The 72,089-nt window shown below is 39.6% G+C and overlaps 1 protein-coding gene and 1 long non-coding RNA gene across 2 annotated transcripts; one reads left to right on the top strand and one right to left on the bottom strand.

Moving 5' to 3' along the window:
* Window positions 1-39,610: 39,610 nt before the first annotated feature.
* LOC133816224 (putative leucine-rich repeat receptor-like serine/threonine-protein kinase At2g19230) lies at window positions 39,611-45,378 on the top strand. The gene is made up of 13 exons (XM_062248838.1): window positions 39,611-39,705; window positions 39,840-40,389; window positions 41,572-42,062; window positions 42,310-42,448; window positions 42,585-42,656; window positions 42,755-42,826; window positions 42,940-43,020; window positions 43,136-43,293; window positions 43,403-43,626; window positions 44,133-44,259; window positions 44,388-44,450; window positions 44,539-44,728; window positions 44,895-45,378. The coding sequence occupies exons 1-13, from the start codon at window positions 39,618-39,620 to the stop codon at window positions 45,286-45,288; spliced, it is 2,649 nt and encodes an 882-aa protein (XP_062104822.1). The 5' UTR covers window positions 39,611-39,617; the 3' UTR covers window positions 45,289-45,378.
* A 19,904-nt stretch (window positions 45,379-65,282) lies between these two features.
* Window positions 65,283-66,562, bottom strand: LOC133818293 (uncharacterized). The gene is made up of 2 exons (XR_009885871.1): window positions 66,121-66,562; window positions 65,283-65,412 (listed from the first exon to the last, which is right to left on the bottom strand). It is a non-coding gene; the product is annotated as an uncharacterized LOC133818293 (long non-coding RNA).
* Window positions 66,563-72,089: the final 5,527 nt, after the last annotated feature.

Raw genomic sequence — 72,089 nt, 5'->3', positions numbered from 1 at the left:
TTGCCATATTTCCGTTTTTATTCTCCTCCATATGAGTTATTGTTATATGTATTGACATCACAGTGTGTGGCCGCCTTAACTCTTGAGCCTGACGGGGCAACGATGGAATAAGGATTTTAATGTGCCCTACTGTGGTGAAGGCTAGCCGGAGGAGAACCCATGGGATTTTGTATTATATGTGTAACAAGCCCTGCAGGCATTGACCAATTCAAACAGTGTGCACAATATTAAGGGGCCCAAAATTTAAAAAAAAGAAGTTGTATATGTCCATTGATATTGGGTAATCATTAGCATTGCATGCATTACTTTGCTTACTGAGCTTTAGGCTCACAGTTGTCTTGTGTTGCAGGTAGAGAAAGAAATATGTGAATGATATGAGGAGAACTGAAGCATGGTCCTGACCCTGATTTGTACATATGAACACATCGACCTTTTTGTGGGTTATTTCAGTTATCAGTGAGATGTTTGTAATAAAGTGTGAAGTTATGTTTTGAAAATAAATTGGGTTATTTAATACTTATGTATAATATGTTTGAGACACACTTTATGTTTAATGTAAATAAGGTGAAATAAGTTTTCAAGTTAAAAAAAAAAAAAAAAAAAAAAAAAATGTCCAGACTTCCGCAGAAATAAATTATGATATAGTTTTAAAACGTAACACCTCAAATATGGTTTTTAACTAAAATAAGTGAGGGTGTTACAGAACGCTCTATAACAAATATAGATACACTATTAATTATCCATTGTTATAACCATAATTGTCACTCAATCCTCTATAGACGGTCTACAATGAGATAGGACTAAAATACCGTTTTACCCCTCATTGTATTTTATCCTTAAAACACTTAGTTCCTTGTAAATGATATTTCAGTAAACTAATTTAATTACTGAAATGAGATCTCTATCATTTAACACCTTGAACCAAACTAAAAGGAAACCATCGTTCCACTTCTTCATCAGAAGCTATAGATGTTCATATCTATGATTAACACTCCCACTCAATTATACTACTCAGTTCCCAAGATCTAAGTATGGGCTAGTCCGTAGGGTAAGCTGGTAACGAACAAGTCAAAGAACTCAAATAATACAATCAGTTAGAATACTAACCACTCGGAATTGAGATTGAATTGACCTATGGTCAACTATATGATATGACTAGAATAGATAATAACGATATGTTTACTTATCTTATCAACTGTCAATATCGGTCCTGTCCAATGTAACAAATACATCCGATCTTATCTGCTTTGCTAATGTTCTAGAAAGAACATAACACTGTAATGCGTAAGTAGATCATATCGTAGATTGGCAAGTCAGTGTAAATCCTGTGCACTGACTAATCTTAGGACTAACTTATTCTGAACATATAATCATATTTATATTCCATTGTGATTACGTCACTATAAATAAGATTAGCTATATGCTCGGGATTTAATAGAAGTTTATATTAAACAAATAATCATGAAAATAAAACATGTGAGCAAAGTGATTGACCAAGTCAAAAAATGATTTCTATTCTTTTATTGATAATAAAATGAGATTACAAAGAATTTGAGTTTTAATTAGGGCATAAAACCCCAACAAACTCCCACTTGCACTAATTGAAACTAATGTCTTAATTCTACTAATATCATTTCCTTGATATGCATATCAAATGTAGCTTCTGGTAGTATCTTTGTAAACGGATCCGCAAGATTGTCTTCAGTTGCAATCTTCATAACCTTCATATCTCCCCTGGCCACATATTCTCGAATAATGTGATACTTCCTTTCTATATGCTTACTCCTCTTGTGACTTTGAGGTTCTTTCGAGTTGGCTATCGCTCCTGTATTGTCACAAAACAACACAAGCGGTTTATCCATTTCTGGAATAACACCAAGATCCGAATAGAACTTCTTTAGCCAGACTATTTCCTTAGCTGCTTCTGACGCGGCTATGTACTCAGCCTCCATGGTGGAATCTGAGATTGCAGACTGCTTTACGCTTCTCCAAATCACAGCTCCACCCCCAAGAGTAAACACCATTCTAGAAGTATACTTTCTGTCATCGACATCAGTCTGAAAATCTGAATCGGTGTAGCCTACAGGGTTCAGAACACCACCATTGTAGACTAACATATAATCCCTAGTCCGTCTCAAATACTTCAGGATATGCTTAACTGCTATCCAATGTTCCGGTCCTGGGTTCGACTGATACCTGCTCACTACTCCCACTGCATAGCAGATATCTGGTCTAGTACACAACATGACATACATCAGACTTCCAACTACAGATGCGTAAGGAACTTTTCTCATTGCATCTTCCTCTTCAGGAGTCTGGGGAGACTGCTTCTTTGAAAGATGAATTCCATGGCGGGACGGTAGACGCCCTTTCTTTGAATGTGTCATAGAGAAACGTTCAAGCACTTTATCAGTGTAAGCTGCTTGAGATAGAGCTAAAATTTTGTTCTTTCTATCCCTGATGATCTGGATACCTAGAACATAACTTGCTTCACCCAAATCCTTCATCTGAAATTAAGTGTGTTGACGCGGTTATTCGCCAACAGGTAATTAAGAGAAAGAGAGAAGAGGTTTGAAAATTTTCGAATGAAAGGGTGGCCCGTGCGTTGGGTGGCCACCCCCTTTTATATGCGTGGAGGATCACGTGTAGAAGGCTCTTGGATGGCCCTGATGAGGGATCCAAGGCCTTCCACTCGAAATACGAAACGACGGCTGGGCATAGGCTAGGCCATTAAATGCGGTTCTCGTAAGACGTACCGTCACCACCCACGGTGTGCCACGTATCAGGCGCCTGCATAAAGATTGGAATGCGAAGAGTTGTGGGGAAGTCTAAAAGCCCCTGCTATGGTCTTATATATGACGTCACATACCACGAGCAGGAGCTTGGGGGGCAGATGTACGCCCTGATTTTCCCACGGGTTGATTAGCAGGCCGAGCTTTGGACTAATCATGGTTAGTCCATAAACATCCCCCAGGTCGGAGATCCTGTCCTGAGGTCGTACCCCCTTAGCTCGAGGAATCCTCAAGGACTCGCCAAGACTCCTAAGACTGGAGCAAGGAATCGAAAGGCCGGAGGTCGGGTCAGATGCACAGCTCGTGGTACGAGCTAGATATGGAGGCCATGACCCCTTGTAAAGTCAACACACGCAAGATAAACGTGCATATATCTGACATCACGTGTCCGATATCTCCCTGACTTCTCGGACACGCTGCAGGAACGTGCGTGTTTAGACACCCACGGCTGGGTTGGGCCGTGCGGCCCATTATCTCCTTATCTATCGATTTGACCATACTTATGTGTCAGGTTTAGGAATTAATCATGAATGTCACAGAGTTGATATGACAAATAAGAAGGTCACGGGATGACCTCCTTACCAACTTCCAGGTGCCTTCTCCTATAAATATGGAGACCCTGGGAGTTGATAAGGGTTGGAAAAAATAGTCTCTGGAGAGATATACTTTGTAACCAAATACCCAGAATATATCAATAATATTGACTAGTGGAGTAGAAGGATTTTAACCTTTGAACCACTTAAAAAGCGTGTCTCGAGTCACCTATTTTCATTCACTAAGATCTTATATCTGTTACGGTTCTATATTTGGCACTAATCCTCTTCTCTCTTTCTCTTAATTACCTGTTGGCGAAGAACCGCGTCAACAGTTTGGTGCTTTCATTGAGAGCAAGTTCGATTAGTGCTGCTACAAACATCTAACTATGGTGACTACTCGATCCAGGCATGGCAACGAGGCAGAACAACATGATGGGCAGGAGGCTCATCATACCGCCATCCCTGATGAACAAATTCCTGAAGTCCAGCAGCGGCCAGGAAAGCAGCCGGCGGGACAAGACGATACTGGTAGTTCGGCGCCCCGGCCACCTAATCTGAACCTGTGTTATTATACCGCGGTGGAGATGGAGAACGCTCAGCTGAGGAGCTAGTTAGCAACTGCTAGTCGGCAAATCTAGGATATCCTGGCCCGATTACCCCCTCTCATAACCAACGTTAACGTTGGAGAGAGGCAAGGTGAGGCTCCTAAGTCTCGCCGGGGTAATCGGTCCAGGCATGGCCGTTCGGATAGACTTCCAGCAGCCAACTCCACCCCTTCATCGCACCATCGAGACGCAAACCTCGGGGAAATGCCTGGGACCGGACAACAACAATACAACCGTTCGGTTAGGACGTCGACTCCTAGCTCTCAACCATCCTCGAGGACGCCCAGGAGAGCTCGAAGAAATTCCCGGAGGAGATCCGGGGAGGGCCAACGACGTCAGCCCGTCCCCGAAGACCGTCCTGCGCCCCGTCCAGATCGCCCGGTGCGGGACCAGCAAGTTGGCAGGGCCGAAAGGCCCCCACCAAATTTGATCCGTCCAGACGGAACCAGGATCGCTTCTCCAGTCAGGCATCCTCCATCTCCGATCAGATATCCGTCTCCTCCTCGGCCCGTCCGAGACATCCCAGCTTACTGGAGTAGTAGGAGAAACCCACCATCAGCGGGACCTTCCCGGCGTAGTAGGGCGCTGGAAGAAAGCTTAGGTCCTCACCACCAAAGACGGACTCCAAGCCTATCCAGCAGGAGTCATTGGACCGGCAGCCGCCGGAATGATCTCTCTGAAGGAGACCTGCGTCAGCGACTAAGTTCGGCACAAAGCCACCAGACCACCCAGGGAGGCGACCTTCGAGATCACCTCAACTCTCACAGAGAAGATCGAGCTAGAGATGGTAGCCAGGCTCGCTCGGGGGGGGGGGGGGGCCCGATCCGAAGTACGTAACGGAGGGAATGTCCCAAACAACCTATCTCAAGATAGGAGGGGCAATAACCCACCTAATATGTACAATGGATCCGGAGCTGTTGAACAGCCCCGGAATAACCAAGGATCTCAGGACCAAACCCTCGAGCGCCTAACTCATATGGAGGAACTGATGAGGAAGCTCCTGTCAGAAAAGGAAAAAGACGAATATGATTCGGGAGACGAGATGGAACTCTTCACCCCCAACATAGCAGTGACGGCATACCCATCTGGTTTCCGTATGCCTCACTTATCAAAGTTCAACGGGGACGGAGATCCGTCGGACCATTTAGGGATGTTCAACACCCTAATGATGGCCCATAACATTGGCCCGGAGCTGAGATGCTTGATCTTCCCTTCCACACTGACCGGACCTGCCAGACAGTGGTTCAAGCAAAGTAAAAGACAGTCAATCAGCTCTTGGAAGACCTTCTCAGCTGACTTCAAAAGGGCATTCCGCGCCTCCCAGGCCACCCGTGTTCAGGCTGACTCCCTGGCCAATGTGAGACAGCAGCCCGGTGAGACGCTGAAGGCCTACCTGAGCAGATTCACGAACTTCGCTGCCCGAGCTAGGGACGCGGATGAAAGCTCCAAGCTCATGGCTATGAGAACCGGAATCCTTGTCGGAGGAGATCTCTGGAAGGATATACAAAAGAAGGGAGTCAGTTCGGTCAACGAATTCCTTAATAAGGCCCAAGAATGGATAAACTTGGAAGAAGCTGAAGCCTTAGCCGCGGGGACCCGCCAGGTTCCCGAGCAGCCCGCTGGAGTAGGGACGGAGGTCGCGGTAGTGACCCCAGACGTCACACAGAATAACCAGCCCGGCGGAAGCAAAAGAAAGGGGAATGGTGAAAACAATCAGCACGGCCAAAAGAAGAATAAGTCTGTAGACAAGTTCAAGCCCGTGTTCGCGACGTATACCGAACTCACCCAGTCAAGGGAAAGTATTTTCCTGGTCAACTCTACTCGGGTCCCCTGGAAGAGGCCGGAACCATTGAAACACCACAAGGGAAAGAGAGACACTTCCAAATTCTGCCGTTTTCATAACGACGTCGGACACAATACCGACGATTGCAGGCATCTCAAAGATGAGATAGAGACTCTCATCCGAGCCGACCCCTTGGCTCAATACTCACGGAACAGGGTTCCAGCGAGTCGACCTGCTCCGGAAGCCCCAGCCAGTCAACCCGGGTCTCGGATAGATCAGGACGTCCCTCCTCCCGTGGTCGGAGGAGAGATATCCACCATCTCTGGAGGTCTGCATATGGCTGGCATGAGCAGAGGCGCCCAGAAGAGATACGTGAATGAACTAAAAGCCCACAACGGAGTGGAGTTCGTCCCGGAGCAGCGTCAGTCAAAACAACAATGATTAGAAAAGCAACCGATCACTTTTACGGAGGAAGACGCAGGCCATGTCCAGTTCCCTCACAATGATCCCTTGGTTGTAGCAGTCTAGCTCGCCAACCGGAAAGTAAGAAGGGTGCTGATAGACAACGGAAGTTCGGTGAACCTTTTATTCCGGTCCACCTTAGAAAAGATGGGTCTGACTGTCGCCGATCTAAAGGCAACCTCCATGATGCTGTATGGTTTTTTGGGAGAAGGATCGGCAGCGATAGGGACGATCGAGCTGGTGATCACCCTAGGAGAAGAGTCTCGGACAGTCTCTAGACTACTCGAGTTCGTGGTCATTGACTGCCCCGCGGCCTACAATGCCATTTTGGGTCGACCTACGCTTATAGCTTTCGAGGCTATCACTTCCATTCGACACCTCGCCATGAAATTCCCTACTTCAACAGGAATCTGCACCATCAAGGGCGATCAGCTCGCTGCCAAGGAATGCTACAGCATTTCCATGAAGGGAAAATCTAAAACCGGGCAGCTGGCTATGGCCATTCTGAGTGAAGAGGAATCCCAGGAACCCTTGGCGGCTCCTGAGATTGAAAAACCTCAAAACACCAAAGGGGAAAGTGTCGCCTTTAGTGAGGACATTGACCCCCGAATAGGCGAAGACAGATCCGAGCTCCAGGCTATTGAGGAGCTCGAGGAGGTGAACCTTGATCCACAAAATCCATCACGGATGGTCAAGCTCGGGAAAAACCTCTGTAACAAGAGGAAGACGGAGTTGATTATGTTTCTCCGGGCTAATTTAGATGTATTCGCGTGGTCGCACGAGGACATGGTAGGGATCAGCCCGAGTGTCATCATGCACACGCTCCACCTAGATAAAAGCGTTCCTGCCAAGTCTCAGAAGCAAAGACGTTTAGGAACAACCCGAGCTGAAGCCCTAGAAGAGGAAGTGACCCGACTCAAAAAATGTGGCTGAAGCCAAATTTCCAATTTGGGTCGCCAATCCCGTGCTAGTTCCAAAGCCCAACGGGAAATGGTGGACTTGTATTGACTTCTCCGACTTGAATAAGGCATGCCCCAAGGATTATTTTCCATTTCCAAGGATCGATCAGCTGGTGGATGCCACGGCGGGGCACGAGCTCATGTCCTTTATGGACGTGTACTCAGGCTACAATCAGATCGCGATGAATCCAGCGGACCAGGAACACACCAGCTTCATGACCCCGACTAATGTCTATTACTACAAGGTCATGCCGTTCAGTCTGAAGAACGCCGGAGCTACCTACCAAAGGCTAGTAAATAGAATGTTCGCGGAACAGATAGGAAAAAACATGGAAGTGTACGTTGATGACATGCTTGTCAAGTCAAAGACTGCCGACAACCATGTTTCCGACCTGGAAGAATGTTTTAACATACTACGAGAATATGGCATGAGGCTCAATCCCCAGAAATGCACTTTTGGTGTCGCATCCGGGAAATTCCTGGGGTTCATAGTTAATACCCGAGGAATCGAAGCAAACCCCGACAAGATCAGGTCACTGCTCGAGCTTCCTTCGCCTAGGTCGCGGAAAGATGTCCAGGGCTTGACAGGGAGAGTGGCCGCACTGAACCGGTTTATTTCCAAGTCAACCGATAAGTGTTTGCCCTTCTACAACCTGCTCCGAGGAAACAAGAAGTTTGACTAGACAGTAGAGTGCGAAAGCGCATTCCTCGACCTAAAGGTGCATTTGGCTGAACCGCTTGTGCTATCCAAGCCCAAGGCCGGCGAGCCTCTTTTTCTCTACCTAGCTGTCACTCAGGATGCAGCTAGCGCCGTACTAGTACGAGAAGAGGACCAAGCTACTACATCGGCAAGAGACTCCTCGGGGCAGAATCACGATACCCGCTGATGGAAAAACTGGTGTTCTGCCTAATTACGGCCTCGCGAAAGCTCAGGCCGTACTTCCAATCTCACTCGATACACGTCATGACCGATCAACCTCTAAGGCAGGTTTTGTAGAAGCCTGAAGCATCAGGACGTTTGTTAAAATGGGCGGTCGAACTCAGTCAGTTCGAGATTTTCTATACCCCACGAACGGCCATAAAAAGTCAGGCCTTGGCCGACTTTGTGGCAGAATGCATGGGATTCCAGGAGAATCCAGCGGAGGACTCATCTCAGCTCACCTCGCCCCAATCGTTGTGGAAGATCTTTGTAGATGGTTCATCCAACGAGAACGGCTCCGGGGCCGGAATCATTCTGATATCCCCCGAAGAACATAGGTTCCACTCGGCGCTAAGGTTCGGGTTCAAGGCCTCCAACAACGAGGTGGAATACGAAGCTTTGCTGGCCGGCCTAAGGATAGCCGGGGAGTTAAAGGCGAGCTCCGTCCAGTGCTTCAGTGACTCCCAGCTCGTGGTTAACCAGGTTCTGGGCGAATATCAGGCACGAGGGCCCAAGATGGCCGCCTATCTGGCGAAGGTAAAAGCCGAGATGTCCGCGTTTGGGCGAGGATCGATCGAACAGATACCTCAAGAACAGAACACCAATGCAGATGCTCTTGCCAAGCTCTCCACCTCGGGAGAGACCGAGACACTGGGGCTGGTGCCAATAGAATTCTTGGAAAAACCAAGTATAGAAGGATATCGGGCAGAGGTCGAGATGATCGACGCCAGGCCGACCTGGATAACCCCCATTCTTGAATATCTCGTCGAGGGCAAGATGCCTGAGGGACGTAATGACGCGCGGCGAGTCCTATATCAAGCTTTGAGATATACGACAGTCGATGGAGTGTTGTACTGACGTGGGCACTCTTTACCGCTCCTCCGGTGCGTTCTTCCAAGTGAAGCGAAGGCCATCCTGCAGGAAATTCACGAAGGATTCTGTGGAGACCACACTGGGGGGCAAAGCTTGGCCTTAAAGGTTCTCAGGCAAGGTTATTACTGGCCGACTCTGTCCAAAGACTTGATCTCATATGTGAAAAAGTGCGACAAGTGTCAGCGATTCGCTGCAGTTGCCCGAGCTCCTCCAGTCGAGCTAAAAATGATCTCGGCCCCTTGGCCGTTTGCCGTTTGGGGAATAGACTTAGTGGGCGCCCTGCCCACTGGAAAGGGCGGGGTCCGTTACGCCGTGGTCGCCATCGACTACTTCACTAAGTGGGCCGAGGCAGAGCCGTTGGCAACAATCACGTCTAAAAAGGTGCTTGACTTCGTGGTTAAAAGCATCATCTGTTGCTTCGGCCTGCCCAAGAAGATCGTCTCCGATAACGGCACTCAGTTCGACAGCGACCTGTTCACTGAGTTCTGTGACAGGCATGTAATTGTAAAAAGCTTCTCTTTCGTGGCCTATCCCCAGGCGAACGGCCAGGTCGAGGCTGTCAACAAGACTCTAAAGGCGAGCCTCAAGAAAAGATTAGAAGAAGCAAAGGGAGCCTGGCCGGAACAGCTCCACCAGGTCCTATGGGCATACCGGACCTCGCATCGGACTCCTACGGGTCATACTCCTTTCTCCCTAACCTTCGGGAGTGAAGCAGTCCTCCCCGTGGAAGTTAAGGTACTGTCACATAGAGTCCAGTCCTACGACCAAGGTCGGAATCATGAGCTCCTATGCCATTCCATAGACCTAGTTGATGAAAGGCGAGAGGATTCGCAACTCCAGCTCGCCCGTTATCAGCAGAATATCACTCGCTACTTTAACACCAAGGTCAGAAAATGCGCCTTTAGCGTTGGCGACTTGGTCCTAAGAAGAGTTTTCCTGGCCGGAAAAGATCCCAAAGATGGAGTCTTGGGACCGAACTGGGAAGGACCCTACCAGGTCATCGAAGTCATCAAGGAGGGAACTTATAAGTTATCTCGACTTGATGGAGTGACCGTCCCACAGACTTGGAACGCCGTCCACTTAAAGAGATATTATCAATGATCCACTTGTAAGGCCTGGAAAGCCACTTTCTATGTATTAATAAAAATAAGCCTTTTACGCATATTTGCAATTGTAATCTTAAAGTAACCACGAAAGACCCTTTCCCAGTTACTTGGGGGGCATATGGTACCTGGATATAACCAGGTCTCCTTAACGACTTGGATGTTGATCCTTGTCTATGGATCGTTGCTCTTCTTAAAGAGCTCGAGATATGGATAAGGGTTAACGCTAACTAAGTCCTATCCTGGATATAACCGGGTCATAAAACTTAGAAGTTAACTTAAATCTATTGATCGATTGGTCTTCTTAAAGAGCTTGAGATATGGATAAAAGTTAACACGAACTAAGTTTTCTAAATAAGTTCCTGGTTTTAACCGGGTCGTAAAACTTAGAAGTTAACTTAAATCTATTGATCGATTGTTCTTCTTAAAGAGCATGAGATAAGGATAAAAGGTAACACGAACTAAGTTTTCTAAATAAGTTCCTGGTTTTAACTGGGTCATAAAACTTAGACGTTGATATAAATCTATTTATCGTTCGCTGTTCTTTTCAAAGAGCTCGAGATATAAATAGCGGTTAACACGAACTAAGTTTATCAAAAAGATATATATATATATATATATTGTAGCCAAAAGGATGAAAAAAAAAATGAGTTAAAGGTGCAACGCAAATTGTCTCGAGGTGAAAACACCTCATGCAAAGGTTACAAAAAATACTTCAAAATATATATATATAAAAAAAAAGAGCGCTTTAAGCTCCGTCAGTCGGCCCCTTCGAGGTCGCCGTTTCATCCTGCTCCGCCGCACCAGAGGCTTCCCCAGTCTCCGAAGGCGGTGCCTCTTTGTCGAGGCGAGCTTGGAACTTCACCAGCAAGCGCGCCCAGAGACCCGGTGGCATGAAAGAGAAGTTAGCCTCCGGATTGTAAGCCCAACAGTGATAGAACAGATCCTGCATGGACTGCTCCGAGATGGCCCGTTCGGCCTCCAGGGCAGCCTGGACGGCCTGGATCTCAGTCTTCGCTGCCTCGAGGTCTGCCTGCGAGGTGGCAAGGGAGGTCTCGAGCTCCTGGGCCTTCAGGCGGGTCTTCTCCAAGTCGACCTGGGTCTTCTCCAACTCGACCTTCGAGGTCGCCAAGGCATCCTTAGTCGACTTAACCTCCTGAAGGGTGGCCTGATGCTCGGTCCTCATGTCATCGAGCTGAGTTCTGGCCCTGATGATGCTTCGGTGAAGGGCGACGACACCCTGCGAGGAATGAAAGATAAACTGGCTCAGAGGAAAAATAAGGCAGAGTGTAATGGTAAAAGCTTCAAAAGAATAGGGCAGCTTACCGTTAGGGTCATGCTCATGGAAGAATCCATAACGTCAACCGAGCTCATTGTCTCAATAGTCCGTAGTTCCTTCTCGGTGAACTTGTAGATATGGCTAACGGCGTAGTTCGCCGATTCGTACACCGTTCCCCGGAAGGCCTCTGGGATCTTGTCCAGGTCCTGGGGATTGACCGGGATGCGTACATCGGAGGCCGCCGCTGACGGAGTCCCGATCTCCATTCCCACGTCCTGGGCGGCAGGCGGAACTCGCTGAGGCGGTGGAGGCATTCGTCCTACTCCGGCAGCAGGAAGGATCGCCCCCACGACCTGGGCTGGCGGGGTTTTCTCCTTCTCCTTTGCCGGAGATTTGATGGAGACCCCAGCAGTGCTCTTGGAACCCCGGAGCCTTTTCTGTCTTGGCCCGGCTGAGGGGTTCCCCCCAAAGACCACGCCCCGCAAACTATCTTCGGGCTGAGACATCTCTTCTGTCAAACAAAAAAAAACATGGTTATTACAAGTTAGCAATCACATAGAGATAAAGACGAAGGGTTAACGCTAAAAAGTATACGAATACTAAGGGAGCCCTACCCCCCGAGCTGGAAGAGCCTAAGACGATTATTTCCCGAACTGGCACAAGTTCTGGGTCCAGTTCTGACTCGGGACTAGATTCTTCTACATACTGCCTAAGCCCCGGAGCATAGATACCCCTCTGGAGTGATGGCCATGTGCGTAGGTTGGTCCCATACTCCTCGAATAGGATCGACCTAAAAGCTAGGGTATTATCTACTACTACGGTGCCCCTAGGCCGGCTCTCTTGGTGATCCAGCACGAGCCGGTTGACACAATGGAGCAGAAGTGTGTTCAAGTCCGGATCGCTCCTGTGACGATGGACGATCTGCCTAGGATTGAACCTAGCCAGCCGGGGGTCTGCAGCGACCCTATCTAGACTCCTAAGCAAGTAAGAGTTACCTTGGCCAGAAGGACCCGCGGCTGCTCCGGATTGGATTCTGTCCTCGCCCATGCTCTGGATAACGTCCAAGGTCCTTTTCTTGCTCCTCACGAGCGGAACTTCGGCCTCCTCGTCCTCCTCATCTTCCGCGCCCGTGACCTCCTCCATGATGACAGGTCTGGTGTCCCGAGCTGGGGGCGGCCCCCGGGGCCTCTTTAGGTTCAAGGTCTGATTCAGAAAAATCAGCTTGTAGAACACCATCGTCTCGTCCGTCACGAGCGCGCGATAATCCTTCTCGCTGGGGGGCAAGCCCGCCAGCGTGTCATATTGGCCTCCGAGGGTCACAGACTTTTCGGTCCTCGCGAAGATGCCTGCAAGATTAGTTTGAGTCAGAATGGAGTATGGGAGGAGCTAAAATAACGCTTAAAAGGCGAGCTAAGGACAGGAGCAACTTACGAGGACGATTGAAATAGTGGTGCTCGCAGTTCCGGAAACCAGTCGACATGAAGAACTGGTCCTTGAAATCATTAGGATGGCTAGGCAGCTCGATGACCGCCACCGTGTTGGGAAAACGGGTTAAGTAGTAAAACCCGTCGCCTCGCCCCCGCTGGTCCGGGCTGGCTTTGAGGCAAAAGAAATATAAAATATCCGCAGGAGTGGGGACCTCCCACTAATGCTTCTGGAATAAGTACCTCAACCCTGCCAGCAGACGGTAGGAGTTGGGGGGGAGCTGAAATGGGGCCAACCCCACAAAGTTCAAGAAATCAGCAAAGTACTGATCCAGGGGAAGGAAGGCCCCTGCCTTAAAATGTTCGCCGCTCCAGGCCGCGAACGACTCTTTGAGCGGCGAGCAGCTCCGCTCGCCCTCCGCAGCAGGTCGGGCAATGACGGAGGCTTTCCCCAGCGCGATGTTGTGAGTAAGGAAGAGTTTGTTGATCTTCGTCTAATCGGTTATCTTTGAGACGATTCTCTCTGCCTCAAAGAATGCGTCAGGGGCCACCTCGACCTCCTTCTCCACTGCTGGCCCGAAACGGGGGATCGGGGAGCTAGGCATCACCGCCTTTCCTTTTTCCTGCTGGGAGGCCGAGCTTCCAACGTTCTTCTGGGGGAGATTCTTTTTTGGAGCCATCTGGTCGCCTAGCGAACAAAAGAAAACACTTTAGAAAAGGCGACCCAAGCAGGAGGAAGAAGCAATTATTATTCGCACGAGCTGAGGTAAGCCCAGCTCGCGGAGAGTGGGACCACGCGGTTCAGTGAACACGCGCGTAAGCTCCCAACAGATCCCAGATTACTCGGAATTCGTGTGTCAGGGGGTTCAGAATAGAATTTGCCTCAGGGGGAAAGTTTCAAGAGGCAGAAAATTACGAAACCGCTTACGAGGCGTGTTCCCTAAGCTACCCGGTTTTGCACCCAAAATTCCCAAAACTCCTACCCAGAAATTTTCCCCATAAAAAGTATCCTGAAACCCATATTCTAAAGCGATTTCCTACAACACATATACCCTAGCCTAAAAAGAGCTGTCACCCTCCATATCCGCAAAACCCAGAAAAACCCTTGCATGCGGCTACAGTGAATTTTTTTACCTAAGCTACAGTAGCATGTTTTCAAAGTACGCAGGGTCAGGAGACTTACTGTGTATGACTGGGAAATAAACGAGAGTGTTGCGTTGACAGGGGCTTCGTCGGTGTAGTGGCTTCCAAAGCTTCGGAGAAATCCGTGCGCCTGAGCTTCTTGAACGATGAAAATGGCAGCAATCGAGTCAAGGGTTTCGTTCTTCTGGAATATGGAGAGGAAAGAGGAAAAGAGGTTTGAAAATTTTCTAATGAAAGGGTGGCCCGTGCGTAGGGTGGCCACCCCCTTTTATATGCGTGGAGGATCATGTGTAGAAGGCTCTTGGATGGCCCTGATGAGGGATCCGAGGCCTTCCACTCAAAATACGAAACGACGGCTGGGCATAGGCTAGGCCATTAAATGCGGTTCTCGTAAGACGTACCGTCACCACCCACGGTGTGCCACGTATCAGGCGCCTGCATAAAGATTGGAATGCGAAGAGTTGTGGGGAAGTCTAAAAGCCCCTGCTATGGTCTTATATATGACGTCACATACCACGAGCAGGAGCTTGGGGGGCAGATGTACGCCCTGATTTTCCCACGGGCTGATTAGCAGGACGAGCTTCGGACTAATCATGGTTAGTCCATAAACATCCCCCAGGTCGGAGATCCTGTCCTGAGGTCGTACCCCCCTAGCTCGAGGAATCCTCAAGGACTCGCCAAGACTCCTAAGACTGGAGCAAGGAATCGAAAGGCCGGAGGTCGGGTCAGATGCACAGCTCGTGGTACGAGCTAGATATGGAGGCCATGACCCCTTGTAAAGTCAACACACGCAAGATAAACGTGCATATATCTGACATCACGTGTCCGATATCTCCCTGACTTCTCGGACACGCTGCAGGAACGTGCGTGTTTAGACACCCACGGCTGGGTTGGGCCGTGCGGCCCATTATCTCCTTATCTATCGATTTGACCATACTTATGTGTCAGGTTTAGGAATTAATCATGAATGTCACAGAGTTGATATGACAAATAAGAAGGTCACGGGATGATCTCCTTACCAACTTCCAGGTGCCTTCTCCTATAAATATGGAGACCCTGGGAGTTGATAAGGATTGGAAAAAAATAGTCTCTGGAGAGATATACTTTGTAACCAAATACCCAGAATATATCAATAATATTGACTAGTGGAGTAGAAGGATTTTAACCTTTGAACCACTTAAAAAGCGTGTCTCGAGTCACCTATTTTCATTCACTAAGATCTTATATCTGTTACGGTTCTATATTTGGCACTAATCCTCTTCTCTCTTTCTCTTAATTACCTGTTGGCGAAGAACCGCGTCAACAAAGTGCTCAGCCAATTCTTCACATCTGATAATTTCTTAACATTGTTTCCAATGAGTAAGATATCATCTACATAAAGAACCAGGAATACCACTATTTGATTTGCCTTCAGTTGGTAAACACAAGGGCTCATCAATATTTTGTTCAAAGCCATAGGTTTTGATTATTTCATCAAACCTAAGATTCCAGGAACGAGAAGCTTGCTTAAGTCCATAGATGGACCTATTCAACTTGCAAACTTTTCCTTCTTGTCCAGATACTTTAAATCCTTCTGGCTGATCCATATAAATGACTTCGTCAAGCTTTCCATTAAGAATAGTAGTCTTGACGTCCATTTGCCAGATCTCATAATCGAGAGCGGCTGCTATGGATAGGAGGATGCGAATGGATTTGAGCATGGCTATCGGACTAAAAGTTTCCTCATAGTCCACGCCTTCTCTTTGGGTATAACCCTTTGCCACTAATCGAGCTTTATAAGTCTCGATATTTCCATCAACACCTCGTTTCTTCTTGTAGATCCACTTGCACCCAATGGCCCTAAAGTCACTAGGTGCTTTGATGGACCCAAAACGGGTATGTTTTAAAAATTTATAAATCGCAAGCGCACGAATCGTTCATATAGAATAGTGATCGTATAAGCAAGGATGTTGAACCCAAAGAAGTTGTCTAAAATTGAAAAGAGAAAACTATTTTAAATCAAAAGTAATAAATTCTAACCTAGTTCCAAAGATTGATGAGAATTTGTAATAATAAAAATAAAATAAAAGATAATAATAAAGAAATTAAAGACAATATATAAACATAAATTAATAATTGTAAACAAGATGGTAAAATAAGATTATTAAGGATTAGAATCCACAAAATATAAGTTCAATAATATTTATAAGTACATTGATTCCCAAGTTTTAGTGATAGTTAAAATAATTTAAACTATCATTTTCTAAATAGATTTATAACTTTAAGCACAAATTATTTCTAAAAAGATATGATTTTTCTTCACTTTTCAAGATTATAATTTCAAAGCATTTAGTGTAAATCAATCTAATGAAATAACAAATAAATTAATGAATATTATTTATAAGGCAAAACATAATATTTTTGTTCTAAGCATGGATGTGTACAATTTAATGACACATCTTACACAAAGAATATTATGTATTTGCACTAAAGAATAACAAAGTATAAATATGTGCTAACAATCCAAAATACATGATATTTAAGATGAAAGAAGATATTTGAAGAAAAAAATTCCATAAACTTTGTTGCACAAAATGGGAAATCAACATACAAAATAAAAACTATCTAGTTACATATTGTTTCATCATCACCTTAATAATCTTAAAATGATTAGAAACACATAACTAGAATAACAAATACAAACTAGAAATTACAAACATAAATAGGAAAATTTGGAGGATGAACCCCCAAAATTTTCCTCTAACAATACATAGAAAAAAATAATAAGAAGAAGAAGATGAAGAGAATAGAGAGGTTTTGAAATGTGTAGAAATTTTGGTATGGTCTTCCTAAAATGGACACCCTAACTCCCTTATTTATAGCCAAAAAATGGGAATTAAAACAATCAATTTAAAATAATTAAATTGATTCAATTAATTTAATTAATTATAATATGGCAAATAGGGGTAAATTATAAGGTGTAATTATGATGTTTTGGGGTAAAATATGTAGAAAGTGAGGTAAAAAGTGGTATTTTTGTCATAGGGGACAAATGGTACAAAAGCATTTTTGTGGGCTCAAAAAGTGGCATGCATGGGTGAGAGGCTTTGGGGCTGCTTTGTGTACAGGCCAAAAGTTGGCTGGCTGATGGCAGAATTGTTGCTGCTGAACCATGGAGAGGGCTGGTGGGCGTTGGTCCATCAAGTGGTGACTTTGGTTATATGATGGAGGCTGGAGGAATGCTACGTTTGCTGAAGGTGATGTGCTGAAGAGGGTGGTCCTTGATTGATGATTGGTGTGCTGGCGTGGAATGGAATGGTTAAAGGAGAATTGGAGGTGGCTGCTGGCTTAGTGTTGGGCCTGCTAGACTGGGCCGAAGGTGGTAGGGGCCCATGAGGCTTATGGATTTTGAAAAATGCCACAATTTCTTTCTCTTTTTTAGCTTCTTTTCAAGAACAAAAGTGTCATAAATTCCCTACAAAATAAATCATAATAAAATATTTTCAACTATAAAATAAATCAATTTAATTTTTTGAAAATATTAATTATAACTTAATTTATATTTAACATTTAATTTCAATAATACAACATTTTTTTTACCTCAAACTAAACAACAATAATTCAAATAATTAACTATAACATTTTACAACAAAATAACTATAAAAACACACAAAAATATATAAAATCAAAATAAACCCAATAAATTCAAAATTACTTTAAAACTTAATAAATCAATTAAAAAATCAAGAATTAAGCAACAATTAGCACATAAAAAGTGGTAAAATAACTCTATTTTGTAGAGTTATCATGCTTCAACAAGATCCCAGACGGAATTTGAGTACATGGAATCCATTTCCTGTTTCATGGCTTCGAGCCATAGTTCCTTTTCAGGGCTGGCCATTGCTTGTTTGAAAGACAACGGATCATCATCACTAGTGTCACCAACAACCATATTGGTTTCACCATCCAAACCATAGTGAACTGGGTTCCTAGAAACCCTCCCACTACGACGAGGCTCCGTGACTGTTTGCTCAGGAACAATGGTACTTTCTTCATTTAAATCGACTTGCGTCGGTTGGACGTGAATAGTGGGAATTTCATCATCAACTCAGGTTGATGGCGATTGAACATTGGTTGGAGTCAATTCTTTAATCATCTCCTCTAAAACTACTTTGCTACGAGGTTTAAATTTCTGGACATAGTCATTTTCCAGAAAAGTAGCATTTGTAGAAGTAAAAACTTTCTTTTCTGAATGACTATAAAAAAGTCCACCCCGAGTACCTTTAGGATAGCCAACAAACATGAAAACTTCAGTTCGCGGTTCTAGCTTTCCCTCCTTTTTCCTCAGGACGTGAGCGGGACACCTCTAGATTCTATAATGGCGTAAATTAGGTTCACAACCATTCAAGTGTTCTAAAGGTGTTTTGGGGATTGATTTTGACGGCACGACATTGAGAATTTCATTCGCGGTTTCAACTGCATGTCCCCAGAACGAAGTTGGTAGAGTTGAGTAACTAAGCATGCATATAACCATTTCCAATAAAGTTCTGTTTCGGCGTTCCACTACACCATTTTGTTGTGGAGTACCTGGGGCAGTAAGTTGTGATAAAATCCCAAGTTTAGTTAAATGATCTTGGAACTGCATATCCAAATATTCTCCATCCCTATTAGATCGCAAGATCTTTAACGTTTTACCTAATTGGTTCTGAGCCATTGCTAGGAATTCTTGAAACTTTGAAAATGTTTTTGATTTCCTATGCCTTAGGTAAAGACATGAGTATCTAGAGTAATTGTCAATGAAAGTGACGAAATACTCAAAACCACCCCTGGCTTGTACATTCAAAGGTCCACAAACATCTGAATGCACAAGACCAAGTGGTTCTTTGGCCCTATCACCCTTTGTAGAGAATGGACACTTGGTCAGTTTGCCTTCTAGACAAGATTCACAGACAGGTAATTCACCTAAGGTGAGTTCCCTCAAAGGTTTCTCCTTTGTAAGTCTTTGAATCCTATCATAGCCAATGTGACCTAGTCTCAAGTGCCATAAATACGTCATATTATTGTTATCGGTCTTTTGACGTTTATCGGTCCTAGGTTTAGCTACGTTGAATAAATCATTATTAAGAGCGAGGGGTTCATTAGGTCGCAGAATATAAAGCCCATTTCCAAACATGTAATACAGAAGTGTGATCCATTGAATATATATATATATATATATTAAAACTTGTGAAAGTCATAACAAATCGTTCTAATTGCAACATGAAAACTGAAATTAAATTTCTACTAAAATCCGAAATAAAAAATACATCTTTTAAAATTAAAAATTTATTTTCGAACTTCAGACGAGCTCTTCCTCTAGCTTGGACCACAACGAACGCTCCGTTCCCAACTCTATGCTTTAAGCCGCCTTCGTTCACTTCCTCCCACGATTCAAGAAGCTGTAAAAAGTTACAAACATGGTTAGTAGATCTAGAATCAATAATCCAAATGGATTTATCATTCTCTAGAACACATGGTTCCAAGATAAATGAACTATAATCATTACCTTTGTTTTTCGCTGCTAGAAACTTAGGGCAATCTCGTTTCCAATGCCCCTTCTCTTTGCAGTGAAAGCACTTATCTTTACCTTTCTTGTTTTTCTTGTTCTTCCCCTTAGGCGTCTGTGCACTTGGTTGTGCACTCATCTTTGCAGCCTTTGCAGGCTTGGGGTTGTTTATTTGTCCACCTTTCCTCTTGTTTCCAACTTTCGAAGACGAAGCTTGGTTAGCTTCAGCCTTAGCTAGATGAGCAGCAACATCAGTAGTCTTATTTTCACCTCCTTTACTAGGTCTACCCATGACAGGTTCAATAATCTGAAGCTCGTTCATGAGCTGTGTCAGACCATAGTTGAGTTGAGCATGAACGTGCAGACACGGTGCCATCCGAGAATTTACGGTGCCATCACAAACGTGCAGAGATGGTGCTATCCAAGCATTTATGGTACCGTCACGAGCATTGATGGTGCCATCACTAACGTGCGGACACGGTGCTCGTTTTGGGGATTCCTCAATCATGACGAATTCAGAGTTGTCACCAATCAACTCTATGTTGATATTCTGCTTCCTATTAAGGAAGTTTTCTCCAGTGAGTTTCTCCATCGAAAGTTGAAAAAAAGGATGGGAGTAGACACATACACTACTTAGCTTAAAACTACAAATTATCAATAAAATAAAAATCAATCACATTTGCTCAATTAAACTTATATTCACACAAATTTTAAGAAATAGCACAACATATACCAAAAATATGTAAGATATGAGAAAAAAATACCAAAAACAATCATATCTCTATTTCTTTAGGTTTTTAACTAATCTATGATATCCTTGTCCCGGTTGGCGAGAGTAAAAAATACCACTAATTAAATAGAGTTGTAAACTCATTTAATAATGGACACCACTATTAACAACCTACTATTCGATCAAAATAAGAAAACAAAATCTTTTATTTTATGAGCTAGACCCACGGTTTCAATAATCATAGATTTAGTCCTAGTAGTCACCGTAGGGGCGAGTCTAGTAGAATTTGACCTATAATTATCTATCTTTCGAAATCTAACATTGTCAAAATAACTAATGAACACCTTCCGTAGGGGGACGAATCAAAGCGCCTCGAGGCCCCATTAAGCTATTGACTATGTTAAACCAACGGTGGAGATCGAATAAAATTCTTAAAATAAGCTCATTATAAAATTAAAAATAGTATTTTTATTATTTATTTTTAGAAAACTAATGACTATGGTTTTCCAAAAAAATAAACAGATTAAATTTTTTAAAACCAAAGTCCTATAATTTCTTATTAATTCTAAAGTGTCACATTGAAACAAATTCAATTAATTTAGAATTAATTTGTTGCTAATCAATATTTAGGTTTAACTAATATAATGAACCTATACAATTAAGTCTAACTCAGGTAAATGGGCCTTAACAATTGGACTTGTATGGAGGAGGGTTGGGTCCAGTATGTCGTTCCCCCTACAAAGGCCCCCTATCTTCCATACAAGGTCCAAAAAATAGGAATTTAAACCTTCATTTTATTAATTGTTATTAATTGATTAGGCCCATTATAGTCATGCAAAGCAAATGGGGCTTCACAAGTGGAATCACCTACAAGAGAGGAATTTAAACTTTACATTTTCTAATGGGCCCAAATAAAACCTATCATTTTATGAATATTTTATTTGGCAAAATACCATATATCTAACAAACATATGGGCCACTATATGCATCTAAGCCCAATTGCAAAAATACCACATATAGTGCAAACAGACATGTTATAATTGGATGGGCCTAATCATGTTACTATATGGGCAATTCTATGAATTTATGCAAAAATACCACAATTTATTTCATTTGCAAAAATACCACAATTAATTATCTAGAATTTATCAAAAAAATTCAAATTAATTAAATTTGTACAAAAAATAAGTCAATTTAAATGAAATTTATCAACAATTAACAATAGTTAATTTAAATTTCATTTATCAACAATCAACTTTGTTTTAGGTTAATTTGATAAAAAAAAATTAATTTAATTTAAATAGGATTTATCAACAATTAACCAAAGTTAATTTAAATCCCATTAAAAAAAATATTTTATTAATTGGCTGAAAAAAATGATATTTTTCAAAATTTAACCAATTTTAAATTTTAAAATCAATATCTTAACTATTATCCAAAAAATATCTTCTGTTGTTATAACTATTAGCTAATATTTTATCAATTTAAAATATATATATATATATATAAATAGTTATAACAATCCTAAAATATCTCAAAATAGTTAAACAAATTCAAATATCCATAAAAATATCTAACTAACGATATTCAAGTTTCAAATAATTTAAATATTAAAAACTATAGAATAAAAAGATATTTATATTTTCAAATAAAGATTTAATAAAAAAATCAAGAATTTAAATGAAAATATCTTAAATATCTGATATCATAATTCTAATATTTTAATATATTAAAAAATTTAAAATTAAGTTGTTAGTCTATTTTTAAATTTGAATTTGAATCTTTGTAGAAAATATCTAATTATTTAAATCCCAACTAACAAAAATATCTTATTTTAAAAAAATTTAAATGATAAAACAAAAAAGATATTTTAGGTTTTGATTATAAATAATAAATTTCCACAATTTTAATTTTCTTTATTTTTCAAAAAAGAAACTAAAAAAATAAAAATAAAAAAATTCTGGATGAACAGTACCCGTATTGGGTACTATTCACCTAAGTGTGCTCTGGCTGCTGGTGTGCGTGGGCGCACGCGGGTGGCGCACGGGTGCGCATGGGAGCCAGTGCAAAAAAATTTCGAAATTTTTTTTTAGCAATTTTTCAAACTAAAACCATTTTCTAATTAGTTTTTAAAATTTTTACCCAAAATAAAACATATATAAAAATTAATAGCATAGAAAACACAGCAAAATAACCTAAAAATTGCTAAAATTCACATAAAATCAATATGCTTCATAAAAACATGAAAACCATCCAATTATTCAAACATATCAAATAATCCAATTTTAAACATGTTCATGCATGAAAATAAAGATTATCAAATGCTCTGAGGCCAGTTGTTGGATTAGCTTATACATGATCTTTATTTATTTTCATGTATATCTAATATTAAACAAATTAATACGAGATAGCCTAAAACATGTTTCTAAAATTGAATTCAAAGAGAAACAAAGAATAGAATACTTACAGTAAACGCATCGGAATTAAAGAGTCCTTCCTTTAGTTTCTCTAACTCTTGTATCCTCTCTGTCGCAGAGTATTATCAAGAAACTGAACCGATCTTCTATTTTCTTCACAATCTTCCAATGTATCCTTAGAACCACCTAGACTAGTGTGGGCAATTCTCAACACATGAGATAGATATAGAGAGAAGAAGAGAAAATAACAAAGAGGCTTAGAGAATGACTTGTGTTTAGAGAGAATCTAAAACTATTAGAAAATATGACTTGTGACTTATGTTTTGACTTCTCTCTAAGCACTCATTTTATAGACTCAATTAGGTCATTTAATTTAATTAAAAAATCAATAAAATAATAGCCATTTTGAAGCCCTAGGTCGAAATTATCATGGGCTATAGGCCTGTGAAATTTCCCATTTGATTATAAGCCCATTGGACTTAAAATCAAGGCCTGTATTATTTTCTATCGATTTAATTAATTATTTATAATTTGAACTTTGATTTAAACTTATTTATTAATTTAGATACCAATTTATCTTAATTAATAAATCTGCCATAATTTCTCTTTTCTTCTCAAAATTACACAACTCTGTGAAACTATGCAAAATTGACCTAATCAACTTTGATAATTCTAATTGATGATTAAATCAATTAATTGAGACTATCTAGATGATTTTATCCAAAGTACAATGGGGACCATGGGCCTATGAAATCAAGCTCCAATAAGTTATCATAAATCTAACAAATAAATTTACTAACTTATTAATTCCTCGTGACTCCACTATAGACTCAAAATTGCACTCTTGAATTCATAGAAGGCTCTATAACAAATATATATACGCTATTAATTATCCATTGTTACAACCATAATTGTCACTCAATCCTCTATAGACGGTCTACAATGAGATAGGACTAAAATACCGTTTTACCCCTCATTGTATTTTATCCTTAAAACACTTAGTTCCTTGTAAATGATATTTCAGTAAACTAATTTAATTACTGAAATGAGATCTCTATCATTTAACACCTTGAACCAAACTAAAAGGAAACCATCGTTTCACTTCTTCATCAGAAGCTATAGATGTTAATATCTATGATTAACACTCCCACTCAATTATACTACCAAGTTCCCAAGATGTAAGTATGAGCTAGTCTGTAGGGTAAGCTAGTAACGAACAAGTCAAAGAACTCAAATAATACAATCAGTTAGAATACTAACTACTCAGAATTGAGATTGAATTGACCTATGGTCAACTATATGATATGACTAGAATAGATAATAACGGTATGTTTACTTATCTTATCAACTGTCAATATCGGTCCTGCTCGATGTAACAAATGCATCCGATCTTATCTACTTTGCTAATGTTCTGGAAAAAACATAACACTGTAATATGTAAGTAGATCATATCGTAGATTGGCAAGTCAGTGTAAATCCTATGCACTGACTAATCTTAGGACTAACTTATTTTGAACATATAATCATATTTATATTCCATTGTGATTACGTCACTATAAATAAGATTAACTATATGCTCGGGATTTAATAGAAGTTTATATTAAACAAATAATCATGAAAACAAAACATGTGAGCAAAGTGATTGACCAAGTCAAAAATTGATTTCTATTCTTTTATTGATAATAAAATGAGATTACAAAGAATTTGGGTTTTAATTAGAGCATAAAACCCCAACACCATAAGATTTCTTTTTATGTCTAAAAATCCACATTGAATGAATAATATTAACATCAGATGGACGAGGTACCAATTCCCACGTCTTATTTTTAATAAGAGCATCATATTCATCCTTCATGGCCAATTTCCAATTCGGGTCATTAAGTGCACTCACGGGGTTGCAGGGTATAGGAGAGATAGGGGTAGTGGCGGGGAGGGCACTTAAGTTAAGGTATTTGAGGTTGGGCTTGTGTATACCATGCTTACTTCTAGTGCTCATGCCGTGGACTGGAGGAGGAGGTCGAGTGGAGGTAGTGGAATTTGGACTAGATTGAGGATGGGAAGAAGAAGCCGGCTCAGATCTGTTGGGTGGAGGGATGTAAGTTGGGCTGATGGTTGAAGAAGAAGGAGGCCCAACAGGGGAAGTGGGTGACTTAGTCCGTGGATCGATTGGGGTAGGGGCATGCAATTGATGAAGGATTTGGGGATGCAAACCATCATTTAAAAATTCATAGGAGGTAGGAGAGGGAGTATGAACTATCGAAAAAGGAAATTTAGATTCGTCAAAAATAACATGTTGGGAAACAATGATTTTTCTATGTGATATATCATAGTATTTATATCCCCGATGGTTTGAAGGATAGCCCAAGAAGACACATGGAGTGGAACAAGCTTGTAATTTATTTATTGTGGTGGAAGGAAATAAAGGGTAACACAAACATCCAAAGACTCGAAGATGGGTATAAGCAGAGAATATTTAGGAGGTATGTTGCCATTTCAAGAGCATGAGGCAAAAAGTGGGTGACATGGAAACATGAGCAAGTAAAGTACGAACCATGTTATTGATAGTTTTTATTTTTCGTTCGACTTTACCATTTTGAGGAGAGGTATGGGGACATGAGAAGCGAAAATACATACTATTTAATTCACAATTTTTTTTGAATGGGTCATTGTCATACTCGCGGCCATTATCACATTGAAATTGTTTTATGTCTTTTTCGAATTGAGTTTTGATATATGCTCTAAAAGATAAAAAAATGGAATAAACTTGTGACAATGGAATCGATCCTTTTCCAAGTCGCTATTTCGGCATCCGTTTTGGCGGCGGCGGCGGTAGCTGCCGTAGGAGGGATGATGTGGTCAAGAACGAGGTTGGCGCGGGCATGGAGCTTGTAGAGAATTGCCCAGTTGTTGTATTGGCTGCTTTCGAAATCAAGAGTGATGGGGATGGCTATTTTAATATTGGTGACGGTGGTGGTGGGATGGATGTTTGAGGTAGCCATTAATATAGAGGTGAAAAAAATGACGAAAGAGAAGAGAAGAAGAAGATCCTAGGCTACTGATACCATAAAAGATATTGATCCCTCAATCATTTCATTAATATGATGATAATATATATACAAAGTATCTCACAATGTGATGCCAACCCATACAGCTAAGACTAAGGGATAATTATCTAGTAGGCTAATAATAACGAAACAGTTTTGACTTTACAACAAAATAAGTATTCAAATTATTTATAATAATAATATTAAGAATAATTACATATATTCTATCAATATAGTATTTATATATCTTCTATATAATAAATGTGCAGATAACGGAAATTCTTGGTTTTAACGATTTTTTATTTTTTTAATATTAACTTTAACGAAATATTCTTGTATTTAATAGAATATTCTTTTATTTAACAGTAGTTTGTAAACACTTAAGCTTAAATAAAATAAAATAAATAATTTAAAAAATTAAAATAGGATATTTTGAGATATTTTATCATGATAATTATTTAAAAATAATAAATAAATTAAAATAGAATATTTTTTGAGATACTTTACAATGATAATTATTTTTTTAAAAAAATAATTAAACAAATTAAAATATGATATTTTTGAGATATTTTATAATGATAATTATTTAAAAATAATAAAATCTGTTGTCCAAAAAACTGGCATTGATGACGTGGAAAATGATCCCTGGACATGTGGCTGACATCTGGAGGAACTCTGCTAGTGTATTGACCAGAAGATACATTATGGGCAGTAGGCGGCCCAGTCTTTCCTGCAACCAGTCTGGTCGATGGTTCCGCATGCAGCATGATGTTCCGATAAAGATCTTTGTAAATCCCAAAATTAACTCCCACAATCTCCTAGTATCCAATTATTCAGGAGAGAATATTTGTAACAATCTCGTGTAATCCCCCTTGAGCCTATAAATAGAGAAAGATAGCTCAAGGAAGGGACTTTTTGCCTTTTAATCATTTGAGACTAGAGGAATTCTACTAGAAACATTGTATTGTTCTTCAGAGGTTAGTGAAACTCATTGAGCCCTAGTTCTTTGATCACTCCTTTGATTCTCGCATCAATAACAATCTAAGTGGACGTAAGTTATTACCAGATCCTAGGGCCGAACCACTATAAAATATCGTGTTCTTATCCTTTTCGCTATTACGTTCTTTTCAACGCATTCATTCACATCAAGAATATTCTGACTCCGTGTCAGTTGACCAAAATCAGGGTCAACATTCTGGTGCTTTCATTGAGAGCTTGATTTGTCACCGTTGAGAAAACCAATGGCGAAAACTGCAAGGAAAATTGGACAGGCGGCTGCCGCTGCACCGTCAAACCCACCTCCTCCTCCTGCAAGCGTGGCTGAGGATGAGCCACATTTGGACTTTGAGGAGGAAGAAATGGATGACGCGACGCTGAAAAGTACTCTGGGGGCGTTGCATGAAGAGCTGGCCAATCTGAAGGCCAGTCAGGAAAGTGCTGTCGAAATCATGGCGTGGCAGCAGCAGGAGATTGAGCGGCAGCGCGCAGAGTTAAGCGAGAGGCAGGCGGAGATGGACCGTCGCCAGAGCGAAGCCATGGCAGCCCTCGAGGCAGCCTTACAGTTGGCTAGGAATCAGGCTGCACCTGCCTCGCAGCCTGAACATCCTACAAATGGGCCACCCCAAAGGGGTCCTAATCCTAGCCCGCCGATCCAGCCCTCGAGTCCACAAAGGCCCGAGCAGCCTCAGGTGCCCCATGAAGATGTCCTGCTGGACCCTGAGGCACAGCCTCCATCCCAAGCTGGTCGCGGCAATCTCCCGCAACAGAGGCAGAATAGGACCGAGCATCAGCCTCGCAGTCCTAGACGCCATAGGGGTGATGAGCAGAGGTCAGTACCCTCCTGGTAACAGGAGGAACACAGAGTTAGGCTCTGCGGTCTGGGGTCCCCTATGGCCTGATAATGTACGGGGACACAACGACCAGCGCAGGCCACCCTCTAACACTCAGGACGTTTCAGCCAGGGATGGGGATCGAGGGAACAGTCGATCCCACCATAGCCAATCGAGGTTCAGAGATGGCCATGGGTATAATGAGGCCGACTCAGGCAAGGGAAATGCTGGTCGCAGGAATGAAGAAATAGGTAGAGGCAGGAGCCAGGTACCTCAAGATGACCAACCCAATAGACGGGATGCTGGGGGGTAGCCCAGGCAAAATAATGTCTTCAACCGGCTCGGGGGTAGCGAGAAGCGGAGAAGAGACGAGGATTTGCGAGATGTACTCAACGATTACCGCGAGCGGCATGGCGAGAACGTCCCCCCAGCAACAGAGGCCACAGCGATTCCTGTCGCTGTACAGGCTCAGATAGATGCCCTCAACCACGCAGTGCAACAGCTGGTTGGGGGAAGAACGTCTTACATCGACCACGATAGGAGGAAAGGCACTCCTTTCGTCTAGAGAATAGCTATGGCAGAAACTCCAAGCAAGTTCAAAATGTCAACGCTTCCAAACTTTGATGGGTACGGAGACCCAGTATCTCATGTCAATAAGTTTGAGATACAAATGGACATTCAGAAAGTGTCCGAAGACGCTCGGTGCAGGATCTTCCCTGCAACACTTTCTGAGGCCGCGCAGGAGTGGTTTTTTAAGTTCCCTCCCGCAAGCATAGTTTCCTGGGAAATGTTCGTAAGGGAGTTCTACGGACAGTTCTATGCAGGTCGTGTGCATCCGACCGAAGCAAATCAGCTGGTTGAAATTCGCCAGCAAGATGGAGAGTCGCTGAAGGATTACATCCAGCGTTTTATGCGAGCAGCAGCTGGAGCAAAAACGGTGGGGGACGAGGGCAAAATGATGGCCATAACCGCAGGAGTTAGGCGTCGGTCCCCCCTCTGGAAGAGCCTCTGCAAGGATGGAGTTAGAACAACCCAGGAATTCTTGGATCGGGCTGATTTTTACATCAAGCTCGAATATGCCATTGCCGACGATGGAAAGCCTTCTGGCAAGGATAAGAAGGCTGCCGAGCCCGCCAAAGCCGCCAATGGGTCTAAACCTAACGGCAACGGCAAAGGCAACGGGAATGGCAACGGCAATGGAAAGAATGGTGGAAAACGGTCGCACAATGAGCCTTCCACCTCCGACAATAAACGAGCCAAGGGTAATCGCTATGAACCTCGGTTCACTAACTACACTGCCCTCGTTGAGTCTCAGGGAGAGGTTTATCAGGCCACAAGTTCTAGTGTGCCTTATAAGAAACCTGGCCCCATTCGAAAGGATATTTCGAAGAGAGACACTACCAAGTTCTGCCGTTATCATAACGACTACGGACATGACACCAACGAATGCAACCAGCTGAAAGAAGAAATTGAGTTCCTTATTAGACAAGGACACTTGAGAAGATACGTATGGGCCTCGGGAAATTCCCAACGAGAAGCTCCGGGTAGCAACGAGCAGGTGCCTACGCGCCAACGCTTGCCACCCTTACAGCCTACCCCCATGATTGGCACATTATTGACCATTTGTGGAGGCCCGCACCTCACGGGAAATAGCAGAAAGGCCAGGGAACTGTACGCTCGGACTCTGCGCCATGACCAGGACATCGAGATGATGACTGTGGAGGACCGCGCGCCAAAAAAGGCTCGATCAGAGGAAGGCGAAATAACCTTCTCCGATAGCGATGCCCAACACGTCCGGTTCCCACACTCCGATCCGCTGGTCGTGGATATCTAGATGGCTAACATGATGGTAAAAAGAGTGCTGGTCGATACAGGAAGTTCGGTGAATATCCTGTATAAGTCTTCGCTGGAACGCATGAAGTTGTCCATTAAGGACCTGGAGCCTTGCAACCAAACGATATACGGCTTCTCTGGAGAAGGACTCGCCCCCACCGGATTGATCAGACTACCAGTGACGACAGGTACAACGCCAGTTACCAGGACATTACTCGCTACTTTTGTAGTAGTCGATTGTCCTTCGGCGTATAATGCCGTCATTGGGAGGCCTGTACTAGTTGATCTACGGGCCGTCATCTCTATGTGGCCCTTAGCCATGAAGTTCCCAACGGACGCAGGGGTAGGACGCGTGTTGGGGAACTAGAGGGAAGCCAGGGAATGCTATAACGCCTCAATCACGAAGGCGAAAAAAGGAACACCAAAGAGCACTACGTCAGATAGGTTGTAGATGGAGGTTGATACACAAGCCCAATCTGGTGATGAAGTCACCAAATAGGGTGTTTCCCAAAGTGAGGATAGAGACTTAGATCCTTGCTTTGGGGATTTTGAAGAGAATGTTGGACTCGTCGAGGACCTGGAAGAGGTCCAACTCGACGAAAAAGACCCGACCAGAGTCGTAAAGGTCGGGAAAAACCTGGAACCAACCATGAAGCACGCACTAGTGGAATTTTTGCGGAAAAACCAGAAGGTTTTTGCCTGGGCGCATAAAGACATGGCTGGGATAGACCCTGCAGTTATCAGCCATGTCCTGAATATAGACAAGACTTTTCCACCCGTGCAACAAAAAAGAAGGCTACTCAATAAGGATAGATCGAGAGCCTTAAAAGAAGAAATCGAAAGATTAAAGGAGAATGGGTTCATCAGGGTGGCATTTTATCCATCGTGGGTCTCCAATCCAGTGCTGGTTCCCAAGCCTAACAGAAAATGGCGAACCTGTGTGGATTTTACAAACCTCAATAAAGCCTGCCCAAAGGATTGCTTCCCACTCCCAAGAATCGACCAGCTGGTCGATGCTACTGCAGGACACGAGATCCTCTCGTTCATGGATGCATATTCAAGCTACAACCAGATTAGCATGCATCCCCCTGACGAGGATCACACCAGCTTTCGGACCGATACGGGCTTATACTGTTACAAGGTAATGCCCTTCGGACTGAAAAACGCAGGTGTGACTTACCAACGGCTAGTCAACCACATGTTTAAGGAGCTGATCGGAGTAAACATGGAGGTATACGTGGACGACATGCTGGTAAAGTCTAAGAAGGCAGAAGGACATGTGAAGGATTTGCAAGAATGTTTTGATATACTAAACAAGTACCAGATGAAATTAAATCCTCTCAAATGTTCCTTCGGAGTTGGATCAGGGAAGTTTTTGGGGTTCATTGTAAATTCAAGAGGAATCGAGGCCAACCCCGACAAGATAAAAGCCCTGATCAACATGAAGTCGCCAGAAAGAATCAAAGATGTACAAAGTTTAACCGGGAGAATCGCAGCCCTAAGTAGATTTATTTCGAAGTCAACAGACAAGTGTGTCCCTTTTTTCAATCTACTTAGGGGCAATAAGAAGTTTGAGTGGACAGGAGACTGCGAGCAAGCTTTCCAGGCCTTGAAAGCCCATATGGCACAGCCTCCCGCTTTATCAAAGCCAATCGAAGGAGAGACTTTGTTTATTTACCTGTCGATTACTGAAGTTGCTGCTAGCGCGGTCCTAGTACGAAAGGAAGAAGACGTACAAAAAGCAGTCTACTATGTTAGCAAGAGGCTGATCGGGGCAGAACTGAGATATCCACCCATTGAAAGGTTAGCATATTGCTTAATCCTGGCCTCTAGAAAGCTGCGCCCTTACTTCCAAGCCCATCCTGTCACAGTTTTAATTGACCAGCCCCTTCGGCAAGTCCTCCAAAAACCAGAGGCGGTTGGGCGATTATTAAAATGGGCAGTCGAACTAGGGCAGTTCGAGATCACATATTCGCCGCGAACAGTAGTAAAAGGACAAGTCTTGGCTGACCTTATTGCAGAGTTCACCGAACTCCCAGACATCGAACAGTGCGAACAACCTAGTGCACTTGAGCCTCAAGAGAAAGCTCCTTCGTGGAAGTTATTCACGGATGGGTCGTCCAACGAATCCCACGCAGGAGCGGGAGTGATATTGATAACGCCGGAAGGGCATCGATTTCACTACGCCATCAGGTTCGACTTCACCGCGTCCAACAATGAAGCTGAGTACGAAGTACTCCTCGCTGGATTGAGAATGGCGAAAGACATGAGCATAAAAACGCTTGATATTTACAGTGACTCACAACTGGTGGTGAATCAAGTTCTAGGAGAATATCAAGTGCGAGGCTTAAAAATGGTGGCCTACTTGAATAAAACAAAAGACTTGCTAGCCCAGTTCACGGAGTACACCCTCCAGCAAATATCGCGGGATCAAAATTCAAACGCAGATGCCTTAGCCAAACTCGCGAGCGCGAAGGATGCTGACACTTTGAATATTGTGCCAGTAGAAAGATTGAATGAGCCAAGCATACAAGCGGTCGAGACCAATATGGAGATTCGAATGGAGGATACATGGATGACACCTTACTTGGAGTATCTGACGAGCGGTGTGCTACCAACAGATAGAAACAAAGCCAGAACTATACAAAGGCAGGCCGCTAGGTACATACTAGTCGATGGTGTTATGTACCGAAGAGGGTATTCAGTGCCGCTACTCAGATGCGTTACACCAGAAAAGGCTAAGGAACTCATGAAAGAGGTGCATGAAGGCTTCTGTGGGGATCACGCTGGGGGGCAGAGTTTGGCAAAGAAAATTCTAAGGCAAGGCTACTTCTGGCCAACTATGAACGAAGATTTGATGAAATTTGTGCGCAGATGCTATAAATGTCAAAGGTTCTCCAAAATTCCACGAGCAGCTCCAAACGAATTGAAACAGATGCAAAGTCCGTGGCCTTTTGCGGTATGGGGGATAGATTTGATTGGATCCCTACCAACGGGAAAAGGCAGAGTAAAGTACGCAGTCGATTACTTCACTAAATGGGCTGAAGCTGAACCACTCGCCACCATAATGACCAAGAAAGTTCTTGACTTTGTCATCAAGAACATTGTTTGCCGCTATGGTTTGCCCCGAAAGATAGTTTCAGACAACGGAACCCAATTTGACAGCGACTTATTCACCGACTTCTGTGAAAGGCATGGAGTTATTAAAAGCTTTTCATCAGTTGCGCATCCCCAAGCAAACGGGCAGGTCGAAGTCGTGAATAAAACTCTTAAGGACACACTGAAAAAGAGGCTTGAAGATGCTAAAGGAGCATGGCCGGAGCAGCTGCCTGAAGTCCTCTGGTCGTATAGAACGTCTCACCGAACAGCGACAGGTCATACCCCATTTTCCTTAGCCTACGGATATGAGGCTATGTTACCTGTCGAGTTAGATCCCCCCTCACATCGACGCATAACATACGACTAGGACCAGAACAGCCAACTAATGATGGAGTCCCTAGACTCAATCGACGAGAAACGGGAGAAGGCCCAACTCCGAGTTGCTGCTTACCAGCAAAAGATCGCCCTGTACTTTAACTCAAAAGTTAAAGAAAGAAAATTCAATGTCGGAGACTTGGTGCTACGACGAGTTTTCTTAAACACCCACGACCCCACTGCTGGAGTACTCGGACCTAATTGGGAAGGACCTTACCAGATTGAAGAAGTCCTTCATCCAGGCACCTATAAACTTACACGCCTAAACGGAGATCTTGTTCCACGTTATTGGAATGGAGAACACTTGCGCAAGTATTATCAGTGAACAATCCTTTTTAAAGGACTGGCTTGTATTAAATTTTACTTTTTACAAGTTTTTCAAAGAGGGTTAGCCACGTTGTATGGCTAATCACTCGTATATGTAAGATTCTATTTTAGAATCACTCGTAAAGACATGTTTAGTCCATTTTTAATACGAGATTATAAGGGACTGTGCGCAGCCAGTCATTCTTGCCAACCTTTGTAAATTTATATTTACAAGTATTTGTTCATTACGTGTGTTGTTTTGCTATATTACAAGTATTACTTTTCCACCCGAGTAGAAATGTTCGAACAGGTCATGGTCAAGGCAAGTGACCAAGGACCTAAAGCTCCTCGATCACTTGGGGGGCATATAAGGCACATCGATAGCAAAGCGTACCATGAGGTATGTAAACACATGAACAAAATGAGTGAAAGCATGCTAAGGTACTTAAGGTATTTTTCAAAATTTATATTTTGTTAAATCAAGCCAAAGTACTATGCTAAGTTCGGTCATACAGACAGATGTTATAGTAGATGAAAATATTATAGCATTATAAGGCAATCTTTTACACCGCAAGCATCACTGCTTGGATTTAACTGTTCAAATAAAAGGAAAAGTTTGCTGCCCATGCAGCAAATTCAAAAAAGATATTGTCTTTACATCACGACCCGTGGGTTGTGTAATCAAAAGAAAGAAAAAATAATTATAAAAGCTCAAGGGGCCTTAGGAGCAGGAGGGTCTTTATCAGCATTCTGATTGGTCGCATCCTCAGCAACTCCTTCTTCCTCTGCGCCAACGATGCTTGGGGAAGCAGGGATCCTTGCTTTTGCCTCTTCTTCGGCCAGTTGAGCAGTGCAGCGGGCCAGCTCAGCATTCCTAACATCTTCTGAAAGATAACCGAAGTTGGCGCCCTGCTTGTTTTTCCAGAAGTTATAAAAACACCGGAGCGTCGCTTTCTTGTACCTTTCCAGATCTTTGGCATTAGAAAGCTTCAGCTGCTCTACTTGGCTCTCAAGAGCAGAGATGGCCTTGTCCTTGGACTGGAGCTCCTCGCCTAGTCTCTTGCATTATCGATATTGGATTCGGCTAGCCTCCTGGTACTCCTCCCTCTGCTTCCTCAGAGCCGCCTTTGAAGCTTCAGCCTCCGATAGCTTTGTCACCGCAGCATCCCTCTGCTGAACGACTGCCTCCAACTCCTTCGCATGCTTGGCCTCTGCAGCCGAAAGGTCCTCGACTGCTTTCACCTGGTACCTCTCTATGGCCTGTGCCCGAGCCTGGTCGATGGTAGCTTGGGCATGGGTACGAGCAGCAGTTGCAGTCAGCAAGGCCTGTGGACAAAGGATAAAAGTTAGAACCTGTTGCAAAGAATAAAAGACTAAGGCCAAAGAAATAAGAAGCACTTACGCTGGCCATCTCGTTTAGGGCCCTGTTCAGAATTTGGTCAACCCCCATTTTCTCTACCTCAGCCATCACATCCTTACTGCGATCGTACTTCACGATGTGTGCAAGGCGGTCCTTGGCTGCTCGCAGAGCGCGGCTCGAGAGTTTGGCCCCAAGAGCTTCGTCCTGCTGGGTTTGTTCTTTGACAGCCGTAGGTGGAGGGTTTGTCATAGCAGGCGGAGTTTCCTTCTCAGCGGGAGCCGAAGGCTGAGCAGAAGTTTGCCCAGTTGGCACGTCTTTGGAAGGATCCTTTGTTCGACCCTTCTTGGCAGGGTTCCCTTGGCTTGTTTCGCTGTTATGTCTCCTAGACGACTTTCTCCGCACCAGGGGAACTTCTACTTCCTCCTCAGCTTGGTATAAGTCGAAGATGTTGGGAGTGGCCATATCTGCATACAAGTAAACACAGGCAAATGATAAGATAAAAGCAGATAAAAACTATTTATCAAACAGAAAAGAGGTCACAAAGTTAATACTCGAGCTACAACTACTGGTTGCTATACTATTGACTCTATTAGTCACACACTCACTATCTGGCACGAAGAAGTCTGGCCCTAGATTTGGAGTATATGTAAAGTTGCCCTCCCCATCAAACAAGTGACAGGGAATTGGCAGGCTATTTAAAAGCAAAATTATTGTACCGTTTTCATCGGAGGATTCCCCCAAGTCCACAACCGGCTCTTTTGCATTTTGTTTCCCCTTGCCTTGGGGAGCAGAAGGCCTTTCTGCAGAAGGATCGCCTGTGGGTTCCCTGATTGTAACCCCCGTTGGCCTCCTTCGTGGAGGGGACGCAGGAGGTTGCTGCTCGGGAACCCCTTCGGCAGTGGCATCAGCAACCACAGGTCCTCTTGTTTCATGGCGAGGAGCCAGGAGGCCAGACAGCCTCAAATTTTCATCAGTAACCAAGGACTTGACGCTTTTTTCCGCGTCTGTCATCCTGGCCAATGCATTGGACCTCAACACCATGTCCGGTGTTGGGGTCAGACGTAACCATGGGCCTGAAAGACAAAGAGTATTTTAAGAAAAACGAAGGAAAAATCGCTGATGAAAGGTATCGACCAGTAAAAGCAGCACTTACCTCCTCGAGCGAAGGCCAAGTTGTTGCTGGTTATGTCCGGAGTAAGGAAGTACTCCTTGTTGTACTGCCCCACGTTGGATATGTGCATGGTGTCACTTAGGAACGTCCGGTTTGTCTCCTGGTGACAAAGATGGAAGAAACCCGTCCCATACTGCTGAGGGTTGGACTTGAGGTCGAAGAGATAATTGACCTCATGGGGGGTAGGTTCTGGCCATTTTTAAAGTTTGTACAGGATATAGAGTGCGACCAGCATTCTATATCCATTTGGAGTAATTTGGAAGGGAGCGACATCGAAATAATTTGCCACCCCCTGATAAAAAGGATGTAGAGGGAGGATAGCCCCCGCCTCTATGTGGTATCGAGACCACGCACTATATACACCTCCGGGGAGGTTAGCCCTTTGGTCAGCAGCAGGAATTTTGAGAGTGACCCTTGTGAGAGGATACTTCCTAAGGTAGTTAGCAAGCATCCGAGGAGTCACTAGGCTGGTCGGGGAGAAATACCACTCGACATCACGCAGATTCTGATGGCGAGGGCGGGCTCTAGTTTGGATGTAAGGGTCAGGAGCAGGATTTTCTCGGCCACTGGTCGAAGGAACCCTGGCCTGTGAATCAGGCTGGGCAGGAGGGTTTGGACTATCGTCGGATTCAAGTCTTTTCTTGCCTAAGGATTTAGAGCGTGCCATTTGAGGAGGAGAAGGACGAAGTCTGGAGGAAGATCGTGAAAAAGGAATCTCGTGAATTCGGTCGGACGGTTGTTCTTCGCCTTTGAGCAGCTGGGCGAGAAGATCTTCGTCGATGGGTCGTTCACCTCCCCACAAATCTGGCATCAAAGTCTGCATACAGAAGAATGGGGAGGTGAGGATAGAGAATTTTTAAAAGGCTTTTTAGAATAACGCTGGTCGAGTATAAAAGTCAAGCTTTTATATAGCAGCATTCTAACGAAAGTTAAAATTTTTTCACACGAGCAGTTTGAAAAACGGATCAAAGGGTGAAAACAAAAAGTTTTTCGTAAAAACTTTTTCAACTCCCCTAAGGGCGGGAAAAACCTATTTTTCGGCTGGCCTAAAAATCGAATTTTTACTTCGGTTTTACGTCCTAAAAGTATGATCCCAACTATCAAACTAACTCGTAACTTTTTTCACCCACAAGACATCCTATTGACAAACATCTCAACCCAGAAGATAAACTCAACAGTCAACATACAGGAGCATGCATTACAAAAATACAAAACATAAAGATTCGAAGACTTACCAGAAAGAAGATCGTGAAGATTGGTAAAGAGTCTTCGGAAATCGAGGAACTCTCGGGCTGAGTCTTGGGAGTGCAGAAGAACAGTCTCTGGAAGAAGATGAAAACTCTGGTTTTAGGGTTTCCGGAATGAGTAATGGCGTGTATGAGAAGAAAAAGAAATCTTCGGAGATGTTATATAAGTTTGTCTGTGGCATTAAAAAGGTGTAATCATCAGTTTCCACTTTTTCGAAGTATGGGGAAGCGAGATAGCCGTCAAATTATTACTGGGGAACCGAAAAGTCATGATTAGACAAGAGTAGGTTGCTTTTTCCAAGAACACACGAAGGGTTCTGACACGTATGGCGGGGTCACCGAAGGGTCGTTAACTCAAAAGTTTATTTATTGCTCGTAATAAATAAACTTGGGGGGCAAATGTTGTCCAAAAAACTGGCATTGATGACGTGGCAAATGATCCCTGGACACGTGACTGACATCTGGAGGAACTCTGCTAGTGTATCGACCAGAAGATACATTATGGGCAGTAGGCGGCCCAGTCTTTCCTGCGACCAGTATGGTCGATGGTTTCGCATGCAGCATGATGTTCCGATAAAGATCTTTGTAAATCCCGAAATTAACTCCCACAATCTCCTAGTATCTGATTATTCAGGAGAGAATATTTGTAACAATCTCGTGTAATCCCCCTTGAGCCTATAAATAGAGAAAGATACCTCAAGGAATGGACTTTTTTCCTTTTAATCATTTGAGACTAGAGGAATTCTACTAGAAACATTGTATTGTTCTTCAGAGGTTAGTGAAACTCATTGAACCCTAATTCTTTGATCACTCCTTTGATTCTTGCATCAATAACAATCTAAGTGGACGCATGTTATTACCAGATCCTAGGGTCGAACCACTATAAAATATCGTGTTCTTATCCTTTTCGCTATTACGTTCTTTTCAACGCATTCATTCACATCAAGCATATTCTGACTCCGTGTCAGTTGACCAAAATCAGGGTCAACAAAATCATACGTTTTATAACTTAAAAAAAATTAATTAAACTTAAACTCACTTATTAGAATAATATCATATTAAACATATAATATAATTTACTGTCAATTAGCAACAATTTTTTTTAAACCTAGAAAGAAACTTAAATTTAAAATCCATGTATAATATTTAATATTACATTAAATATATAATATACAATCTCTTGTTATCACTCTCAAATTCAAAAATTAAAACAAACATAAACAAAATAAATAAATAAATTATTTAATTAAAATAAGATATTTATTTGAAATTTATATAACATTAATATAAATTTAATAAAAAAAATTAATAAGTTTTATAAATAAAACTAAGCAAACGTGTATATTGCACGTTGCTTGTATCTAGTATATATATATATATATATATGAATATATGAAAAATTATTGATGAGCTATTGTTTTTAATCACTATTTTTTTACATGACAATATATAATATAGTTATAGGAAAACTCTTATAAATTGTCAGAAAATTTCGAATAATTTAAGATGCTGAAATTATGATTCAAATAGTTTATTGCATGCGTGATTGATTTAATATTTTACATGCACATGGAACATGCTGTTTGAATCTCGATTTCGACATTGTAAGTTATCTGAATTTTTTTGAAAATTTATGAGAGGTCCCTTGTAACTACATTATATACTGTATGTAAAAAATTAGAATTACAATTTATCTAGTACCAAAAAATACTAAAATTACATATAGATGTTGATTAAAAATAATAAATTACTACCGAAGTGGTATATATATATATTTATATTGTAAATATGAAAATTTCCTCCTGAACTAGTCTTTGTAGAGTTTTGCCTCCTGAATTTTTTTTTCGTGGCAAAAATCCCTCCTCAATTATAGCAACAATTGTAAATGTGTCTCTTATATTGCATATTATTCATTTTTTTAAACAATTTGCTCATATAACACTAATGTTGCGCTAATATGGTGAGATTCAACGGTCTTAACAGACAAATACATACATATGTAGTGTATAATGACAAGTTTTGAGAATATATATATATATGTATTCTTAGAATTGCATGTTTAGCGACGATAATCTCAATTTCGACTAAATTCAATTAATTAAATAGACCATTGTGATGTAACTATGCATGTGAAATATGACTAAATAACAAATTGCTTAAAAATGAACTCAATGTAACAAAAAAGACATTTTTGCAATGATTTTCTGAGTGAAGGGGACATTTTTGCCATAAAAATAATTGAGGAGAAAAATTCAACGAGGGCTGTATGGTTCATGGAAAAAATTACTGTTTGTACATATTTATATAAAGCATTTGCAAAATAATTGAGAAACTAACATCCAATGCATGTGATCTGACACTTTATAGGCCTTGAAAAATTTCTCTCGTTCGAATTCGTAAGTCAAATATTCGGTGCTGAAATTCTTGACTAGCGTAAATTGTTGAAATATTAGTTTGCTTGCTGATGACTCATATTCATGCATTTTGATCATATGGCTCAATTTTTTCTTAATTAATAACTAAATTAACAAGAACAAGTGGACATATATCGTCTTTAATATACTTGTACAGACAAAATTTATATATTAAAAAAAAATCAATACCCTAGCAGGACAGCTACTCAAGTATTTCGTACATAACAAAGCATGAATTATTACTATATATATAAATTTTTAAAAAGCTTTGACCTTTTTTTCAGCTCAAGTAGAGTATTTACTTTTATATAGAAGTCAATTGTTCCATTGTTAATTCTGCCTTATTCTACTCTCACAGAGAGAAATATCAATCGGAGCACCGGCTATGATATGACGATAATGTTACAGCATTTTCTCTTTGCTTACCTTAGTAGTGTTCTTGCTCTCACAGTTCTTGTTCATGCTCAATCTCAATCAGGTATATATATTCAAAAGTTATATGTAGCACATATAATATATATTTAAAATCGATCAAATATATTCACATCAGTTTATTTGTAACAAATTAATCATAACTTCTATTTTTTTTTTCTCTTATGATTTGCTTCTTAGGCTTCATCAGTATAGATTGTGGAATACCAGAAGACTCGACTTACACAGACAAAACAACCGGCTTAATCTACGTTTCAGACTCACCTTTTATAGAAAACTATGTTGGTGTAAGCAATACTATATCACTTGAACACCATTCTGATACTCTTGAGGAGCAATTTTCAACTCTAAGAAGTTTCCCCAAAGGGCACAGAAACTGCTACACCCTAAAGCCAGCAGATGGGAAAGGGACCAAATATTTGATAAGGGCAAGGTTCTTGTACGGAAATTATGATGGAAAAATGATACTGCCAGGCTTCGATCTGTACCTGGGATCTAACAAGTGGGGGTCTGTGAAAGTGGATAATGCTTCAGTTGTTGAGAGCATGGAGATCATAAATATTCCAAGTTCAAATTACATTTTTGTGTGTGTAGTGAATACAGGCCATGGCACACCTTTTATATCGGCTTTGGAGCTTAGGCCTTTGAAGAATTCTACGTATACTCCTGCTGAAGCTGCTGTTCTATATCGACGCTATGATGTAGGCTCAACAAGTAATACATACATCAGGTATTGACTATATCTTATTATCAACATCCATGCAATACTATGTATATAAATATATGGTATTTTATTACTTATAAATAACAAATTAATGAAGAAATATATTAGTTATTTAATTCTTTGAACAATTGGCCGTTGTCCCAGAGAGCTAATGGCACTGCACATACCTTAGCAAAACTTGCAATCTCGTTGGAAGGCACCAATGTTTGGTGACCTGGTCTTTATCAATTATCATGGTGTTATAACATATTTTTATTTTTTATATTTAACAGAATATTCTAACATATTTAACGGTACATTGAAAACATAACTTAAACTTAAATAAAATTTAATAAATAAATAATTAAACAAATTAAAATATAATTTTTTTTGAAATATTTTACAATAATAATTATTTAAAAATAATAAAACTATATATTTTATAACTTAAATAAAATTTAATTAAACTTAATATTATATTAAACATATAATATATAATATTTTATTGTCACTGCCAAATTTAAATACTAGAACAACTATAAACTTAAACAAAAATAAATAAATAAATTGAAAAATGATATTTTATGATAATTTAAATAAATAAATCATATTTATTTAAAAATAATAAAAACATACATTATTTTTTTTTATCTTATAAATTTGTCTGAGAATTTGTTCTTTATCAAATGATTTCATCAAATTCACCAACGTACATTGTGAGATACATTAGAAACTAAAAATAGTTGATGCATGTATATTACTGTCTACGTACACCTTTTTCTATTCTTATTTTATTTCTATTATTAATTTCTTTTTAAATGTTATTATTTTTTATATATATGTCATGTAACTATGTAAATATATATCTATGTCAACGTACGTTGTGTTTAGATGTCATATATCTAAAGATTATTGATATAAATATTTATATATTATAGAATTATAATTCATTTTATTATATATATATATATTTTAAAAATAGTGAATAATTTTTTATTCAAATTATAGACAATATTAAGAACTTTCAAATTAAGCCAATTTATACCTTGCTTCTACTTATTATATATATAAATCTTATTGATTCCAAGTACTCTACTTATATAGACAAATGAACATGTGATATTATATTATGATGGCGAACATAAAATCAAAGGCCAAATACTCTAGTCTCTAATCAATATCATTTTTACATGATTTTCATTTTTCAAGATACAAAGAAGACATATACGATCGAATATGGCAGCCCTTTAATTTCCCAGATCGCAAAGTGTTGAGCACATCGTTGGCAATAGACTCTAATATCGCCCAACTCTCTTTCAACCCACCATCAAGTGTTATGGCAACCGCTATGTCCCCAGAGAATGTGACTAGTCCTACTTTTTCATTCTACTTGAAGCCTGAAAGTCCCACAGCTGAATTCTACGTGTACATGCACTTTGCGGAGCTGCAAAAGCTGCAACCAAATGAGTCCAGAGAATTCTACATCTATCAAAACGGGGAGTATTGGAATGATGATGTTACACCTTTGATTCCTAACTACTTATATACCATTACTTCATATAGTCTTTCCCCTGTCAGTGGAGAGAAAATCGAGTACGAACTCACCCAAACTAAGTCATCCACTCACCAACCTATCCTCAATGCCCTTGAGGTTTATATTGTTCAGAATTTCACAGAATCACAAACACACGAGCAAGATGGTATGTGTAAATATATAATATATATATATATACATATATGGAGGAGTGCATTATGCTTGCTTTCTTTCTAACATTCAATTTGACCAACTATTTATGTGACTAATGAAAAAAGTCCCTTCGTATAAACTTCAGTCAAAATAAATAAGGAAATGTCTGCAATATTATCTGGTTGACTGGTATTTATTTTTTGATTTTGAAAGATTAAATTGAGAACTAACAATTCTTCTTTTCATATACAAAATAATAGTTGGAGCTATGTTGAATATTAAGTCAAAGTATGGAGTGAGTAAAAACTGGCAAGGGGATCCATGTGCTCCCAAAACTTACAAATGGGATGGTCTTAATTGCAGCTATAGTGGCCAAGATCCAGTTAGAATCATTTCCTTGTAAGTTAAAGTTCTTCAACTAAATGATTAGTTTAATTATTTCAAATTATATATAATTAGTCTTAAAGCTTTTCAATTGATCACTAACACTACTCTTTAATTTGCAACTACTAACTAAATTGCACCAAATTGTTAGAAACTTATCTTCAAGTGGATTGACTGGGAAGATACCTTCTTATATAACAGATCTTACTATGATACAGTCCCTGTAAGTCCATATCTCACTCTTTCTTTGATCATTATTGTTATTAATACCAGTATCAGTTTAAGAGAACTGCTTCCTAATAATGTACATGGTCATTTCAGGGATTTATCGAACAATAGTTTAACTGGCACCGTACCTGATTTTCTTTCCAAATTACAATCCTTAAGCTTTCTGTAAGCTTTTTTTTCTGGCTTAACATTATGACATAATGACCACTCTCCTTGTTAATAATTTTTGCTAGAACTTGTAAAGACAAGCAAAAATAATAGTTTGTTACGTGTTTCAGAGACTTAAGAGGAAACAATCTCACTGGTTCAGTTCCAGTCATCCTCATAGAAAGATCCAATAATGGCTCACTAGTATTAAGGTACAAAATGACACGAAGACATTATCTATTTATGGTATATATATTATTATTATTATTATTATTGATTCTAACTCAATTTTGATATGGTTTTACTGTGAACTGTATTTTATTCTAGTGTTACTGGAAACCCAGATCTCTGTACCTCAATTTCATGCCTTAAACAAGCGAAGCGTAAAAACTATAATGTTTCTATTATAGTATCCGTTGCATCTCTCTTTGTCCTCTTAGGTGCACTTTTTATCGGATGGAAACTGATTAAAAGAAGAAAAAGAGGTAATATTGCATATACAAGTATATTACAGCCACTTATATGTATGTATGTAGAGATTAGTATCCAAAGTGTGGTTAATTCTAGATCTTATATATAAATATAATAATATAGGAACAGACAAGCCCAAATCAACGAACAACATTGGGTCAGAATTGGAGCCCAAAAAACATCAATTTACTTACTCTGAGATCACAAGTATTACCAACAACTTTGAGAAAGTCATTGGAAAAGGAGGATTTGGACCTGTTTATTATGGCTACGTAAACGACACTCAAGTAGCTATCAAGATGCTCTCTGATGCATCAGAACAAGGGTATAAGGAGTTTCAATCTGAGGTATTATATAAATGTGGAATTTATCTCGAATTCTTGAATGAAATGCAATACAACACACATTAATTAAAACAAGAATGCAAAACGCACACATGTACTTGCTTTGGTAACTTCATTTAGTTAGGTTTAATGTGATCAAGTTTTGGTTGGTCAATCCACTAGATTAACAGAACCTTTGCGCTCATTTTGTTTACTCGTATAGTTCTCGAGAAACAAACAAGAAAGAACCTAATCAGTGCTAGTTCAAAACAATGTCCCATTACTTTTCTTCAACAACATTATCATCAATTCTTACATCTTTTATATACAACCCCATGAACCAATAAGATGAAGCCATTTTATCCATTCATGTAACCGAGTAATATCAATAATAAGCTGCAACCTTGTTACTAACCATTTTAACAAGCAAGTTACATGCAAGAGCCAAAAGTGCTTATTGGATGGCCTATGATTTTAAATTATTTTGGATTTGTGTATTGTTCAATGATTTTATGGAGTTCAATTTACAGGTAATACTTCTAATGAGAGTCCATCATAGAAACTTGACCACTCTCATTGGATATTGCATTGAAGATGACTGCATGGGGCTTATCTACGAGTACATGGCTAATGGAAACTTGAAACAACATCTCTCAGGTTTTTTTCATTCAGCACTATAGCGTACTCTCATATTAATATTTTTTTATTAACAATAAGAGATTTTCTTTCAAGTCCATCAAAAATAAATGAAGGGATCAAACTATTTCAAATATTTTGGATTGCAGAAAAAAATACTTGTACATTAAGTTGGGAGAATAGACTAAAAATTGCAGTGGATGCAGCACAAGGTTAGCTGTATATTTAAATAGTACATTATGTGTATGTTTGAATTTGGTTGACACTAAATTGTGTGGTAGAATTTGGTTAAAATATCAGGTTTAGAGTATCTACACCATGGCTGTAAGCCCCCAATAGTCCATAGGGATGTGAAAACTCCCAACATCTTGTTGAACGAAAAATTTGAAGCAAAACTTGCTGATTTTGGGCTCTCAAGAGCTTTTCCTATTGAAGGTGGTACTCATGTGTCAACCGGTATTGCTGGCACTCCTGGCTATCTTGATCCTGAGTAAGTTTGTTTCTTTGTTTTTTTTTTCACATGTACACATAAATCATACACTTGCTAATAATTTTTGTTTATTATTTTCTATTCTAATAATTAGACCTACATGTATTGATTATTAAAACCACTTCTCATCTATTTTCAACTCATAAATTTTGTTTTTGTCCTGTAGGTACTTTCAAACAAATTGGTTAAACGAAAAGAGTGATGTTTACAGTTTTGGAGTAGTTCTATTAGAGATCATTACAAGTCGACCTGTTCTTGCAAGAAGTAGCGTTAGTGAGAACATTCATGTATCTCAATGGGTCGAATTCATGGTTGGAAAGGGAGAAATTAAAAGCATTGTTGATCCAAGACTACGAGGAGACTTCCAAGTCAACTCCGCATGGAAATATGTGGAAATAGCTACTGCTTGTGTAAGTCTAAATTCCATTGAAAGGCCAACAATGACTCAAGTTGTAATGGAACTGAACGAGTGTTTGGCACTAGAAATTGCTAAGGATGGCCCTTTGACAAAAAAGATGACTCTCAATGTGGATACTGACATAAATCCTTCACCTAGATAGACTTTGGTGTGAAGTAAATATGGTTTTGGTGAGTCAAATTCGTTTACATTTTTTTTACATGGTTCTCATAATGGTGGGAGAATTAATCAAGCTATATGTACTAATGTTTTATTGCTAATATTCCTTCTCTAAAGCTTTTGTGCATTGTACTAATAATGTTAATGCACACTATGGTGTACCATATATACAAAAAAAAATGCCTATCAAGATTTTTTTTCATTATTTTTTTAAGAAAAAGAAAATAAGAATGTAAATAACAAGACATTAAAAAACGAGGGCCACAATTTGCCGAAATATGATATTTTCTATATTACTAATAACAGAAGGAACAACTTTATCGATACTAAAACAGAAGCAACACTTGTAATAAGGTTTCATTTGGATGGAAGGATTGGATTGAATAATTTTTATACTGTAATTTTATTATCAAATTAGAGAGGTTGTTGAAAAAAGTACTCCAACTATTGAAAAACTTGGGATAATTTTATCCCTCTTCAATTCCCTTCTCCGTGTATTTCCTTGGTAAGAAAAAAGAATTGCTACATTATATCCACCTTATTTTATTCTAATTTAGTAATGGCAAATGATAAACTCATTAATTCCTCTATATTTTTTCTCTTATTATTTTTAATCAAATCCCAATATCCAAACGTGATCTAAGTGTATGGCCTAGCGTTAAAAATTTGAATGAAGAGTCCCACATTTCTTTTGGGTTGTCTTATCACCTTAAGCTACAAAATAAGCCTTGGTGGTGTTCGGTCTGCACAAGAAAGAATTATATATCTTCTTGAAATATGAAGATTGAATATAATTCTTAACTATATTTTTCTATTTTTTTAGACCTATTTAGGATTTTCTAGTGTGGTAGAGTTCAGGCCTAAGAATAGCTCGGTGGTGCGCCTTGCTACTCATTCTTCAATATATCCTGGTCGGGAGAAATGCTGTGGAAATCCTCACACACCAACTAAAAGAGGTGAATATATTTTTGTTTTTTTAGGAAATTGGGTGTTATACAGACCTCGGATATTCCTCAGTTGGGATTACAATGACTTTCAATTTCTCTACTCTCTATGTATTTCTTATTATAATTATAAATTGTAATTATATTAATATTTATAATTAAATAGTGTATAATTAGTTTACTAACATATATACTTTTATTTGTCACTATGTTTTAGTTTAAAATATTATATTATATTAGAGCTATATTTCCTATAATCTTAAAATATATATATTTTTTACAATTAACCAAATACTTATGGATGAAAATCAGGGAGTACATGTCACAATACATGGTGGAATTTCTTCCAACCAAGTGACCTCGTTTTCTATCTGAAGTGCATATTTAGTTAGACCATAAGCAACGACATTACCATTACTCTTCACATGAGCTAGACATACACCTGGAAAGACAATTAACAAGGATCTAATATTCCTAATAAGGCAACCCTATTGGGAAATAAAGTCCCTAGAAGAGAGAACAGAGCGAATAACAATCCCCGAGTCACTCTCAATAGCAGAAATGAAAAAATCAAGCTCTAACCACTAAGTCAAAGCAAAAGAAATGGCGAAAGGCTCGATATCTTTTGGAGACAAGAAACTAGGAAGGCGCTTTGCAAAAGAACCTAAAGGAAAGTCTTCTGAATCACAAATAATCGCACCAAAACCAATCAGGACATTCTCAAGATTGATGGCTGCATCTACATTCAACTTGAGAGAACTTGTGCGAGGGGCTGTCCAAAAGACTGGGTTCTTAGAAGCCTGACGTAAACAAAAATGGGGTTGAATCAAATGTGCTCTAAACCAAATCTCATAATACTGATATGCCCAATGGAGAGGAACGGAACAAGTATGATATAAAGAACCATGTTTAGCTTTGTTTTGCTCACCCCAAATAATACAAGTGTAAATAAGAAGTGAACCAAAGTCTGAAGAAGACAAAGCCGAAAGTATTGCTTACAAAGTTCCAACAATACTCGAAGAGAGGGTCTGCTTGAAAAGACCCCAAAACCTTGTCAACCTCAAAACTTGAAAAGATAAAGGAGAGAAGAAGAGAGCATGTAAAACATCACCGCGGTGCCAACAACAATAGAAGCAAGAGCCAACGCAAGGAACATGATGGGCCCGAATAGAAGAGGCAGTTGTAATTATATCATGACAGACACACTGAGAGAATAACTTGACTTTCCGCAAAAGTTTTAATGACCATAAGGTATGCCACCATTTTGATATATGTTGAGTAGATGAAGAAGGAGTAGAAATGCCTAAAGCTGCCAAATGGTAACCACTTTTGACTGTGTAAACCCCTAAATCTTCAAAATGCCAACATGCCTATACATTAGAAGATGTAAATGTAGTAATATAAAATAGACAGATAACAGGACAAGATTAATAGTTGGAAAAATATATAATTAACGGTAAAAAATATTATATTTCCAGGTTTTTGAAATTTCATTCACAATATTATGTAACTTTTGAAACAAAGACACGAAGAAGACTGATAAATAGATATATGAAAAAAGATAAACAAGTTTAAAAAAATGTTGAAACTTCGGTTGAAAAAAATACTGATAAACCATAACAAAAACAATTAACTAAATGTAGGTAAAAGAAGAGAATAAACTATCAAAGAACACAGGACTACATAAAGAAAAATAAAAGGATTTGCATAGTCAATAGGTGGGGAGAGTTGCAAGAAGACAACAACACTAAGCATATTACCAAAGAAAACAAAAGTTAGAGATTCTAATGAATAGCTGGAAATATGTTTTTAAACAACCCCTGAGAAAACTGACACTTCAGTATTTACCCTCTGAAGAAAATAAGAAAGGTGAGGATTAAAAGAACAAATGAAATAAGTCACATTTGGCAAAAGATAATAACAAAGATAAATAGTGTACAAACTCCACTACTTAGGATTTAGAAATGACAAGATACAAACACATGAATATAGTAAAGTTAGGGAACTAAAAAAATATTCAAATGTTTTATATAACATATTTCCGAAGCGTTGAAGATAAACAGTGTACAAACTCAACTACTAGAAATAAGAGATTTAGCATCAGTGGAGAACCGAAGCTACTACTGATAGCGTCGATTTCCAAACCGCCGCTATAGATGATGTCGTGATTTATACATTCAGAAGCGTAGGTTCTAAACCGATGCTATTGATATAAATAGCATTAGTTTTAAACTGTCACTTAGAAAAAGAATACCAGATCCATTTTTAGTTGGCATCAACATTGATACAGAATACAAATCAAAGCAGAAAACTCAATCACAATGTTATTATATACCCAAAAAAAAAAAGCAAAAAATACACAATCCAGATTACAAATCAAGGTGTAGCAAACCAAATCTGAGATTTATACACATAAAAAAAATATGAAAAAAATCCTATCTGAAGTTTGATTACAAAAAAAAAAAAAAAAAAAAAATCCCAAATCTAATACTTAGCCCCATTTTCATCACCACAAACCACCATATTCATGAACTTAGATTAAAAGAGCGATCGAATGAGAGATAGAAAGAGAGAGCTTACAAATGGATGTCGAGCCCCCTGAACCCCAAACCATCACCATCGCCACCACGCGAGTACAACCACTTGCAAAACCAAAAAACAAAAAACACCCAAGCCCATTAATCGTTGGCGGACAACCGCCAAAACTCGAGCACCACCATGAGACGTTGATGTCGAGACCCACGAACACCCAAACCCATCACCGCCTCAAACCACCACAATGGTCCTGACACAACCATCTACAAACACAAGAAAAAAAAAAGAGTGAGACTGAAAGATATATGGAGGAAGAGGGTGAGAAGAGAGAAAGAATGAGAGTGAGAGCTTGAGAGAGTGAGAGTGAAAGAATGAGAGAGGGGTGACAGGTAGTAGAGAATGAGAGGGTTAGAGATAGATCTTAGGGTTTTGAGGGATAATGGACTTTAGCCATTCTTTTAGTTTCTTTTTTGAGTCCATTAGCGTCGATTCTAAGCCGAAGCTAATACCTTTTTTTTGTTTTAGGCTTTTTTTTATTTTTATAATCAGGTCATTAGCGTCACTGCATAACTCACGCTATTGATATCAGAACCATGACGATTGATATCGGTAGCGTTAGTTTAGAAATGACGCTAATGGTCTTTACTAACAACGTTGGTTAGTGTACCGACGTAATTAACAAAAACTAGCGTCACATTATAACCGACGTTAAAAAGCGATGCTAAAAGGCATTTTCATTATAGTGTAGGTTATACACTACAAGAAATTGAGGTTTTTGATGCGATCAATTTCACTGCAAATACCCCCATATTTCACCGCAAATACGTCGCCGCAAAAAGGTCGTCGCAAATGCCATTATTTGCGGCGAATAAATTCCCACCGCAAATAACCTCATTATTTGCGGCAAACATATCGACGCAAATTTCAGTGAATCCGTCGCAAATAATTCTAGATTTTATCATAATTGACTCTTATTTGTGGCGAAAATTTCAAATTATTCGCCGCAAATAGTCCTATCATTCACCGCAAATGAAGGGTGATTTGTATTGCCTGACTCTTATTTGCGACGAATTATTCACTGCAAATACAATATATATTCGCCTCAAATAGTGTAACAGAAATAAAAAAAAATCAAATTTAATATATAATTTAATTTAAAATCAGAATTGTAGTCTCCATTAATTGATAAGAAAATAGATCATACAATTTAATATTAATAATTATCTTTATAGTATTAAAACAAATAAACACTACTATTTATATAACTATATAATCTATCCTAAATTGATCGCATCATCATCGACACTGTCATCTGGATACTGAATGACTGGGGGCGGTGAAGAACGTGGCAGAGGTGCTGACGAAGACGCGCCATTTATAAATGTAGATTGAGGCGGGACTGGCGGGGGAATATCTATAGGTGTGTCATCTCCAAACATATGTGGAGGCGGTGGTGGAGCTTGTGAAGGTGCAGTCGTATACATCTCCCACCATTGAGTTACTTCATTCGATCTCATTATTTGAGGTGGTGGGCGGGATTAAGGAGGAATGCACTGAGACAGGAACTCAATGTCTGCTTTTGATTGTCTCAGCAAGTTAGCCATCACCTGTCCCATCATGCTGTTATTATCATTGGATTGAGCGGGTTGGGTGTATGACGACGACTGTGCCCGAGTCTGAGATTGACTACTAGAGTCTTCGTAGATTTGGTGAAGCAACACAAAGACTGTGATGAAAATATTAGATGTCCATGTCTGAAATGCCTAAACTCGAGGTTTCATCGCGTGGATATGGTAGAGGGACATATCTTTTGATGGGGTTTTCAAGAAAGTTACCAATAGTGGATTTTCTATGGGGAGGTGGATGAAGTTGTTGTCGATGAGGTTGTCGAGGATAATGAAGATGTAGATGAGATGACACTACTACAAAAATGGGATTTCCCGACAGATTTTAATTGTCGCTATTGAGCAACGATGAAAATCGACTAACTGTCATATTTGCCTATGCCGACGTAAGGGTAGCTACGCCGATAGTTATTAGGTGTCGCCGTTGCTTGCAAAAAAAAATATTAATTTTTATTTTAAATTAAAAAGTATGATTTAAATGAAACATTTATATACAAATCTAAAAAATTATAGATTAAAATAACAAAACTTATACAAAGTATTTACAAATCTAATAAAACAAATTTTGGACAAATATAACACTACTACTTGACTCAAAAATCATATAGCCTTATCTATAAACATAATCGTCATGACTTTAAAAAATATATAACTAGATTTACAAAGTAAATAATTAACCACTCAAAAAAGAATCATTTAATCTAATAAAAATTACAAATAAAATAAAATACTAAATTCATTGTCAAACAACATATATTTCTTCTTCTTATCCTTGTACTCACCCTCGTCGCCAATAGTCTTTCCAAAGTAAGAATTGGCTGCCATGAGTTTCTTTATAAAATCATCCTTGAAACATGAAAAAATCACATTATAATACACCAAACATGAAAAATTATAACTAGATTTTTATTGTAGTGTACATAAATAAATTTACTCACAATTGTTACACAACTCTCTTGCTACCAATGTCTGAGTCCAAGTCATAAGTTTACTCTCTTGTTCTTTTAATATTTTTCCATACTCAATAGTTTCAATGAACTAATTTTATCTCTCTATAATACTTTATTTTAGTCAAGGTATATTAAAACAAAATAAAAAAATTAATATATACCAAAACATTACAGAACCCAAGTCTCCAATGCTTACAAAGACATCCACATCAAAAGCATAAAACCAGTTTGGAATTGAAAAACAAAACAAACAAATTTATCCACTTTTTTTACATTTACACAATAGACTAATCAAGTTTTTTAATTAAAGCATAATATGTACAAATCCATTTTTATTAGTTTGTGGCTTGTTTTTTTTTTTTTAAGTTTATTTCTTTGGACGGTGGCTTCCACTCAAGGCATGGGCACACAAAAATGAAAGAACAAAGAAGAGGTACTAACCCAACAACTCTAATTAAAAGATGAAATGGTAACTAATCATTGAAGCTTTATCTATTTTGGTTCACAACTTGACAACTATTCAGTGAAGCATTGCCTATTTTGCTTGTCCTGTTAAGATGCCAAATACCATTTGAAAAAACTACAAAACATCACTACAATCTTCATCTAAACAAATACAACACAAAATTGTTCCAAATTGCATGCAAAGGTACAATATTTGCATGAGTAAAAAATATGGTTAAAGAAAAATCAGACTTAAAAAAATATTCAGACAGTCATTGAACGTTGGCTTGTGAAAACTCAGGGAAGTAATTCCAAAGAGGCTTGTGAATACCAGCAGCAATTGTGATTCAACACACATAAAACTCTTAAATTCAAAAACTAGTTATCTCTCAAAAAACAAAATTCACCCTACAACAAAGTTCACTTTTTGTTATTTTCTTTTTAATGTATTCTTTAAACTTATGTCTCTACCCTCAATATCAAACCCAAAAACCCAAACACAAGTTCACAATCAATTCTCAATAAAGTTTATTGAAACCCCATTATCAATAAATTAACTATTTATATATTCAAAAAGTAAATATCTTACCTGGCTTTATGAAACCCCACACTTTTGACACACAATGGCCGTGTCTCAAAACAAGAGTTTCAAGTCATTTAATTTAAGTTCTGATTTACATTGATTTAGTCAGACTAAATACCTCGTTAAAAAATAGGTTCTCACTTTGACAGAATTAGAAAATATATTGATAGAACTAAACAAATTTTTTAAAAGTTCTGCTTATTACTTAAGACTAGATAGCCCCCAAATCAAAGAGTCGTAAATCTGATTACAAAGGATAGCCTCCTAAAGCCATCATCAAGAGAAGAAGGATCAAAGAAAAAATACACGAATTCAATATTTTGAACCAAACAACGAATTCTTCAAAATAAAAATAAAAATTGTTAGTGCAAAGGGCTCAAGCAATTAAGTGAGTTCAATTTATTACAAATACATCTTTAGTTCGTTTAAGGCAAAAGTCCACATTATCATTAATATGTTCAAGTAGTGATGGATTTAGCTTAATCAACATGTTAAAAGGTGATTGGTCTCAAATATATTAATCTCTATATAACACACGACACATGCATGTATATATGAGAGAGTAATTATATGTAAAAGATATATACAAATTTTTCACACAGGCCTTTTATCAAACATCATATATGTCAACTACAACAATATCATATTGCCAAAGATTGAACCTAAGCATACTTTCCCATATTAAGAACCATAAAAAACATATCAATTCCTTAATTACTCACAATAAACCTTTATTAATTCCATGTTAAAATTGGAATATCACCTCAATATACTAGGGGTGTTCATAAAACTGCCCACACCGCACAAATCGCCCACACTGCACCACACCGCACCGCAATTTGCGGTTTAGAACCCTTCGCAGGTGCGGTTGCAGTTTGTATTTTTGCCAAACCGCGCGGTGCGGTGTGGTTTGCGGTTTGCGGTTTTAAACTTTATAAATGCGGTTCAAACCACACCGCACCACATCATTATATATATTAACTTTTTTATATATATTTTTTCAATTTTACTACATTTAAAGTTAATGCATAAATATTTATATAGTATAATATAATATACACAATATCTAGAAAGAAATATAATGTTTCATAGGATGCTAACATATATTCTACTACAATATAAAGATATTCCTCCTTAATTAAAATAATATTTACTTTTATATTACATTTTTTATTTGTTATTAGTTTGTTATATTTTTATTGTTTTGCTTAAAGTTTATTAGCTTGTTGTACATTTAATTATTTTGTTAAACACTCTATGGTTATGAGATTTATTATGAATCTTTTTTAATTATAATATTTAATTGTTAAATTATTTGGCGATAGGTATAAACCGTCAAAATCGCACCGCACCACACCGCATTTATGGGGTGAAGTTTATGCGGTTTGATGTCTATGCGGTGCAGGTTGCGGTTTGGAAAATTGTTCAAACCGCATATGCGGTGCGGTCCAAAAAATTAGAGAAAAACCGTACCAACTGCACCACGAACTCCCCTACAATATACTAAGAAACCAAAATCCATTAATAGTGCAAGGGTCTCTCCTCTGATCATGGGCTAAAGAGATGGAAGAGAATAGGGGAGAATAAAATGTGTCGTATAAATTTTGAGATATATGATTAATGAATAATATACATCATTCTAAGTATTAAAATACTACATATAAAATTATTTTATCAGAAAATCGTAGAAAAACAACACATATGGTCATCCAACAGCAAGAGAAATTTTATGTTAATGTGAGTGATATTTGCACCAAAATAAAGTAGGTGAGTGCAGACAATTCAGTAAAGAAAATGAGAGAAGGGGAGAAAGAAATTGTACCGTGTTTGAGCATCTTGAGAAGGGCAAGGGTGAGATGTAGATATGCTCAGAGGAATCAAGAGTGGGGGAATCCGGTGGAGGGTTGCTGAAAGCTTCTCCAACACCAGCGAAACATTCCCTAAAGCCTCTCCATACCTGACATAGCTCAAAGTTTTCTTCTTCTTCTTCTTCTTTGACCGTTGGCGAAAGAAAGGGGGTCTGCTTTTGTTGAAAGGAGAGGAAGAGGTAGAGAGAAAAAGAAGAAAAGGGTTTGGTTTTATGGGTTTTGGAAAGTAATTTTACAAAATGCAGAAAACATGATTTTTGTGTTTTCTAATTTACAACAGAAACTTCAGATTAAGATCAGGATTTAGTTTTAGAAACAACCAACCAATCAGTTTTTTATGGGTTCCACAAATTTTAAAATTTTCAAAATCATAAAATTGGATCCAAATAGTATACCAATCAAGCTATTAGAAACAAAAAAAAATTATAGTTTTAAATTTTTTTAATAAATACATAATTTTTATAAATATATAATTTACATAATTTAGTTTATTTTTAAAATCATACTATTCATTAGTTTTTTTACAATATTTTTCCAATTAATAAAACAACTCTTTTTTAACTAATACAAATTTTATAAATTTGTTAAAGAATAATATAGTTAATTTTATAAATATGTTAAAGAATAATAAATTTAAATTTTGATATAAAAATTATTATAAATACAAAAGTTAATAATATGAAAAATTTATAAAAAAAATCTAGTTTTAAAAGTTTTTAATAAATACATAATTTTATAAATATATATTTACACAATTTAGTTTATTTTTAAAATTATACTATTTATTAATTATAAATTTTTATTTGAATTTTGGCGACATTTTATGACTGTCGGCATTAGATTTTTATTAACTGTCGGCGTTGGGGTCAATAGCGACACTTTTAATTGTAGGCATTGGTCTTGAATTAACTGTCGACGTTTGGGTCAATAACGACACCTTTTAACTGTCGGCATTGGTCTCGAATTAACTATCGGCGTTGGGGTCAATAGCGACACATTTTAACTGTTGGCATTGGTCTCGAATTAACTTTCGGCGTTGGGGTCAATAGCGACAGTCAAAATCAACAGTGATAGTTATTAGCTGTCGGTGTTGGTCTCTATGCCTACAATTTTTAACTGTCGGCGTAGAGTCCTGCTAAGCAATTATGACAGTCAACAGAGTTGACTGTCGTGGTTGGGTGTCGGGAAAGCCCAGTTTTGTAGTAGTGTGATCAACGTCATTGACGATTTCATCTTACCGGCAAATATAGAGGAAGTAGATGAGGCAAATGGCAGTTGAATGGGCCATTATTACGATGAGTTGTCCGATGAGATTGAAGCCGAGTTGTTTCCGGGATGCGGTTGGATATCATCCCTTGACTTCTTGGCAAAGTTGATGCACTGAAAAGTTAAGGGGAAGTGGCCAAACAATTCCTTCGATGAGTTGTTGAAGTTACTAAAATTTGCATTTTCGAAAGATAATAAACTTCCTCCAACACACTATGATGAAAAAATGAAACTGACTAAGTTAAGGCTAGGATACTAATAAATTCATGTGTGTAAATATGATTGCTGCTTATTTTACAATTAGCATGAAACTAAAGATTCATGTCCTATATGCGGGAATAGTAGATGGAAAAATGAAAGGATGAAAGGGAAAAAGTTCTGCATAAAGTGATGCGTTAAATTTCCCTTAACCCCCATGTTAAAACTAATGTATAACTCAAGACGTACATCAAAGGATATGGTATGACATTATACGCGAAGATCGAAAGAAGATGGGTCATAAAAACCCTTGCTCGTGGCGTTCTTATACCTTTCCAAATTGCTGGCATTGGCTTGTTCAAGCTGCTCGATACGACCCTCCAAGGTTGTAGTCTCTTGTCTACTCGCAACCAACTCCTGCTTGAGCTTTTTTACCTTGCGATAGTTGCTAAGGTTAGAATCCTTGAAGCTGTCTCTTTGTTCGATGGCCTTATCTAGAGCAGTCTGCTTCTCCCTTAGCTCCGCAACCAGTTTATTCTTCTCCTCGAACACCGCCTCATGCTGCTCAGCGTACTTTGCTTCGGCAGCTTTAAGTTCTTCAATGTGTCGTTGCTCCAAAGTCCTGGACTGCTCGGTGACGGCACCCTAGCGGAGCCGACCGGCAGTAAGAGTTAGAATTGCCTGTGATTAGAGCAAAGGTTAGACTGACTATAGAATATAAAAGGGGCCATCTCCACAGAAAAAGATGACTTACACTGCTAAACTCATTCAATGCGCGGGTTAGGATCTGGTCGACGTCCATTGTCTTCGTCGAAGCCATCACCTCTCGGCAGCGTTTGTGCTTCAAAATTTTTACGACCTTGTCTTTGAACGATCTTAAGGTGCGACTTGATATGACGCCCCCTGTGGAAGCAGGACTAGCCTGCTGAGCTTGGTCGGTTGGGGAAGGAGGAGACGGTGTCGACCCGGCAGAAGCAAGGGGAGTCTATTGCTCGAGAGGAGTAACAGGTGGTGTTGCATTTGCTGAGGGTTCGTTTGCCGGAGGACCTGCAGTGTGGGCTTTCTTGGCCTGAGGCGTTTTACTGCTTTCCCCGGGATGCCTCTTGCTCGTTTTCTTTTTGCTTGAGGGAGCTTCGGGAGCCTCAGGGGAACTATATATGTCGAACACATACTTGGAGTCCATGTCTGAAAAAGAAGCAAATACACGAGCAGTGAGATAGTATAAACGATTGAGTATGTTATGTCAGGAAAAGAAACAAAGAAAATTGTAAGTGAAATATCGCGAATAAGTGACAGGTCGCTACATTATTTACTATACTAGTCTTATACTCACTCTCTGGGATGAAGAAGTCTGGATCTAAATTTGAAGCGTACTTAAAATTGCTATCCCCGTCAAATAAGTGACAGTGAATTGGCAAGCTATCTAAGAGCGAGAGATCAGTACCGTTCTCATCCAAAGATTTGTTGAGGGGCTCGAGGGGTTTGATGGCCTTCTTTTTTCCTTTTCCCTTTGGGGCGGGGGGAGCAGCAGCCCGCGGGGTGCTGGGGGGTTCCCTGATTATTACTCCAGTGGCCCTCCTCGGAGGGGATTGTTCTATGTCTGGGTGCTGCTCGGGAACCTCTCTGCTAGTGGCACTCCCCGCCGTTGACTCCCTCACATCCTGATGAGGGGCCAAAAAGCCGACCAGTCTCAAATTTGCCTCTGTGACTAGCTGTTTGACGCTTTTCTCTATGTTGGTCATGCTGGCCAGGAGGGCTGATCGCATCTCCATGTCTGGAGTAGGGTTTGGTTGTAACCATGGGCCTGAAACGCACTGAATTTCTAAGGAAAATGCAACAAAAAGTTGAAGAAATATTGACGACCAGTGGAATAAAGACTTTACCTCATTAAGAGAAGGCCAAGTTGTTCGCGACCATGTCAGTCGTCAGGAAATACTCCTGATGGTACTTCCCCACGTTCAAGATATGAGTGGTGTCAGACAGGAAAATGCGACCCGTTTCCTGATGACAAAAGTGGAAAACCCCATGTTTTCTTGGTTGGGGTTAGATTTTAGGTCGAACAGATAATTGACCTCGTGTGGAGTGGAGACAGGCCATTTTTTTTGGCTGTAAATGATATAGAGTGTAGCGAGCATTCTATATCCGTTACGAGTTATTTTAAAAGGGGCGACCCCAAAGTAATTGACCACCCCCTGAAAAAAAGGATGAAGAGGCAGAGTCGCTCTTGCCTTAATATGGTACCTCGACCAGACGCTGAAGGCGCCTTCAGGAAAGTTCGCCCATTGGTCTTGAGTGGGTTGAACTAATGTCACCCCGGGGAGTCCATATTTTTTAATATAATTAGCAATCATTCTGATCGTTACCCGGCTGACAGGTGCGATATACCATTCAACATCTGGTTGAATGGCGTTTCGGGGCTGAGCATGAGTATGAATGTTTGGGTTGGGGATATTCCTTTCCCGACCACTGGTCGAGGGAATACCAGCCTAAGGAGCAGGCTAGTTTGAAGGTTTGGAAGATTTCTTTTTCTAGGCTGTGGATTTTACTCTACCCATGGCTGGAAGGTTTGTCTGAAGTCTATTGGGTGGGGTTCGAGAAAAAAGAATCTTTGGCACCAGTTGCGACGGATGCTCCTTGTCTTGAAGTAATTGGGCAAGCAAGTCGTCATCGATAGGCTTCTCACCTCCCCAAGGAACTTGCATGAAGAACTGCGAACAAAAAAAGGGGAGGTGAGAACGTAAAGCCTAAAAATCGGCGTTGAAAGTTAGAATAACGTTGCTCGCGTATAAAAGTTAAGCTTTTATATGACCAACATCATTCTAGCAAAAACACTAAGTTCTATACGAGCAGTTTGAAAAACAGATTGAAAAGCGGAAGTAAAAAGTTTTTCGAGAAAAAGCTTTTTTGACTCCGAAGGGGCGGGAAAAACCCAGTTTTTCAGCTAGCCTAAAAATCGAATTTTTACTTCAATTTTACGCCCTAAATCTACAATCTCGACTACCAAACTGGCTCTTAACCCCTACAAGACGTTGTTTCATCACCTTTTCAAGCATCGGTTAACATTCCCAATCTCCCCAAAACAGTTTCAGCCGAGAACAGTAAAATCCTCCAAGAACTCAGAAGTCAGGAACATATACAAACAAGTATTGCATGGTCTATTAGCAATGGAAAGGTTCAAGGAAACATACTTGTATGAAAGATGGAGTGAAGTTCTGAGGCACTAAGTTGATTCAGCTGGGCAAGAGCTTCGTGATCCGTCTGAGTTTCTGGGCTTCTGGAAGTATTGCTCTTGGTTCTTCAGTTTCTTGAAGATAAAGTTAAAGTGTATAAAGTAAAAAACTGATTCTGAAGGGTTATTTATATTAGACGAGGAGCGGTTACCAAGGTAATCATAAAGGGTAACTTTCAAGGCATGGGGAAGTGTGATAGTCGTCAGACAAGTTATTGGGAAGCCAAAAAAACTTGATTGGACATGATTGATCACCTTCTTTCGAGAAAGCATGGGCGGCTCTGACAGATTTCGTGGAGTATTCAAAGAGTCAGTTTCCTAAGTTTACTTATTGCTGGTCGCAATAAATAAACTTGGGGGGCAAATGTTTACCCTAAAAACGACTGTAGATGACGTGGCAAGGATTTCTCACACGTGGTGGACACGTGGCAGAAGTACTGCTCGACTATCGACCAGAAGCACACTGCTTCGTCAGGGTTAATTTTTAGATACGACCAGGCTGGTCGTATAACCTGATTTATTTCCTTCTTAAGCTGTAATCTTATAATAACTGCATTGAATATTTCTTCATTATGATCTTAATTCACGATTATTAAGGGAAGATAGGGCACATTGACATATGTAACCCTCCTTGAGCCTATAAATATACATGAAATAGCTCAAGGAAGAGACTTTTTGATCCCTGAATATTTTCGCTAAGATAGAGAAAAAGAGAGAGCTATAGTGCAATTATCCATCGCTTTATTGTATTTCTTCCAATGTTTGTGAAACTCAAGAACCCTAGTTCTTTGATCACTGCTTTGAGATTCAATCTTAATAATAGCACTAAGTAGATGTAGGTCATTACCATCCTTTGGGGCCGAACCACTATAAATCCTTGGTGTTTTCTTCTCTTCCATTAGATCATCTTTCTTATTTTCCGTTTTATCCTTTGTCGTATATTTCACTCCGTATCGTTGGCCAAATCGCGGGTCAATAGATTTGGTCTCAACTTTCAGTTTCATGTGATCCAATATAGATTCTACAGATCTGAACAATTCCTCTTCCTCTATATGATTCGTGCATCCTTAGAAATTTGGTGGGTGCTGCTTACGGAATCATTCGCTCGCAAACTCATAAAGGGTGTTCGACATTTGTGTGTATGGGGACAGGGGTGGTTGGTGTTATTCTTGAACTTATGGAACTAGCTACTGATGGCGCTCCAGTTCCTCTTCCCGTCTTCTTAGTTCCTCTTTTAGACGCATATTTTCTCTTTCTAAGTCGACATGCGCAAGCGTAGAGGCTGCAACCTGAACTTCCAGAATTGCTTCAAATGCTGGGCAATAGGCATTCCCTTGCCTTTGCCTCTACCTCTGTGTCTGCCTACTCTTTCCCCACCTCGGTCAGCAGCTTCCTGACTGCTAATGCAAACTAACCTTCTAGGCGCGAGATCCATAAATCTCTTTTTTTTTCTTTAAAAAAAATGCGAAAATTCTTAATGATCTCAAAACTATAACGTAAAACATTTATAAAGAAACTAATATATGATTATAAGAAAAGGTGTCTTTATTCAAGAAAGGAAATAAAAATTTTACCTAACATCAATTCAAAAGAAATCATACTAAAATTTTAAAATAATACTAAACTCTAAGGAGTTGTACCAAAATTAGAACATAAATATCCACTCTGAAAGTTCTTAATCCTCTATATTAGATCCATCTCCTAGCATGTCATAAGTTATTTCCATATAGTTCCTATTTAGATCATAAATATGCCAAGGAGTATCGAGTACACTATGAATCAGTATATACTTAGTATAACATCTCAAATTACCTAATAAGGCTTAGGGCCTTGAGTAGGGGGTCAGGATGGAAATTATAAGTTTATGTGATATATATGCGAGAAATTATGTGATTATGTGAGTTATATTATAATATGACTAGATATGCATGTTTAGGTGTATTAAATATGCATGTGGGCCCGTTTCTTATTAGAAGGGCAATTTTTGTAGTTTGGCCCGTTTGGGCATATTTGGCATATATGTGATATATGTGTAAGACCACATTATTATGTGTATTTATTTGGGTTACTTGGCACGAGAGGATCCTAGGGAGCAAGTTAGCGGGAAAGTCACATAGTGACCCAATACCCGACTCTGGTTGAGTCAATGGGTATTTTGGGTTTTTGGTACATTACCGGGTTATCGGGTAACAGGAATAAATATTTGAGGATATATTTGGAGTTAGTGATATTCAGAGGGAATATCATGGATTTTGACCATTTTTCCCTAGGGGACGTTTTTGGTACCCCGAGCCTCGGGATTTGCGTAAGGTTACTTGAACCTTAAGGAAACTACACAAAACACTCTTATCAACTCTCTCTCCCGACTGACTCTCTCTCCCCCTAATTTGGTGTAGATATCTTGAGGAAAGCTAAGGGAATTGAAGGCTTGGGTTAGGATTTGGATTTGTTAAAGCTAGGAGGTCATTAAACACAACTGAGGTAAGCATTAGTCCCTGCTTTAAGTTGAATTCTATCATGATTTTCTAGAGTTTTTTAGGTGTTCTTGAGCTTTGTGGCTCAAGTTGTTGATTGTGAGTTTTTAGGCAAGTTTTATGTTGGGTTTTGTTGCTAGTATCATGTTGATGCTGTTCTGGGGATTGAACTATAGTTCTAGGAATTATTTGGGAGGATTTTGGTGGGTTTTTGGCTAAGGAAAAACATGGGAATTCTGGTTTTGTAGGGTCGAGTTGCGGCCATGTTCTTGGGGTACCGCGACCCATGTAAACGCAGGGTCAGTTGGGGGCTTCTGTTTCATAGGCGCGCTGCGACTCTCAGGGCAGGTCGCGGCTCGTGTCTTGATTCCAAGCAGGACGAACTTCTGTTGTGGGGGGGGGGGGGGGGGGGGGGGGGCGACCCGCTGGGGCAACTTTGGCCACCTTAGGTCTTGAGTAATGGGAACTCAAACCTAAGCCCAGTTCTACTACCCGATTTAGTAGAATTTGAGGTCCCGAAGGCTAGGGCTTAATCTGAAAGCCTTTGTCTACTCGATATTGATGAATATCATTTATTTGATTATGATTAGGGTACCACTAGAGCTTGGGAAATGATCGTGCTCAAGGGTCTTTCTTATTATTACGCTATACTCGGATTTGAGGTAAGAAAATTGCACCCAATACGTTATATATGTGATTAGGACTCTGGCCCTTGAGAATGAACGTGATTGATTTATGTTTGTGCTTGTTGATTAAACATACTTGAATACATAGTTATATGATTGTCTGCATGGTCTGCGTAGTTAGGGCTTGGCCTCGTTAAGGAACATGGTTATTACTATGCTTGCATTTAACTGATGCTGTTGTATAATTAATATGTATGCATACTTGTATTGTCTGAAGTATGCTTATATGTATTTGAATACTTGGCTCATGGCTTGACTTATTAGTCAAGGCCAGCAATAACGCGCTGCACTCTGGTCAAAAGGCTTAGGCCCAATCAGGAACGCACTATTACGTTGGCTAGCTCTATGCACTACTACAAAAAGGATTTTTTAGGACTAGCATTGCGAGTCCTAAAAATTTTTTTAGGACTCGCAGGACGCGAGTCCTCTATTTGAGAGCCTTAAAAACTAAGGTTTTTTAGGACTCACAATGCGAGTCCTTAAAAACTGTTTTTAGGACTCGCAATGCGAGTCCTAAAAAACTGTGCGAGTCCTAAAAAAATCTGATTGAGTGCCTTTGATTAAGTTTTTAGGACTCGCAATGCGAGTCCTAAAAAATCTGGTTAAGTGCCTTTAATTAAGTTTTTAGGACTCGCTTTGCGAGTCCTAAAAGAATTATTTTAGGACTCGCAATGCGAGTCCTAAAAAATCTGGTTGAGTGTCTTTAATTAAGTTTTTAGGACTCGCAATGCGAGTCCTAAAAAATCTGGTTGAGTGCCTTTAATTAAGTTTTTAGGACTCGCTTTGCGAGCCCTAAAAGAATGTTTTTAGGACTCGCATTGCGAGTCCTAAAAAATCTAGTTGAGTGCCTTTAAGTAATTTTTTAGGACTCTCTTTGCATGTCCTTAAAAGTAATATTTTTTTTTTAAAAATGTAGCTACAATTTTTATTTTGATTAAGAAAAAATATTTCCATTTCAGTGTCCATATGAGACCAGCTGAGAAAAGCTAGAAACAAGCTAAGAAAAGCTAACCAACAAGCCGAAAGTTCAATCACAAATAATGTATTTTATTGAGAACCAAAAAAATATTAAATTCCACAAACATCAAAGTCCATTAATAAAAAGAAAAACAGAATCCATTGGATTAGTCATCCTTCTCTTGAGCTTCCTGTCATCTTTATCACCCTTCTTCTTTACCTGCAACATCTTAGTATTGTTATACTTAGAGACAAAATAGTTCATATTATATTTTGCAAACCTGAATACAAATAGTAACAATGAATCATTATCAACTGAGTATAAACACAAGATCAATGAAAGCTAACGTTCTCTCATTATTAACTAACATTAACTAATAGCAAACATGTTAATGTGAATGAGAAATTGAGAATCATTGACATATCGTTGAGTTAGAAGATTGGGGCTTAATGCCTTTTAGTGTAACTAATTTAGAGAAAGACTTTGACAAAATCATATAAGCCCCTACTACTCAGAAAAGAAAAGTATCAGCCCCAAAAATATATAATATTATACAAAGTTATATAAATGTGTCTATCAATGACAGTTTTCAAAGTTAAGTTTAGCTAACATTTCTGGCATCTTTATTTATTTAAGGAAGTAAAATAGACAAACAGAAGCTATGATACTAAAAATATACACTAAAATGATGACAACTCTTTTATTCCTAAAGATACAGACACAGACACAAGAAAGACACAGACACAGACACAGTACACTCAAACATACCTCCTTCTATATTTATCTTATTTTAGCAGATTCTTGTATGCACTCTGTTGTTCTTATTCACATGTTCTTCTAAAAGAATGAATGCAGCAGAAATGATTATGGTATATAACCAGATCCTGACATATATGTTTTTACTCTTATTTCTTTTATTTTTTTCTTATTTCTAATTTAATAATACATAAAACATATATGCACAAAAACGTACACAAAAACAATCCCTAAATAAGTAAAAATATAGAGATATGCCTACGTTGAGAGACTCTAACGAGTTGAGTGCATATATGTAAGACTTGGTAAAAAAACAATGCTCAATGATTCTAAAACTCACTATCTTGGTATACAGAAGCTCTTAAATTGATCCATGTGTCACAAAAACAGAGATACAAACACAAAAATATATATAAGTGAATTGCTAAACATCACATACAAGAACAGAGGAAACACTAATCCCAAAATTATTTTTTTCAGAGGAAAGCATTTTGGAGTATGAAGGGCCAAGATGAGGCTGTCAAGGTTATTCCAAAATCAAAGGTTTGTTGGTTTGTTTGTTTAATATTTTATTTTGTTCATACATATTTTTTGTGAATAAAGTTCGTTTGGTTAGTTGCATGATTTTTAATTCTTATGGAAGTTTGATTAGAATTGAGTGAAGAAAATTTGACTTTAATATCCTTTCAGAATATATAGTTTTTTCCACCTAGTACTTGCTGCATTTTCCTAGTAGTTTTGCATTGTAGACTCTGTATTGAGTGGTTCTACTTAATTGTGTAATATACATATCATGTTGTAGAGGTCTTAAGTAAAAAGTAGTGTATATGATTATATTTGCTAGAGCATATGCATGGTCACCATGATTATCATATTATAAATAGTTCAATTTCATAAAAAGCATCTGTAAATTAATTTAGGATCAGGATGGCTTAGTTTTGTGAAACTATTGTTATATCAACAAAAAAAATTGGTGGATATATGTTGATTTTGTTTGATATATATAGTAATGACTGTTTCATTGCCTCCTAACTTCAAGACAGACAAATACATTGTAATCATTTTTACATTGCTAATGTCATTTTCTTTCAATGGTCTTTATAACTAGAAGACTTATTCTCCTCCAGTCACTGGGATTTTAGTATTAAGAGTTAAAGTAAAATTAGTAATATATTAGTTAACTTTCTGTTTCAATTTATCCACTTACCCGCTGGAAGTCTTTAATAAGTTATGGAATAAACCATCAAAAAGAGATGAATAAATTGGATAGCGTAGTTAACAATCATCCAAATCTAAGAACAACAAATATAGTTCTTAAATATGTTTCCACATTATTAAAAAACAGGCAAATACAATGGAAAGCTAAAACTTTCACTACAGAACCTACTACTGCATAAATGAATCACAAAACCCAGCAACTGCAAGCGATAGAGAAACATAGAGAACAAGGAGGAGAGATAAACCTTTGGAGGCTTTAAGGGATAATCCGGAGGAAAATGAATTGAAACAAGGAATACGCCCCTTGCATATGGACTATCAGCAGGCCCCATAATTGTTGCTTGCCAATGGAACATATCCTCAGCCACAGGACCTACAATAATTAAGGCAAACATTTCAACACTTGGTTCAATTCAATTTAATGATTCTTATAATCAGCTTAAACATCCATGAACAAGCAGCAGAACAGAAAATCAAGGATATCTACATCAGCATGCCACTCTTATTAATCAAAAGCACACATGGTTAACACCTTGTAAACATTAAATCAATAAATGAACACCTTAATTGTCTTTCTTTTTGTAAAAAACAAAAGAATAAGAAAAATAAAAATAATAGTCAACCGTGCATATGCCAATATTGACAAAAACAGTATTAAATATAATCATCAGATGAAATCGTTCAGTGCTAAAGTACTAGCTCCATTTCTTCTACTACGAAACGGAAAATAAATACATACCTATAATATAGATATATACACACAAAAAGGTAATGCATACAGCTGATTAACAATATAATCTATGCATATAAGAGCGTTAACAATATTGGGGGCTCAGCTACAAGCTGCCATAGTAACTAAACTGAACCATAATTCACACACCAAGATTACAGAAGAACTCCCCCATTTAAACTGTGAAGTAAAACTACAAAAGATTCAAACTTTCACATACCCAGATAGTTTAAATTGCATTTCACAACAAAAAAAATCAGATACGATAAGAAATCAAATCGAAAAAATCCCAGAAGCCCACTTCATATAAGCTTGAACAATTTCCAAACAGTTAAAGAACAAATCCCAAACCTACACTAGCCCCTCCCTGCACAGCCACCGTCCCTGCCGAGCCCAGCCACCGTCCCTGCCCAGTCGACCCAGACCCAGCTCAGCCCAACCTGAACCCCTCCCTGCGCCGTCCTTGCACGATCGATCCCACCCCCTGAGACCCCCGTGCCGTTGAGCCCAGCTAGCCCGGAGAACCCCACTCGCGCGTCGAGCCCTTGAACCCCCAGCTGCTGTCGAGCCCTTGAACCCCTAGGCGACATCGAGCCCAGGCAGAGTGAGAGATGGGAGGACGAAGGAGTGAGAGAGCCGAGTCCCCTGCCTCTGCATCGAGCCCGCTGCCGTGATCCGGCCACCAGCCGTGACCCATGCACGCCGTCAAAGAGGATGGTTGATGGCTGGTTTTTGAGTTGAGGAAAAGAACGAGAGAGAGAGAGAGTGAGATTGAGGTTGAGGGATAGGGTTTAGTTATTATTATTATTTGTTAAAAAATATATAGTTATTATTATAAAAATATATAAATACAAAGTATAATAATATTAGTTTTTATTTTTTAAGTATATTTAAAAACTAACCACTTATAATTTTTTTTAAGAAATTATTAAAATATTTAACCATATATAAATAATTTACTTTTAACTATTACTTTTAGTCCAGTTGTTTTTAGGACTCACAAAATTGGTTTTAGGACTCGCAAAGTGAGTCCTTAAAGAGTATTAAGGACTCCCAAAGCAAGTCCTTAAAATTGTTAAGTAAAACACTTATTTTTTACCCCAGATTTTTTTAGGACTCGCATATTTTTTTAGGACACTCATTGCGAGTCCTAAATTGTGTTTTTTCAGGACTCTCAATGAGTGTCCTAAAAACTCCATAAATATTTTTAAGGACTTGCATTTATGTGCGAGTCCTAAAAAAGTGTCCCGTAAAGGGTATTTTGTAGTAGTGATGGCTAGTTACTTAGAGTTAAGGGCAAGGGCCCCAAGTGAATCTACGGTCACATAGCTAGGGCATAGGGCCCCGGGTTGACTCTATGGTCAACTACGTAGGGCATCGGGCCCCAGAATGATCCAATGAACATTTATTTGTAAATGTATGCATGCATGAGTAGGTTATTATTGCTGGGAATGCTACATAAGTTTTTGGAATCTGTATTTACTTTTCATGCACATGTTTAAGTTTTCTTGTTGAGCCTTGGCTCACGGTTGCTATGTGGTGCAGGTAAGGGAAAAAGAAAGCTAGAACAGCCATGAGTTGGAGAGCTTCAGTGCCGGCGTGTACATATGCGACTGCTCGTCCACCACGATCGATGATATCTCAGAGGAACTAGGGTTGTACCCCTTATTTTGCCTCTTAGGCCGACGGGTTGTAAATTTTGATTTGTATTTACACTTTTAAATGTCGGTTTGTAATATTTTGGGATCCCATGTATGTATCAAACTTTTAAATGAAATGTCAATAGTTCCTTTGACCAAATTTTTTAACCCTAACCCTTGACATTAACCTTAGTGACACGTTTATGACCAAATGACTTGATTAGAAAGTCTGACACTATTTAAAGTACATAATGCAACAGTCCTGGATTAGGAGGACGCTACAACGTGGTATCAGAGCTGCCAAGGTTTAAGGGTTCCTGAAGACTGACCGGGCATGTACATTCATCATTAAAGACAAACTCTACTTAGGGTTTGGTAACTACTTATGTGATTAAGTGTTTGAATGTTTAAATAAAAGTATATGCCTTATCTTCATGCCTTATTAAGGAGCATGAGATATCATGATAGGGCCTGGCCCTTAACCGTTGCATGAATGATAAAGAACATGCTTATTAGCATTGTTATGCATGTATAAATGTTTGAGCATCCTTATTTTCATCGTTAATTGCTTATGAATGCCAGAAATGCTTATTAGCATTGTTATGTGCTGATGAATATCAGGAAGTGCTTATTGGCACCATGATTGAGTATACTATGTGTTGGCATGCTAATTAGCATCGCATTTGTTTTTTTGTTTGATCTTGGACTGTCAGGCGGCAAGAGGTATAGTTATTACTTACGTAACGGTCGATTTGATCACTGCAGGGTGGGATAGTTATCAGTATGCTTCCTCGAAGGTCAAAGAGGTTGGCTGGCCAAGAGATATAGGCCAAGGAAGAGAATGACTAGGGCTAGGCCCCACCGCTAGCTCCAGAGAACTAGCAGCAGTTTCTTGCTGATATGCAAGACAAATTGCAAAGGCATGAATATGATATTCGCCTCTTGAGACAACATCAGGTTCCAGCAGGGAATCTACCGCCTGCAGTACCAGCAGTGATACAACCAGGGGTACCAGCGGCAGTACAACCCCAGGCAAGGGGAGATAGATGGGAACCCCTGTATGAGAGAATCTGGAAATAGCACCCTCCAATTTTTTAGGAGAGCTCAGACCCACTGAAGGCTGAATAATGGATAACTATGATAACCACCATCCTGGATTTCATGAGGGTGGGTGGTAATGAGAGAGTGGCCTTCGCCACTTACATGTTTCGGGAGGATGCCCGAATATGGTGGGAGGTGGTATCCCAAACCAGGGCAGTAAATACTATGGAATGGGAATAATTCAGAACTCTGTTCAATGAGAAATACTACAATGACATAGTTAAAGCTACGAAGGCTGAAGAGTTCAGTAAGTTACTTCAGGGTAACATGACAGTGACTGATTATGCCCTGAATTTGGACAGATTGGCAAAGTTTGTTGGGGATCTGGTGCCCACTAATTGGACCAGAAGAGAGAGGTTTCTCCAATGACTATAGCCTATGATAGCCCACGATTCTCGTATTACTATTGTACCAGAAGTGACTACCTATGCACAGGTTGTGGAGAAGGCGCTTACAGCTGAGAACGCAGAGAACAAGATCAGGCGTGAGAATGTGGCTAGAAGAGATTCTAGGAGGTTGGGACCCCCAGTTGCAGGCTTTGGTAGGGGCAGAGGCCCTAGTGACCAAAAGAGAAAGACTCCAGATACATTTTCAACTCCAGGACAATAGAGGAGGGTACAGGGTATACAGATAGGCCGCCATGATGGCGGTGATATCGGGAAAGCATTCCCAGAGTGTACTCGGTGTAGGAGGCGCCATATTGAGGAATTTCGATTGAAGGCCTGCTTCATTTGTGGGAGTGTGGGACACTTGAAGAAGGACTACCCGAAAGCTAGAAAGGAAGGGCCAAAGAAGGTGGACAGCCTGACGCCAGCTCGAGTGTTCACCTTGACCCAGGTAGAGGCCGAGGCTAGTCCCTTGATGGTTACAGGTCAGCTTTCTAGCGCTGGGATCTTTTATACTATTTTGATTGACTTGGGGCTATGCATTCTTTTGTTGGTAGTAGGATTATAGATGGATTGTGTAGACCGTGTGACTTTTATCCTGTGAGGTTGGGGACTATGTTGCCTACTGGGGAGTTAGTGGTTTCCAAGAGATGGGATATATCACTACCAGTGATAGTGGATAGCAGGGAGCTGTTAGTTGACTTGGTAGAGTTGCTTATGATATATTTTGATATAATTCTGGGTATGGACTGGCTAGAGAAGTATAGGGCAACAATAAATTGCAAGAAGAAGATGGTAACCTTTGAGCCTGAGGGTGAGGACACCTTTGTATTCGTTGGCACTGTGCATGGACCCCATATACCTATGATATATTCACTTAGAGCTAGAGACCTATTGTGGGGGATACATAGGATTCTTAGCTAGCGTGGTGGATACCACTCAGGTCGTGCCAGTGGGACCAGGAAATAATAGATTAGTCTATGAGTTTTTGGATGTGTTTCCAGAGGATCTGCCAGGGTTACCTCCACATAGGGAGATAGAGTTTGTGATCGAATTGGTGCCAGGGACAGATCCAGTGTGTAGGGAACATTATAGGATGGCTCCAGCAAACCCAGTTTCTTTCCATGGGGCGCACTAGTTCTCTTCATGAAGAAGAAAGATGGTTCTCTAAGGATGTGCATGGACTATAGAGAAGTGAAAAGTTTACTATCAAGAACATGTATCCTCTACCAAGGATTGATGATCTGTTTGATCAGCTATAGGGTAGGATGATATTCTCCAAGATAGATCTTCGATCTAGTTATCACCAGTTGAGGATCAGGCAGGAGGATATATTGAAGACAACTTTTTGCACCAGGTACAGGCATTATGAGTTTTTGGTGATGTCATTTGGACTGACGAATGCCCCAACAACATTTATGGATCTGATGAAAAGGGTGTTCAAAGATTACCTGGATCAGTTTATGACCGTCTTTATTGATGATATACTGGTACACTCTCAATCAGAGATAGAGCACGAGCAACATCTCAGATTGGTACTAGAGAGGCTGAAGAAGCATAGGCTGCATGCAAAATTCAAGAAGTTTGAGTTCTGGTTGCCACAGGTGACTTTCTTAGGTCACATAGTTAGTAAGGATGGAATTATGGTGGATCCAGTGAAGATTGAGGCGATCATAGATTGGCCAAGGCCAAAGAATTCTTCAGAGATCAGAAGTTTCTTGGGATTGACAGGTTATTACAGAGGCTTTGTGGAGGGTTTTCTAATATTGCGTAACGACTGACAGAGTTGACACGCAAGAATTAGACGCCAGACAATTGTGAAGACAACTTCCAGAAACTGAAGAAGAGTTTGATCGTGCTCCGGTTCTGAGTCTTCCTGCAGATCAGGACAAGTTTGTGGTTTATTGTGACGCCTTGAGGTAGGACCTAGATTGTGTCCTTATGTAGACGGGGAAGATGATTGCCTATGCATCACGTCAGCTGAAGGAGTATGAGCAGAGGTAGTTTTTGCACTGAAGGTGTGGCGGCACTATTATATGGTGAGAAGTGTGAGAAATACATAGATCACAAGAATTTGAAATACTTCTTCATCTAGAAGGATTTGAACATGAGGCAGAGGCGTTGGTTGGAGCTTGTGAAGGATTATGATTGTGAGATCCTCTATCATGCAGGAAAAGCCAACGTGGTAGCATATGCCTTAAGCTGGAAGGGTCCGAGACAGTTGTATAGTTCTAGGCAAATATCCAGGGAGTTGGCTGAGGATATGACTAGAGCAGGTATTGAACTAGTGGTGGGCCAGTTAGCCAACATCACCCTGCAGTCTACTCTTTTGGAGAGGATCAAGGAAAAGCAGTTGAATGATCCACTGTTGGGGAAGACCAGAGGGGACGTCCTAGCTGGAAAGCCAAGGACTACATAGTGTCAGGCATGCGCTTATTAAGATACAAGTATCAAATATGCATTCCGATGGACACTGAGATCAGACGAGAGATTCTGGATGAATCTCATACTGCCCCTTATTCTCTACATCCAAGCACCACGAAGATGTACCAGTGTAACGCCCTACTTCCTTAGAGCTGTTACTAAGTGAGTTTAAAAACGTGCTTTCAACTCGCTAATCGAGGTTTTAAACCAAACAGTGTAATTAAGCCATAAACAGAGGAAAAATATAGAATTAACTCCATATCATTGAAGATCGTAAAAGTTTGACACCTGGGATCCCAAAATACAGTTTAGAAATATTTACAACATATAAACTGAACCAAGTCGACTAGACGACAAAATCTAGGTTTATTTACAAGCATCTCCCAAAATCATTTGGCTGTGGCAGCCAGGCTGGCCAAACATGTACACGCCGCCTCACGCCTGCTGTACTCATGGTTGGTTGATCTTCTCTTTACCCTTACCTGCACCACAGAGAATCTGTGAGCCGAAGCCCAGCAAGAAAACCAACAAACAGATAACATATGCAACACATATATCAAGCATATAAACAGGCCACCAATTGGTTAAACACATACGACCTAGCCGTCCCAAGCGTTACCAAGCCCTGGGTTTGCGGACCACGCCGTGAGGATATCCCAGGTATCCTTTTAGGGACTCGCCCTGGCAACTCGCACTCCACGTGCTCAACGCTGCTCCTGGCCCCTTGCCATTCTTGGCCTTGCACTCAACGTGCCCAATGCCGTTTTCG

Source organism: Humulus lupulus, chromosome 2 (genome assembly GCF_963169125.1).
Source record: "Humulus lupulus chromosome 2, drHumLupu1.1, whole genome shotgun sequence".
Classification (NCBI taxonomy): domain Eukaryota; kingdom Viridiplantae; phylum Streptophyta; class Magnoliopsida; order Rosales; family Cannabaceae; genus Humulus; species Humulus lupulus.
Note: the sequence above shows the minus strand (reverse complement) of the source record. Positions and strands in the feature narration are given on the sequence as shown.

What these genes read in the sequence shown, in the direction of transcription:
- LOC133816224 (XM_062248838.1), top strand. Translation starts at nt 39,618, where the DNA reads ATGACGATAATGTTACAGCATTTTCTCTTTGCTTACCTTAGTAGTGTT. An exon ending in ACAAACACACGAGCAAGATG is followed by an intron (nt 42,063 to 42,309) that starts GTATGTGTAAAT and finishes ACAAAATAATAG; the next exon opens with TTGGAGCTATGTTGAATATT. An exon ending in CCAGTTAGAATCATTTCCTT is followed by an intron (nt 42,449 to 42,584) that starts GTAAGTTAAAGT and finishes CCAAATTGTTAG; the next exon opens with AAACTTATCTTCAAGTGGAT.